The 72,089-nt window shown below is 40.7% G+C and overlaps 2 protein-coding genes and 2 long non-coding RNA genes across 9 annotated transcripts; 2 read left to right on the top strand and 2 right to left on the bottom strand.

Annotated features, from left to right (window-relative positions):
• Nucleotides 1-16,190: 16,190 nt before the first annotated feature.
• Nucleotides 16,191-17,813, bottom strand: LOC116207224 (senescence-specific cysteine protease SAG12-like). Its single transcript, XM_031540109.1, has 2 exons — nucleotides 17,303-17,813; nucleotides 16,191-17,056 (listed from the first exon to the last, which is right to left on the bottom strand). Exons 1-2 carry the CDS (start codon nucleotides 17,739-17,741, stop codon nucleotides 16,467-16,469), a joined length of 1,029 nt encoding a protein of 342 aa, XP_031395969.1. The 5' UTR covers nucleotides 17,742-17,813; the 3' UTR covers nucleotides 16,191-16,466.
• A 16,713-nt stretch (nucleotides 17,814-34,526) lies between these two features.
• On the top strand, nucleotides 34,527-37,087 carry LOC116208693. 2 transcript variants are annotated; one of them, XR_004157112.1, is made up of 4 exons: nucleotides 34,527-34,797; nucleotides 35,441-35,590; nucleotides 36,723-36,742; nucleotides 36,834-37,087. XR_004157112.1 is itself a non-coding variant. In XM_031542237.1 (3 exons), the coding sequence occupies exons 1-3, from the start codon at nucleotides 34,614-34,616 to the stop codon at nucleotides 36,986-36,988; spliced, it is 489 nt and encodes a 162-aa protein (XP_031398097.1). In that variant the 5' UTR covers nucleotides 34,527-34,613; the 3' UTR covers nucleotides 36,989-37,086. The 2 variants fall into 2 exon arrangements, 1 of the variants encoding a protein (XP_031398097.1); XM_031542237.1 differs by lacking the exon at nucleotides 36,723-36,742 and having other exon boundaries at nucleotides 36,834-37,086.
• A 1,229-nt stretch (nucleotides 37,088-38,316) lies between these two features.
• Nucleotides 38,317-42,674, top strand: LOC116209327. The gene is made up of 2 exons (XR_004157194.1): nucleotides 38,317-39,967; nucleotides 42,005-42,674. It is a non-coding gene; the product is annotated as an uncharacterized LOC116209327 (long non-coding RNA).
• Nucleotides 42,675-64,543: 21,869 nt separating this feature from the next.
• Nucleotides 64,544-67,078, bottom strand: LOC116207124. 5 transcript variants are annotated; one of them, XR_004156866.1, is made up of 6 exons: nucleotides 66,842-67,069; nucleotides 66,554-66,740; nucleotides 66,270-66,356; nucleotides 65,988-66,106; nucleotides 65,121-65,204; nucleotides 64,546-65,005 (listed from the first exon to the last, which is right to left on the bottom strand). It is a non-coding gene; the product is annotated as an uncharacterized LOC116207124 (long non-coding RNA). The 5 variants fall into 5 exon arrangements; XR_004156868.1 differs by having other exon boundaries at nucleotides 64,544-65,204; nucleotides 66,270-66,403; nucleotides 66,842-67,078; XR_004156867.1 differs by having other exon boundaries at nucleotides 64,544-65,204; nucleotides 65,988-66,181; nucleotides 66,842-67,074.
• Between the last annotated feature and the right edge of the window lie 5,011 nt (nucleotides 67,079-72,089).

Genomic DNA, 72,089 nt, shown 5'->3' with positions numbered 1-72,089 from the left:
AAAAAGAAAATGTCAAATTGCCCCATGTGGAATAGGGAACCGAGGTTGTCTCGGCGCGAATGTTGAACGGGATGCCCCGGTCGTCATTTGTTGAAGTGGCCCGTGGTAGGCACCTGGTGTGATGTCTCCGATCATCTCTTGTTGTTCTTTACAGCGCGTGCCTCTTGGAGGGTGCATGCTGTTGAAGCCACTGGATGTTCGAGGAAGACGGTTGCATCAATGTTGAGTGATTCGCTCGATTGTCCTTGTTTTCGACTTCATAGGGGGGTACCTCATCGTCGGACACCTCCCTCCTCAAAGTATAAAGAAAGGGTCCGAGACAAGTTCTCAAGGAAGCGTGAACTCGTGCATCACTCTTCGCCTGTGGTCAATGTGCCCCTGTGAATGATGACAAAGAAGACAATGCATTAGGCGATTATGCGGGGAATATGTGGTAAGAAATATGAGGTGGTCCCATAGGAAAATCCCTTTTTGTCCCTCGCGCGACCCATGGGGTGCTACGTGTAGGTGACATTTGTTTATGGGAATCTAGTCATCACTACTCTGGAGTGGTTAGACCGTGACTAAAGTCACATGAGCATATTTTCCCTAGTTGCGAGTAAGTATGCGCAGTCGTCCTAGGGAAGGCTTGAGGAGTCGGGTCCCATGAGGACAGACGAGTCGAACAGGTCCAACAGAACTAATAGGGCGTCGCAAAGACTGTCATAATACTCCATTGAAGGATTTGTTCATGTCGAGAGCCTATTTGGGGGAATGCATTTAAATTAAAGCAAAAGAGAGTTTAAAGAAGACTGCGCATATTGCCCCCGCGTTCAATCGGCGACCACAACAGAGGTGGATGATATCCATTCTTTGATCGGAGACATGATCTTGCTAATATCTCCTGCGCTCGAGAGTTGGATCATGCTCTGCTTGTGGAGCTGTCACTTCCGGTCTTTGCAGCGAAAGGATTAGACTTGCTCCTCGGAGTATCGCTTGGATGAATCTGAATCCAAGTCGATTTTGGATTTCAGATGAGCCTGAAAGCAGTAAATGCGAGGTGTCAAAACCTGAATGTAGTAAATGTTGGGTTGGAGCCCAAAAGCAGTAAATGCTGGGCTGGGGCCCGAACGCAGTAAACGCAGGACCGATGCCCGATATGGGGCCGAAGCTCAAAGGTGGGGCCGAAGCCCAAAAGTGGGGCCGAAGCCCGATGCGGGGCCAAAACCCAAAAGCGGGCCCGAGCCCGATGCGGGGCTAAAGCCCAATGCAGTAAATGCATGCTCGATAAGAAAGTGCAAGTGATGCAAAAGCAAAGGTCAATGCTGAGGAAAAGTGCATGGCACTGCAAAGCGGTGACTCTGATTTTTCTTGCGGTCTTGCTTTGTGGAGCAAGGATGGGAACTTAGTGTTGAAATCCCAATGAGCTGAATGAGAGACGTTTGTTGTCTCAATTGTGGTCGCTCAGTATTCAGGCTGTCTTCTTGTTGGGAATTTCCTGCAATGGGAAAAGAAAACAATGAAAGAGCATAAACTGTTCAGGATTTCAATGCAAGAGTGTAGGGAAGCGAACTGGCTTGGTGGGCGTCGTGCGAGCGTGCCGGGGGTGTGTGCATGGGTAAGGTGGAGGCATGCTCGCACGACGCGGAAAGATGCACTCGGTTGTGCTGATAGATGTGCTTAGTTGCGCGAAGAGATGTGTACGATCACGCGATGACGCTTGATTGCATGGAGTTAGAGAGAAGCTAGCTTTGCCAAGGAAGGTGCATCGGTCCTCGAGCCACGGCTCGCCTTGCCATGGGGGAAGAGTAAAGGTCGCGGTTAGTCTACTTGAGAAGGAGGTCTTCACTCACTTGTATGGTGAGATGTTAGTTGTTATGCAAAACAATAAATGAGTAGGATGCATGCGATGCGTGAGTTTTCCAAAAGCTAATGTTGTCATTCACATTGACTCGATAAGTTCAAAGTACAATGCAAGTTTTGAAATTGAAGTCCTAAGTCGATTTTCCAACATGCCCGAGGTGCAAGCGACCGTCGCCATGGAAAGTCCTGGTTCGAGGGTCTGGCAGGGGTGTCTATCCTAGGGTGTATATGTACCCCCGCGGGCCCTTTTCCTGGACCTCTCCAAAGCGGCGTTTGCTCGTGCCAATTCCTGATCGCGCCTCTGTAGCTCGACACGGGTCTGGGCGAGCTCTCTCTGTAGTTGATGCTGATCAACAAGCTGCTCGTCCCTCTCTGCGACTTCTCGACGAAGATGATCTCTTTCGGCTCTGAGATGAGTGAGCTCGGCTTGGATGGCCATATTCGGAGTGGGAGTTGCGCCGGGTGACCCGCCATCTCCGACTCGCGGAGAGTTGACGAAATCCTCGTGTGTTGCTAGACCCCATCGGTAGAAGCGAAGGATGTATTCTTCTGTAGCCTGGAAATCTCGCTCATCGAGGGTCGGATGCTCGGGGAAGTATGGAAGCTCGGTAATCACAGTTCGCCACGCATCCAGGATCTGTTCGACATTACTTTGGCGATTTGGGGGTGTCTGATCCTCCCGCCAAGTATGTTCAAATCTAGTTCGCGCCGTATCCTCGGGGACCGTTTGTAAGCCACCGAGTTGTCACACTACTCGCGCCGGAAAATAAGTGGTGGACCCCGCATGACTCATGAGTGGAACTCCATAAAAATCATGACACCTAAGGGCCATGGGTCCGAGTGGCATTCACGCGGCACGCCACTTGAAGCCCCTAGGTGCTATTTCACGAAAAATTTTGATCCACTCAGAGACCTTGCGTTCTTCCACACGCAGGAGGGGTAGCAATCGAGAAATAATTGACTCTGGACCATTAAAATACATAATCGAGCGCACCAAACGCAGAGGGTTTGCGTGACTTTGGAGCCAAATTTGTAAAAGCATAGGGAATCCTCTTATCCTTCGGTCGCATGTTCTCAAGACGCGGTCGAGGGACCGGTTGGTCTCAGTCACGAGGGCTACCTCATAACCACGCCCTCCGACCACTTGGAGGACAACGCTGGCCAAGGCCGCATCGACGAGACTATGTGAGCGAGGGAATAAGAGGGTCCCAAAAATTAGCAATAGAACAACATGACATAAATCTTTTCGAAGAAAATCCCCCTGGACCCTATGCGCTCGGGACTCAATAAAAAAGAGGAGTTTCTCGATTGCAATTTCCGTGCTGTCGGAGTATGCGAGTTCAGCATTCAAACGAGTCATGGGAACCCGAGTAGGCGTGAGACTAGGGTTGATCAGGCGGTGTGGAAATTGGGTTCTACAAGGCCGTGGACAACTGCGGTTCGACCGATGAGTGTTCGGTACTCCTTGATGGTTGGCGTAAGCTCAGTACCCTGTATGTCGAAGACGGCGTGACTTGGGTTCCAGAATGCGATGGCGGCTTCGAGGAAATTCCAATCAACGTGCCGGGTAGCCAGCAAAAGGGATATCCCCTACGAACGCAGAGATGTAACGGTAGTCGACTGGGCGTAATGCTCTCCATATACGGGTAATCTCCTCGAGCGGTGGTGTGACTCTGTCGAGGCGCGGGCAGGAGACCGGGCGTGACATCCCTTACCAAGATGAAAGGAAAATCGACTTAAGACTAGTCAATACAAATGACACCTAATTTTGAAATTGGATGATGCATGCATGTAGAAAATAAAAATGTCCACGGCTTAATGAATAGTATACATCGCACATCTCTCTCAAGAACAGAAAAGATTCAAATTGGCGCGCAGGCCGACTCAAGGACTGTTGTTGGAGTCGGGTTGGAGGATGGCGCGAAGCTCCTGCAGAATGCATGGTTTTGGTACTACAGGGACCGTGCTACGTAAGGATGGGGGCTCCCGACTCAAGGGTGTCAATTCCTTGAAATCGAGCGGGGATCTTTGGGGGCCTAATCGACGGTCCAACCGTGCGACGTACCCTTACTCGGAACCCCTATCTAACCTGTGTTTCCTAAAATCGGTCGTGGGACGCGACTTGTAGGTACCTGAATCTAGTATGATATGCAATGCGAATGCATAAATGAAAGTGCGTAAAGTAGATAAGCGGGAAATTACGGAAAGCGGTAAATAAACAAGCAAACAAAGCAAGCGAGAACGAGCCCGAACCTTCTAAGTATCCCCAGTGGAGTCGCGAAGCTGTGCACACCCGAATTTCGACTCGTCGGGGCACGCATGCGCGCGCCTATGCAACGCAGCTTGGGAGTGTCCACCTTCCCGGGGACGCGCGACGGACGCACGTGAGAAGGAGTCGCCACTTGCCATTTTACGACCCGAAGGTCGAGGGCCGGCAAGTTACCCGGGTCTAGGAGTACGGGGTACACCTAAGATGCTAAGGCAATGGTCTGTACGGAACCGGAAATTCCGAATTCGGGGGTTCTATTACGTGTGGGCCTATATCCCACACGCCCTTTCGGTACTCTAACTTGCTAGGCTTGCCATTTTATTTATTTACCGCATGATTAAGTTTCGCTCATCTTACGCGTTTTGACACCGAAAATTCGAAGAAACACTCTGACCATCTACTCTCCGATCGGGATTTTACATGAATATATGTATAATATGAAACCTTACATTGTTCTCTCAAATAAATAAAGACAAGCTATAATGACTAAATCCCGATCGGTTCGCATTTGGCCATGATTTCACTCATGCTCACCGTATAGTTTGGAAAAGACCAAAAATTAAATTAAATGCGCACTCGGTGTATGGGGGTATTGGACCCCGTGATCGACGGTTATGGGCGTTGGACCCAGTGTGAATCGAGTCCTAAAGGATCGGGCTCGATCTGCATAACAATCAAGTGCAAAAAAATGTAACAAGCAAGCTCAACTAAACAATCAATGGGATTTTGTTATCTCCGAATTTACGTGAATTAACTGATTATTAACCGGGGTATATTGGCATACAAATCCTACCTTAAAACAAACAAAGGGATGATGAATATGGTATATAGCATCCGACATTATTTTAACGGACCCGACAGACGTGATGTCCATAGTCAAGTCTCGAATGTTTTGGTTGTTTTTAGATTACTCTGTATCGTGACAATATGGCTTTTACAGATTAAAAGTATTTTCACCTAAAAACCCAAAACCTAACCCTCTATTTGACTATTGCCCATGTTTGATTTAAGCCGAGTTTGTGATTAATTTGTTTTCCCATGTTTTGACCAATTCTATGCACAAACCTACGCTAGGATTACGACAAGACAAGAACCGGTAATCATGCCCTTGAATCGGTAAATATGTGTGTGCATGAAAATCAAGATTACGTTGTACGCATCTCGGTGCTTTTGAAATTGTGAATTTTAAAAAGGGCATGACTAACAGTTCTTGAACTGTCGACGCGATTACAAATTATTAATCAATAAGTGCAATCCATTTAAAAGTGTCAAGTGATTTAATTTAACCAAATTTAATGTCTCGATTATCCCGTATGTAGAATTTTCGGGTTAATTAGAAATTTACCGAATGCTTTAGTCTACGGATTTCGAGTCGTCGAGATAGCCATTAATTGACCGCCCGATAAACTCTAATTTCCAACATTATCACATATGATTACAAAAATAAAATATTTAAATGGGCACATGCATTGTCGGTGGGTGATCCAAGTAGGAAAGGGTCAGATATTTTAGAAAATGTCCAGGGGACTGAATTGAACGATTTTAAAAGAGCAGGGACTGATTTGAAAATTCTGAAAATATTGGGGACTGATTTGAAAATTCTAAAAAATGGGGACTGTAAAAAAATGACTGAAAATGTCCTAGGACTTATTTGAAATGAAATTGAAAATCGGGACTGATCTGAAAACAAAGAAATGGCCCTAGGACTAAACTGAAACAACTCGAAAAGTTCCTTGGGGTTCTTGAAAAATTCTGGGAATTCCAGGGCTAATTGGAAAATAGTAAAATGACTGGGACTTGATTGAAAATAAATTTTGAAATTCGGGGCAGATCTGAAAAGGGTGAAAAATGGCCCAAGGACTAAACTGAAACAACTTGAAAAGTCCTTTGGAGTGCTTGAGAAATTCTGAAAAATCCAAGGCTTGATTGGAAAATAGTAAAATGACCGGGACTTGGTTGAAAATAAATTTTAGAGTTCGGGGCAGATCTAAAAAAAATAAAATGAGTCCTCTGGGCTAAAATGTGACAAAATGGAAAGTTCGTAAAATCGAGTTCGGGACAAATCCGATCACCCACGCGACGCAAGAAAACTCATTTCACATTATATTCATCAAGCAAGCAATAATATTCAGGAAAGGAGCCCTAATCATGCCACTAAGTTGAGAATTTACCTAGTTCGGAAAGTTGAAGGGCTTCTCTGTAAAAATAAAAAAATCGCTGGATGAATCGGACCGGATCGGATCGGACCGGACCGCCCGAAGGAAAACCGCCCGGAAGAGCGCTGGGCTGGACTGGGGAACCTTGGGCCTGAATGGGCTGAGCCTGCAAAGGAAGAGAAATGGGCCGAGGCCCGTTAGCCGAAGGGCGGCCGGGATCGGGAGGAAAGCGGCGGCGACGGGGCTGGGGCCGGCAGTTCTCGCCCCCTGGAGCGGGATAGCTCTGGGCGCCGCCGGTGCTTCGCCGTGGTCGATCGGGACCTCACCGGCGCTTAATCAGTCGAAATCGGGGGGAAAAGGTTGCGGTTTTCCGGCGAAAGCTCCGAAACTCCGATTTCAAAATTCGCCAAATCGAGAGCCAATTTTCTGATTTCGTTTGCTGGGTCGTGTCCCTCTACCTCCGAATTCCATTTCTGTTTGTTTAATTGCAATTTCTTCCCCGTTTCCATTGAGATTTCAGCAGATTTGGAGAAAATCGCGGAAAACCGCGATTTGGGGGCAGTTCCGGGCCGGCGGGGATCACGGGCAGCCGGCGAGCGCTGCCCGGCCATGCTCGGCCTGCCCGATTTTATTTTATTTTTTTAAATTAGGGCCGGCGGGTCCCGGGCAGCCGGTCAAAGCTGCCCGGCCTTGCCCGAATATTTTCTTCTTCTTCTTCTTCTTTTTTTAAAACATATATAATTTAATTTAATTAAAATTAATTTAATTTTTTTTAAGAAAATGTGATAAATTGGGAAATGACAATTTTGCCCCCCTCGGAGCCGATTGACCGAAATTAGGTGCTGACACCACTAATAGAAGAAAGACAATCTTGAAGGTTAGAACTGCATAACATTAACAGTATCGAAGGAAAAAAAATATTTCTCAAGGGAAGTACAGAAAATTGGGAAAAGAAGATTGACCCATACCCAGGAAACCATTCGTATTGTCAGATCTCCAGCGTTTCACTTATATAGGCCAATAATGTGCTGTCTGATATGCATGCAGACTAAAAGAAATTCGACGCAATGCCCTGTTCAAATAGCTTGGACGCCACAAAACTAATTTGCAGTTGGGAATATGGCCGAAAAGATATATTTTTCTTGATATTCTTAAAGCAAAAGCAAATATCAATTAAAAATGATCACTTCATACCATAGATCTTGTCAAGATATATACAGAGCAGCAGCTTCAGCAATGAGTTGGCCATTACAGCATGATATGGAGCCTAGTGTCACCATAAACATAAAATAAAAACCAAACTTACGTACTTGCCAATATGAAGGGTGAGAATAAACCATGAAAACCATTTAGGTGGTGGACTGAAAACGGCTTCCCATGATCCATGGCTCTTGCAAGTAATAGTCACTTAAATACCCATATGAGCTCCCTAACAATCAGCTATTGTACTTCAAGCTAAAGATACATCACGATGCCGAGAGTGAGTAAAGAAGACAAGCAGCTCAACATTGCAGGTGACTGAAACTCAAAGAAAAGGCCAACCACTTTGTTCACGAAATCACACTCAAGCTCACAAAATCCAACTAGATATGTGAGAACCTTGGTGTATTTAGTGATTTCTAGGGTTATCTGACAGAATCTCAGCAAACGAAGTTGGCCAAAAGTTCTTAATTCTGCAAATGACCTTCTATTTATAGGGAAAGGGGAGTCGGAGTCATTTTGTAAAATCTCACAGTTTAGGGACCAAAATACAATTTTATTTTGAGAATATGAGAGCTCCAGACAGGTCCAGCTGTCCAAACTTCTTCGTTGGGACTGTTGGTCCGAGGGCGCAGTTACTAACCGCGCGATATGGTTATTACTTGCGCCTCCAAACAAGGACGTGGGAGCGAACCGCTCCTTTGTCCTAAATTTCCAAATTGTGGGAGCTGACTTGAACCAGTTCAATTGAACTAGTTTTGTCGGGTAAAAATAATATATCTGCCCTCAAACTTTCAAAAACCTTTCATTTTCACCATGTTCGGGATTTTAAAGGACATTTGAGCAAGGAAAATTATCGAAAAATATCTTCGGGTTTAGAAAACATTTCTTAATTAGAAATCACCATGACATGAATATTTTCGCTATGTGAGAATATCGATTTCGCCGTCTCGAATCCTTGTGCTATTGAATAAAATACATAAATCAAAGGGTTTTAATCAAAGAAAATTTATCGTGCTTTCTTATATGAAAAATACAAGCAATTGAGTTTGAAAACAGGGTCTCTGGAGAGTGAGCCCGTCACGTTTCAAAGTCTGTTTTACACGTGCGTCCTGGGAGAAAGAAATATTGTCAATTAACTCGTATAATTTTCAAAATAGGCACTGATAGTTAAAATTAAGTAGTTAGCGCTCGAGAACTTATCTGTTTATTCTATAAAGCCCATCTTCTGACGTGTGATCCCAAAAGCTTTCATCCGCTTTATGATTTAATGTGCTTCCTAATGGTAGACCTAGCCCGGGCTAGAACGAAATGCTTACAGCTGCCCTTCTTCAGGTCACAGTCTGTAGGGCGATTGGTTGAAGACAAAACGAAACGATTCCAGCATCGGGCTATGCTTCTTGTTCGCGCGATACTCCCATGGCCCTTTCCCTTAATAGAGATGTCATTCTTGTAGGACTTTTGAAAAAAAAAGAAGAAATCAAATTATATGATTCACATGCAAGAACGATTTAAAAGTTTAAATGAAATCAAATTTTGTATTACGGTGATTCGAAAATCGATTTTCCCACATTGGGGCTCGAAAAACTTGGTTTGGCCACACTGGGGCTTGAAAATTTTGATTTGGCCACATTGGGGATCGAAAATTCGGTTTGGCCACACTAGGGCTCGAAAATTTTGGTTTGGCCACACTAGGAGCTCGAAAATTTTAGTTTGCCCACAATTGGAAACAGTGCCTTCCATTGATTTAGATTTTAACTTATGAACGTGGAAACTCATGCCACCCATTGGTCGAAGTTTTGATCTGTGATTGAGATACACTACCGCCTGTTGATCAAGTTTTGACTTGTGAATGGGGAAACACATGTTGTCCACTAGTCACGGGATTTGACTTATGAATGGGGAAACACATGTCGTTCATTGGTCGTTGTTTCGATCTGCTAGTAGGTAAAACTTCACCCGCTGACCGAGTTTTGACTTGTGAATGGGGAAACACATGTCGTCCACACGTCGAGATTTGACTTTTGATGGGGAAACACATATGGTCCATTGGTCGAAGTTTTGATCTGCAAGTGGGTAACACTTCCACCCGCTGACCGAGTTTTGACTTGTGAACGGAGAAACACATGTCGTGCACCAGTCAGTGTTTGACTTATGAATGGGGAAACACATGCCATTCACTGGTCGATTTTTCGATATGTGAGTGGGTAACACTTCCACCCGCTAACTGAGTTTTAAAATAGGAATGGCAAAACACATGTCTTCCACTATGCTATCTACTAGTCGGGATGTGGATATGCGAATGGGAAACGTTACCAATCGCTGATCGAATTTTTTGACTGAAACGGTTTGCAAAGATGGACTTTTCAAAAGTCTTTCACGTGCGAAACTATTTTTGGAAAAAAAGTGATTAGTGTCCTTCGGCTTCAGTGCTTCTTGGACAGATGTCATGATTTTTTTTTATCAAAGTCCGTATTTCCTTGACAAACGTTGCGATTCATCTCATAGGCTCCCTTGTTCTCCTGCTCGAGTGCTGAAATTGAGATTTTGCTTGTTTGATGAGCAAATGGGTATCCCTTCTGATCGTCAAGTTCAATGATTTAATTGCCCCACCATGGCTTGAGAAACCTGTGGAGAAAAAGGAGGTTAGTTGGTATGTTCAAAATACCAAACTCAATTAAAGTTTGACAAAATAGAGAGTTCAAGAAATTGTCCTTTGGCAACCCTTGCAATGGATTTGAACCCCTACATGACCTTCAATAGGCTCTATCAAATTTGTTTTCCTCAATGGATATGCATTCTTGTGTCTTTTGATAAATCGGTTGAGAAATCTTTTTATTGGCCAGGTAGGATGTAGAAATCATGACCCACTTCAGTAGGACTTTTCCTCTAATTTAACTTTTCCTAAATAGCAAAGCATTTTGCTTTTTGTAAAAAACTCTTGAGCCATGAGATGAGACTGTGAATCAATGTATAATGGTCAGCTTCAATAGGGAAGTATTGTGGGAAAAGATCAATATTCTCCCTAAAATGGAGATCAACTTATTAATAATGCTCTCACTCAAGCTCATTTTGCAATGATAATTTAGCTCACCACCGAGCTAAGAAATTGGAGTGGCTTTTCTCAGCGTGGGTGGGATCGCTCGTTCTCACGCTTAGTGTAGTGGGGTTATCTCTCGTCCTAATCATCCCTTGGACCTTGAGTCATTAAGGGCATTTCAAGGACTTTCAACGATGAGTGCTTTTGCACTAATTTCGGCATAAATGCGCACAATCATTCACAGATGACCTCTTTTTGGGAACATGGATTTTGATGTTTGGTTGAGAAAGGGAGGAATCACATGTGGGTAGTAGTAAGCTTCTTGGAGACATAATTTATCGTGTCAGGCCTATTGATTCACTCATGCATCATCCTAAATGACTAGAAATTCCCACCTAAACTCTACCACTACAAGAAAAAGGGTCTAGGGCAACCCATGCTAAGACCTAGGGCGATACATAAAGGCATCGTGATAGATCATGCGACGTTTGTGCCGACGTTTAGCTATAGGTCGCCTAAGGTCCGGTTGGGATAGGACTTCGCGACATTTATAAAAAACGTCATCAGAGACCCGCCTGTGTCGACCCATAATAGTAGTGGCCGTAACTCCTAGTCGGTGGAGAACCACCTACGGTGACGTTTGTATGGGTAGCCCTAGACCTAACTATGGCGATGTTTGGTACACGTTGGGTGTGACCACCCCGTGACTATCCATGCTAACATCGGCCTCGAGTAACCTACGCCGATATTAACAAACGTCGCCTAACATCAACATGGGAGGACTCACGTTTGTATCAGCCTAGAATCTCCTTAACGGAGCAGCCTGATGCTCAGATGGTGGGTTTTCTGCCAATAGATTGTCAGCTTGTTGACAGATGACTGGTAATGGTTTTTTTTGTCTGTCAACAAGCTGTGAGTTTCTTATCAGGATACTGTCGTGAAATTTATCTTAATCAAACCCAAACAATTACAATAAATATGATTATAAACTCAAGAATTACATCAGATAATTTTGTCGAAAATGATTATTGCACCATAATCATCAAACCTAATGTTACATTTCCCAACCAAATTGGGCCAACGTCACAAGTTTAACAACAACAGAAATATTGCCAATAATAATGCCAATTTTTTAGGATAATTTTGTCATTATCTTAAGTTTTGAGGATATATTAAATTAAATATTTCACATCCAACATATTTATGCATATATATTAAAATTATTGAATTTTTATTTAGAAACTCTTATTTTTTATTCGTTTATTATTAATTTAGTCATATTTAATCCACTTATATATTATTTCATATATATTAAAATTATTAAGTTTTATGCATTTTTATTAATTATTTTTATTTATAAGTTCTTAATTATATAATCTACAATTGTGCCACTATTTGTTACGTTGTATTTAATTAAATATGTATATCAATATAAAATAGATTTAGATTTTTATCCCTAACGCATTATAATATTAACCTTTATGACCCTATTAATTGTCATGAAAGTCGGGGTTATAAATATATACTAGCTTTCAATCCCGTATATTAAATGGGCTTATTTTTAATAAGCACATTTCACAACTTTTTAAAAATAAATTGATTTCTTATAAACAGAAGAATTAAGAATTTCAAATAATAATCTTCGTATATTAGGCCTTGTTAATAAAACTCTATCTGAATCCTCTCAATTTCCATTAAGTCTAATCCCTCGCTCCAAACAAGCGATTATAACTAATAGTGTTGCTATATCCTCCGGATAATCAATTTAAAAAATACTCCTAATTCAAAATTTTAGTCACGATGGTATGTGTTGAAATTATACAATATCCAAGGGATATTCAATAGATGTGAGTAAGATTTTGAATTAGGAGGATCTTTAGGGGTATAAATTAGGAGAATTTAGCTTTTTTTGTATAATTAATACTTGTTTTCCTTCTATCCGGTGTTATACAACGATTGGGTGAAAAATGAGATCCGAGAGTCCTAATATGCAATATTCTTTTTTCCTGGTATAGAGGTATTGATAAAGGATTTCGGAAAAAGGTTGATCAAATGAGAAATAGGAGGCCATGCAGATGTAATGTATGGAACTATCCGTTTTTCTTTTCATGCAAGAACCTCCACTTACAGTGTAAGATATACCTTTTTTTGTTACCTTCAGAAGTGTAGAATGAAATTACTATTTTCAAAAGACATATTAGTCCTTTCTTTACTTCTTAATTAGATATGTTCATGGAGAAGAAGCCAGTTGAGACTAGGCTATTCTGCAATATAATCATATGATTTATCAGATACTTTCACTTTTCCATATATTTCAGTTTTGTAGATTTGAGTTTTAAAGCTTGACAAATAATACATGGTGTATCATCTATGAGGTGGGTGTTTAATTTGCTTTCATTGGTATATATATTTTTTATAATCTTTTGATTTTTTTTCCATTTTCCTGAAAAGTAACTTTTTCTATGTTATTGCAATTATAATCATTTAATAACATATATAGATAATAATTCTATTCAAAAAATACAGAACAAGAAAAAGGAGAACGAGGGATGAAAATTTTCGTCCCCAAATAAGGAAATTCCATCCATAATTCCAAATCTAGCCGGATCTGACAAGAATGTCTCGTGTGCAACGGGTGTACTATGTGGTACTGTGTCACCAGACACATCAAATATTCTATTTTTATTAATTGTAGATTTTTTTGTGATATTTCTAAAAATCAATAGAAATTAGGAAACCTTTATTTACTTATGACATTGACACGTGTTATACCCGTTACGTATAAGACTTTCTCGGATTTGACAAAGATTTGCCAACGTCTCTAAAACCTTCAGCCCTCATAATCCATGGACGGAACTTTCCACCGCTATTAGCTAAGACAGAAGTCAGGCGAGAAACCATCCGAAATTATGGGGATAGAAATTGGGACGAAATCTTTTGTCCATATTATGGGGACAGAAGTTTCCCCCCTCTCCACCCATATAGACTAAAACATGTATGGAATTTCCATCCGTAGGAAGGGACGGAGACCTCCGTCAATGCTTTCGTCCCCATTTTTTAAACATAGGGACGGAAATCAATTCCAAATCCCGTGCCTTATGTAACTATTTATTTTTCAAATCGTTAACTAGGGACGAAATCCATCTTTGGTACTATATTCTTCTCAAATTAAAGAAAATTCCTGTTCATATAAAATAGTTTTCTTGTAGCAATAAAGAGAAAGATATTTATTTCACTTGCAACGCACGTGTTATCCTACAAGTTTACCCAAAAGTTTAAAGATTTAAATTCTATAAGTGGTTTATGTTTATATAAAAGGTATAAATTCAAATATCTTCTACAATTTCGATATTAAAAATTAAGAATTGTTTTAGAAACTAAAAATTTTCAATTAATAACTTAATTTTAATTAAAATAAATTTATTCATGTAATTTTACTAATCTATTTATAAAATATATAAATTAATGCTTTTTTAGTTAATAATACAGTCTTCTACATAAATAAAGTATTCTTTATGTAAAATATATAATTTAATATTTTTGTAAATTTAATCCTACAATTATATGGTAACTAATTTTTTATAGAGTTAGTTAAAAAATAAAATATGTAAGTTTCTCTACGAATATTAATCCCATATAACATGTGGGTGAGATAACCGGCTAACTTTTAATTGCTCATTTTATTCTCATCATATAAAAAACGACTTTGAGACATAGTACTAGAAGATAAAAGAAAGGATTTTTACCCCATATATTCCATGGTTTAACCGTTTTTTCAAATCTATCATATGCTTTAAAAATTGTCTAATATATCCTATGCTTTACATTTTGTTCCAAAAACGTTAATGGGCTCCAAAGCTATCCCATGGTTTTAATCTTTTTCCCAAATTTATCCTATAGTTTCAATTCTTTCCTCAAATCTATCCCATGATTTTAATTTTTTCTCAAATCTATCCCGGATAAAAGGCCTACAGTGGCAAGACCGTTAAAACGTTGACGAAGATATAACAGCGGGATATATTTGGAGAAAAATGTAAACCATGGGATATATCTGATAAAAAAAACATATGATATATTTGAAAAAATAGTTAAACCATGGGATATATGGGGTAAAAACCCCTAAAAGAAAAAAAAACAATTCAATTATTCAATCGATATTCTTAATAGTCTAATCTATGTATATCAATAAATAGGGTCGGGACGGAAAAATCAACCATATAAAAATTTTAATTTAATTTTTGAAATCATTTTAATTAAATTGAAAGCATTTATTTTTTGACCAAATTCTACACAATACATTTACTATGCTATATAACACGAGGTTGCATATTAAAACTATATACATATAGTTGTATCCCATGTAATAAATACGGGTGGAATGGAAAATTAAGTCATCTAAAATTTAATTTAATTGAAATAATTTTAATTAAATTAAAAGTAATTTAATATCATAATATTTTTTGACTAATTCTGCACAATACATATACCCCATGTGATATAACGCAGATTACACATTAAAATAAGAATCATATTTTTTATAATGACTCCTCAATTAAAAAATTAATTTATAAAAAAATTAATTTTGAAGTGATAGATGACTTTAGAGTCCATAATTGAACTAAAATTCACAAATAAAAAACATTAATATATAATTAGACTTTGATGTTGCACATCTCCATTATAAGTTTATGTGAAAAAATTTAGTATGAAAAATAAGATTCATGTTTTATGAAACAAATAATTCTCCAAGCGCATACAATTAATTATAACATATTTATTTATACTTTGAACCCTGATTTATATTAATTTTCTTTACTTTGAAACCCATAAATTATAATTACATTCGAAAACATTAAGGAGTATAATTTTAATTTTGGAAGCAAAATATTCAATGGAATTTCATAAAAAAAAATTACTCATGGAACACATGAATAAAAAGGTCGAGTAATAATTAATTGTTAAGCTTGTCTTTTTTGTCTGTTTCAACAAATGAATCTAATATATTATCTGAAAACTAGTGAAAAATACGATTTCTATTTTTTTCTTTTTTAAAAATAATGAGGGGCGTATGAGTTTCACTGAACTAATCACCATTCTCTTACTTGAATAGCAATTCAACTAAACTCATCCCAATCTTTCGTGATCCCATGAATATCCTGCAAGACCATGGAACAAATAAGTCTGGTCACATAGGCCATACTGATGACCCAGTGGAGAGTATTCTCCTACATTACTTTTGAGTGACTTCAACTTAGGTCTTCATCAATGAAGTCACGCTCCTTAACACCAGGCCACCTTATTTAGTTATTTGTACCAACGTGGGTTGGTTAGCAGTTCGACACTTATTCCGTTTTAGGAAGGTCTCGAGTTCGAGTCCTTGAGAAAATCACACTGGAAGAGCTTTACCCCTTAGTGGGCTGACTTGGATCGACTAGATTAGTGGAGGTCCAATTAAGCTTTCGTATACCGGGTTCACACCGAAAAAAAAAAGGTGATCTCTGTTAATTTAAGTAAAAGGAAAAAAAGTGAGATCCTTTAAAATTTCTGGCAGAATTTTTTTTTGGGATAAATTACACTTAAATGAATAGCTGAGAGAAAGTAATGATTTCCGGCAGAATTACGCGTAGTTTCTTCAAAAGTGCATCTTAATTAGTGGAGTCTGTAAGTAATTTCACGTGAATATATAAAACATGTCACATATTCTTAATAAGTATTAGCATAGATACTAAGTTTTCTTCTCGTGTTCATTAAGTGAAGAGAAATGGAAGAGTGTAATTTAATGCAGCATATCATAATTTTCTAATTGACCTCTAGACATGATACGTCTAGCGTTGTCAATGTAGAAAGGAATACATAAAGTGACATTAATATTAATTAGACATAACCTCTAACATGCGACGGACGCATGCATTTTGATTAGTTACTTGAAAATATCTTCTCCCCCTGCCGAAAAGTGAAGTCAAGCAGCAGTTGGGTAGGATGCTTTCTTGGCAATACCACACAATCCTTCCGCAGCATCGATCTCTCTCGCTATCCTCATATAGCCTTCTTCTCCCCATGTGGTACCCCAAGAGTTCTTTATCAGCCAGTACTTGGTGCCATCTTCGCCAATCCCGTACCCCACTACGGTGACCGCGTGGGTCAATTCAGTTCCACACTCTCCCATGAATACACCACTAGAGTAAAATTGGAAGTCCTTCCCACTGCCTTCTAGGGCAACAGAAACCGGTTGCTTGGCCACTGCATTCAGTAGAGCAGACTCGCTGTTAGCTGGCACATCCTCATATCCAGTGATTGTTGCTGCAGGTGAGGATGCTTTGCCAGCATCGCAAGTGCCATCAACTGCTAGATAGGGGTAATTGTCTTCTGTGGTCAGGCCGTTGTTCTGAATAATGTACTTGAAGGCTGTGTCCATCCATCCGCCCTTGCAGCCATAGTTATCGGCAACACAGTCCACCAACTCTTGCTCCGACAGTGAGGTCAGGCTACCAGTACTGAGCTGGTGAATCCCCTCCACAGCTGCCACAGCGGAGAATGCCCAACAACATCCTATGATTTTCAAAGCAAACAACATAATAACAGAGGTCAGATTTCTCAAATGACCCCCCAAAATGAAATAAAAATTATAAAATTCTCATTGGACCTATAAAAGACTGGACTCACATTTTAATCCAAAAATTAGGCTCATAGGGTAGTAAACTCTATACTGAGGGATTTCTTCTCAATATTCCAATGTGGCAATAAAAACTCTCGAACGAAAAAAAGAAAAATCAAAGAGAAAAGAATGATGCATACCGCAATTTCCTTGGTACTTGATGGGTGTTACAGCTCCTTTCTGCCTCCAATCCATGCTGGGAGGAATCTCAGATATATTCTCATACCTAAAAGGTGATGTTCTGACTGACGACTTTGAGTGAAAGCTGGGCTTGTAACCAGTTCGAGTAGTCCGGAATTCCTCATTTGTCAGGTCAGCAAACGCATTGAGCCCTAGCCGGTACGGCTTGCTTCCATCTCGATTGACAGACTCAATATACTCAAGATTGCTCTTGAATATTGCGAATCGTGTCTGCTTCTCGGTCTCATTGGCATAGACACGCCCAAACTGAGACATCCACTGCTCGTGCTTCTCTAACATGGTCGGCGCTTCGTGGAGGGTCCGGGACTGGGCTTTAGATGGCCAAAGTCCTAGAATAGCTATGAGCACATAGAGAAATAATTTACTCATGAAAGCCATTGTCCCCAGGCCCTTCCTTAAAACTCTTGTGGAGTTTATATTTGTTTGATGTAGAGGTGAGTGTTGCCCGAATAGTGCTGGGTGAGTATTTATGGAGAGGGAGTATGAATTTGTTTCATCATATGCAACTGAAAAACATGTGCCTCAAAGGTTAAAATTCTCAAGTCAACCTGGTCAACTTGTTTGAGAAATCAATGCCGTGAGGGCTTCTTCCTTCTTTTTTTTTTTTTCCTTTTCAATTTTACACCAAAAATCATGAATGACGTCTGTTTTTAAAAATTGTCATGAACTTCTCTGTTTTACAAATAAAATCACAAATTATCATTTTTTGTCAAATTTATCATCCGCTAATAATTTCATTATCAATTTTGCTAAAGTGATAGGCAGTTTTCCCAACCTATAATTATTATACATTTACATAAAACAATTTAAAAAAATCTAAATCAGAGAAGGGCGTGAGTGGCCGGTGCTGGGGGCATCCCCATCGGCTCCGCATCCCCTGATCAGGTTCGCCATGCGGTGCAAAGCACATCACTAGTGTTATCACAAACTACACCGAGGGTGGGGGCTGTCAAGACGGCAACGACCCCAAGACGGAGGTCGCCTACACAGACTAATTTGTCGACGACCTACCACAATGGTGACCGCTGAGTGCCCAGCAGGGCCGAGGTCCCCTCGCCCAATTTGGGAGATCTTTTTGGACAGACATCTTCTAACCCGGGGGTAGGTGGCCATTGGGAACGCCCCTACCATCTTGTCCGAGAAAATTTATTTTTTTGGAGTTGTTATGTTTTTGTTTTTCTATACTATATATTATTTTGATGTTTGCATTTGCCACCTCACTGTTATTTGTTTGCCGTGTCATTAAAGTTAACGAAATTATTGAGGGATGATAGATTTGACGAACATATGATAGTTTGTGATTTTATTTACCAAAAAAATGATAAAATAAAAAAAGTGACAAAGTTGAAAATTTTTTAGTTAATTAACCTTTTTTCAATATTATGTATGCAAACTTTTCCACTGGCAGTACCTTCTTGGAACGAAACTATATGCGTCTTATGTTCTACATATAGTAGATTAATTAAGATACAAATTTAGGCTATATATTGTCTTTGGGTAGATTTTTTTGTTATATATTTCAAAATCTATCTGAAAACTTGGAAATTTAGATACTAATATGCGACATTGTAAGTGATAAAATTTTCACAAGAAATATTAGCTAGTTGATACCCGTGTGTTGCGTGGTAACGTTTTATCATTATTTTAAGACAAAAAAGGAAATCAGCACGTATAGTATATGGATCAATATTGATTGAAAAGGAAAGTTTATCAAAAACTTTATACTCTATTCACCCAAAAAAACTGTATATTCTACAAATAAACATAATAAATCTATAAATTGTGAGTGCGATTAAAAAAATAAAAGTTTCAATGACAAACAAATACTTACTTTTAAGAGAAGTGAAAATGCAAATCATATATATTAAGAGATAATAATATGTATATATGTAACATATACTGTGTAGGGCTAAGGTGTCAAAAAAACTATAACAAGTGAATATGTGATGTGTAAAATGAATTTTCATATCTTCTATTGATAGTATATATGGTGCATTGAATTCGGAAAGAATCACATCTATTGATGAGTTGTTTTCAATTATCAAGAAAACATTTAGTTCTTCAAAATTTTCTTTTATTATATATTAGCACATATAAATAATATGGACAATTATTTAAAATGCATTGAGTAAAACCCTGAAAAAAAATATATAGTAAAGATACATTTAATTGGAATTGCATGGACAATATAGGTGGAGCCAAGGGTTTTAAAATTTCGTTACCTCGACTTTTATATATTTATATTGATTGCTCGACAAATCTAGAAAAAAAAAAACCACAAAAGCCAGACCAATGCGTGCCATTAATCTCGTATTTGAAGATATTAGTACATAGCTATATGCCTTTGTCGCTTAAACTAAGATTCTTTTCAGTACATGGAAGAGCTCCTCGCCGGGACTAGTGAAATTTTTAGTTGATCTATAAGCTATTGACCAATCTTCAGCCAAAAAATGTGAGCAAACACATTGTGAAATCCAATCTCTTATAAATTATCCCATGGTTTTCTTATTGATTTTTTTACTTGGGATATCAACTCCCAACACTCGCATTCACGTGGTAACATGTAGTATTATGTCACTAGTAAAGTTTCACTGACCTTATAAACAATTGGACACATCTTCAACTCAAAAGTTCGAGCTGATAAATACCCGTGACAATGTGTGGCTTTCATGCTTCTCCTACACGTACCATGTGAATTTGAACATCAGCCCTAAAAAAATTAACTACAATTCAGGCCATTTCCATGCTGGGGATATAACCACAAGGTGGCCTTTCTTTTTCCGCACCTTGGGTGAAGATGAGGGGGGTTAATTGACGATGAGGTGGGCTTCCTCCTACGCACTCAGACTAATCTAACCCTGAATTTCACACTTGAGACGGGGCCACCAATATTGAGAGCAGCCTAAAGTGCGCTTCTGTTAGTCCCCCTTCGACCGAGTATGGAAGAAGAAGCTTGTTGAGAGCTATTTTAGTGCAAGTGGCACGTGTAGGCAAATATGAAAAGGGAAATCACTGGTTGCCATATGAGTGAGAGTATTGAGAAGTAAATTGAATATCCCACATGGATTAGAAAAGAAAACATAATAGTATTTATATAAGATACAAGGTCTATCATCTAATTGTTTGAAATTTTAGGTAAAGATGAGCTAAATCCGCGTGAGCCAAGTGGAAATTTTAGAGGAGTTAATCGCGATCATGAAAATCAAGGAGGAGAAAGAAGAAGGAGCTAATGGCCCAATGACCTGATGCTGACTTTTAAAAAAAAAAAAAAAAAAAACCTTTTCCTGGACTGCCTAGCAGAGAGAACGAGTCAACGGTCATAGTGAGGAAAAGGGAATTAAAGATGCCAGACATATGTCGGGCCCATAGGACCGAAACTACGGGAATGATTTATTATGATTGATTTATATATTGAATAAAGTTGAAAATTACATTTAATTTGTAGTATACAAAAAAATTTGAAAAAAAAATTATTTTTTGGTGATTAATCTGAAAATAAATATTAAATGATGCAAAAATCAGATCTAAAAATGTCAAAGTATTATTACCTACTAGATCGATATGATCTTAATTTGAATTATTATAGTTCCTAAATAATCACAATAACATTTAATATGTCCCTTTCAGGGCAAGCTTACAGTGCAATGAAATGCTCATTCTGTGTGAAAAAGTTTCAATAGTGAATGGGTATTAGTAAAGATATTTTAAGAGTATAAGAAGCACATATTTTTGTTTCGAGAAGGTAATGCTAATGGTGAAGTTTAGGTTGTATTTCTTTTTCTTTTTTAGTAATACCGGGTATCCGAAAATCTAATGGGCACAGCTAATTTAGGTCTGAACTAGATCGATGTACTAAGGGTGAAGCTCTTTTAATTGTTACAATCACAAGACTCGAATAACAAACTTATTTGAGGGAAAGTAGCGCCAATCAATCTAATTGTTCATAGCACGTTATGCTATTAGCTCCGGAGGACATGCGATGAAGATAGAGAACTTGCCTATCAATCTAACATGGGATTGTTTAACTTGCAGAAAGGGATAAAGAAGAAGAAGAAGAATGAGAAAGACAGCTCGTTCTCTGGGCGCAACTCATGGCGCCCTTCATATGCCTTGTTCTTTACTTCCTTTCTCTATCAATGAGAACCATGTCAACGGTTATCACTATGCCCAAGGCCCATGTTTTGCTTGGCAGTCTCTTAGCATCCATACCATATAATTAGATATCAATGTTGGTGATTTAAGTGGTTCGACAAATATTCCCCTTAAGCAATGTTCTAAGTATTAGGGAATAATGATCATATTAAGAATTGCTACTTGTAAATTCTAATATGATCATTATTCCATAATATTAAGTTCGAATCTTATGTGTGAAAAGGGAAACCTGGCTCCAACCTTGAGCAGCGGAGACCCATTGGACATAAGTACACAAGGTGGTGTACGAGAAAAAAAATCATCTTACAATTAGCAATTAGCTTCAGAATGATGACCAAGGAGGCTTATTTCCATGATATTAACTCATAAACTGCCGATATATATAATGGCTTCTTATATCAACATTGCATAATCTATATCTATATTGGGTGACGCTATCACGGTTGGCAAGCAAAACCAACCACCACGTTAGTTATGATTTTGACCGTCAGATCTACTTAAAATCATGGTCGTACACGTGTCTTAGATTCTTTTCATTTAAGATTCACCCCACATAATTTGACTATTCATATTTTCGGCCGCGCATCTTCTCGTCAACCCTCAGTCTCGCCCATAAACAAGTCAAATCCGTTTTGATATTAAACCGAAACGAATTGCACTGGTTCAACCAAATAAAAAATCATTTAATTAATAAAAAAATAAAGAAACAATAAAAAACACTGTATAACATCATCATTGTTATCGATGGTCACGCTCCCTCCGGCCTGTCTTTTGCTGTGCAAATTATGGGACTCTATATTTGCTAGTTCTTTTGAGGTCATGTTGGACGGACATTTATGTTATTGCATATATATACAATGAGAGAGATGAGACGAGATGGCAATGGTACTGAAGAGTTGCACCAGAAAGCGATCCGACAATTAATTACTTGGAGAGGAACATGTTGCCTTTAGACATATCTGTCTATCATCATCCCCTTTGTTTCTGTGAAAATAAATGAATAATTTCTCTAATTTATTTTGAACAGTCGCAATTAATAAAATTTTATTTGAAATTTATCGTTGATGAATATTTTTGTTGATGACATGCATAAATTTTTTTTTTCTCTCATTTTGGGTGAATGTGATGACATGAATGTGGGGAAGTCGGTCGGTGTTGAGAGATTTTTCTTTTTGGGTGTCACGGTGTCATCAAAGCCGGAAAAGGTACTGTTCGACTCGTCCTCTTGTTCTTTAGATTTGGTTCTTGTTGGATTGGAAGAAGGAATACAAGACCACGTAGTACAGTGTCTCTTTATTTTTTTAACTAATTAAATTAATTTATGTCCGAGCCAGATCGATGCCCTAAGGGTGAAGCTCTTTTAATTGTTGCAATCACAAGACTCGAATAACAAACCTTATTTAAGGAAAGTGGCGCCGAACCACCTCAATCAACTCGCGTTTTGAACTATTTTAGGGTAATAAAACTTCATAAACAAAGTAAATGCATCGAATGTAACAAACTTAGGTGAGCTTTTACATTTGAAAATTTTTGTAAGCTGCAAGTACTTAATCAAAGGCCGCAGTATTTGGTCTTTAAGGATACCTGGTAATTGTTCTTGGAACTGGAGAAAACTCTTGCAGCTTAGGACTTTGATGTCTCCCTTTATTTGCTATCGAATTGGCCTTGGCACGAATGTGTCCTTCTGGTATGACACGTGGTTACCGGTTGGACCTTTGATCAACTACTGCACGAGAGGGCTTTAATGTTTTCCGTCAATCAAAGAACACACAACTGTTAGTTCAATTCTAATCGAAGGCCGCTGGCACTGGCCTAGAAGCTCGGACCCGCAAGCTGCTCTAATCCATGACCTCGCAGCAACAATCCGACCTTCCAACCGTGATAGGGTCACATGGACAGCTCACAAATCTGAAACTTTTTCTATTGCAAGTGCATGGAAATGCTTAAGAACCATGGGTCCAAAGATGGATTGGAGGAGTGCTATTTGGTTTAAGGGGCTTTTCCCTCGATCTTCTTTCATTAGCTGGCTTTGTGTGCATAATAGACTGAGCACAAAAGACCGCCTCCTAAATTGAGGAATTTCGCTCGCTGCCGCTGAATGTGAATTTTGTAGCTTGGAGCCAGAGACTCGGGATCATCTCTTTCTTGGATGCCCGGCTACCCAAGGGATTTGGAGAAGTTTATTAGCCTGTGTTGGTTTGAACAGACCCAATATTGATTGGAATACGGAACTTAGCTGGATCTCCTCTCTCCGTGGAAAGAAGCTTGACGTTATTTGCCTAAAGCTACTTTGGACTCATTATATTTATTGCATTTGGAGGGAGAGGAATTCCAGGATCTACCAAAAGCAGGTCTCGTCTTCAGCGGTCATAATTCGGAAGATCCTCTCGGATGTGCAAGCGAAGTTGTCTGTTCTTCCCCGCTTCACATGCAAAATTGTACATTCTACTCTAGTGGGGCATTTGTTTCGCCATTTTGATACTGCCCTTAGTTGATTTGGGGGAGTGATTTTGAGTATTTGAGTATTTTACATTACTGATCGGTACAGGGATAATTGGCACTTGGCACTGGTCTCTGATGTAAATCCCTTTTGTTATCAATGAAGTTATACCATTTACCAAAAAAAAAAAAATTTTGTAAGCGAGTATGTGCTGTTACTACTTAAATTGTTTATATTGCGCTTTCGTAGAGCTTTGGTTATAGATATGACAATAGACGCGCAATAATAGAACATGAAAAAATCTCTCTCTACATTTATTTTTTAATGCAATTGGGCTTTGGCCACCAAATTCATCCCAAAAAAAAAGAATCTCTCAGCCAAAAAGGACATATTTGCAAATGTGAAATCAAGGCTCGCAGTTCATAGCACGTTACGCTATTAGCTCCGAAGGACATGCGATGAAGATAGAGAACTTGCCTATCAATCTAACATGGGATTGTTTAACTTGCAGAAAGGGATAAAGAAGAAGAAGAAGAATGAGAAAGACAGTTCATTCTCTGGGTGCAACTCATGTCGCCCTTCATATGCCTTGTTCTTTACTTCCTTTCTCTATCAATGAGAACCATGTCAACGGTTTTCACTATGTGCAAGGCCCATGTTTTCCTTGGTAGTCTCTTAGCATTGATACCATATAATTAGATATGAATGTTAGTGATTTAAGTGGTTTGACAAATATTCCCCTTAAATAATGTCCCAAGTATTAGGGAATAATGATCATATTAGAATTACAAGTATATTAAGTTCGTGTCTTATGTGTGAAAAGAGAAATTTCGCTCGAACTTGAGTAGTCGAGACCCATTGGACATAAGCATACAAGGTGGTGCATGTCGAGAAAAAATAAAATAATAATCTTATAATTAGCAATTAGCTTCAGAATGATGACCAACGAGGCTTATTTCCATGATTTTAACTCATAAACTGCCGATATATATAATGGCTTCTTCTTATATCAATATCGTGTAATCAATATCTATATCTATATCGAGTGATGCTACCATGGTTGGCAAGCAAAAACAACCACCACATTAGTTATGTTCTTGGCCGTCAGATCCTCTTACTTAAAATCATAACCGTACATGTGTCTTAGTTTTTTTCTTTTTAAGATTTACCCCTCATAATATGACTATTTATATTTTTGGCCATGCATCTTCTTGTCAATGTTCAGTCTCGCTCGTAAATGAGTCAAATCCATTTTGAAAATTCAATCGAAACAAATTGCATTGATTCAACCAAATAAAAAATCATTTAATTACTTAAAAAAATAAAGAAACAATAGAAAACATTGTACAACATCGTTACTGTACCGACGATCAAGCTCCCTCCACCCTGTCTTTTGCTCTGCAAATTATGGGACTCCATATTTACAAGTTCTTCTGAGGTCATGGTTGACGGACCTTTATATTATTGCATATATGTGATGAGAGAGGTGAGATGAGACGGCAATGGCACTAAAGAGTTGCACCCGAAAGTGAGCCGACAATTAATTACGTGGAGAGGAACACGTTGCCTTTAGACATATCTCTCATCATTCCTTTGTTTATGTGAAAATAAATGAATAATTTCTCTAATTTATTTCAAATAGTAGCAATTAATAAAATTTTATTTGAAATTTATCATTGACGAATATTTTTGTTAATGATATGCATTTTTTTTCCTCTCCTTTTGGGTGAATGGGATGACATGAATGCGGGGAAGTCGGTCGGTGTTGAGAGATTATCTTTTGGGGTGTCACAGTGTCATCAAAGCCGGAAAAGGCAATGGAAAAGGCACTGTCCCACTCTTTCCCTTGTTCTTCAGACTTGGTTCTTGTTGGATTGGAGATGCTCTCTTTCTTTTTTTAGGTTATTTATTTATTTTTTTTTGTTGAACCAATGCTATTCAGTTCGATTTAATATCGAAATGGATCTGATTTGTTCACAGACAAGACTGAGTGTCGATGAAAAGATGTATGACCGAAAATATGAATAGTCAAACTGTGAGGGATGAATCATAAAAGAAAAAAAATCTAAAACGCGTGTTCGGCCAGGATTTTAAATAAGAGAATCTGACGGCCAAGAATAGAACAATCGTGGTTGTTATTTTTACTTGCTAACCATGGCAGCATCTCTCATATCTGTATATATATTAAAACAATAAAAGAGCCCAATTTTCACGTCCACACATCATCAAAAATAAAAAAATGAAGCTATCTCGTTTTACCACGTCATCATTTATATATTAAGTAAATTTTTTATCATTAATTATACAGTTGATTATATATCATATTTGCATCTAGCCCAAAAGAATATTTACTATATCTATTAGCCGCTCTTCAGGAAATTTTTTATATTGTAGCAATTGAATTGCCATGCATATATTGTAACAAAATATAAAATTGGAAAGCAATATTAATGGGGATTTATAATATTTATGGAGTTGCCCTTTGCATTATAGGGTAATTTTAATATCTATATGTCTATATATATTAAAACAAAACAAGAGCCTAATTTTCACGCTGTCATATCATTAAAAATAAGAAACGAAGCTCTCTCACTCTGCCACACCATCATTTATGTATCAAGCCATCAAGGAAATTTTTTATCATTAATTATGCAATATAATATACATCTTATTTGCATATAATCCAACAAAATATATATAATATACATTAGTCGCTATACAGAAAAAATTGTATATTGTAGCAATCGAATTGTCATTCATATATATTAGGGGAAATGGCCCATGGTTCACCCGTTTTGTCATATCTATCATATGTTTTTTTTTTCAAATCTATTGCATGGTTTACTTTTTGCATCAAATCTATTCCGGCATTATCTTTTCCGTCGACATCTAACGGCCATGCTGACGTGGCGCCCACGTGGCAAGTGTGGCCCACTATCCCTCCACTTGCCACGTCAGCACGGCCGTTAGATGTCAACGAAAAAGATAATGTCGGAATATATTTGATGCAAAAAGTAAACCATGGGATAGATTTGAAAAAAAAACAGTATATGATAGATTTGACAAAATGGGTAAACCATAAGCCATTTGGGGTAAAAATCTCTATATATTGTGGCAAAACATAAAGTTGGAAAGCAATATTAATAAGGGTTTATAATATTTATAAAGTTGCCTTTTACATTATAGGCAAATCATATATATATATATATATATATATATATAACAAACGATTTGTCCGTTTGTCGCGCCGTCACCTCATCAAAGTTAAAATCGCCCTCTCCCATGTTGCCACGTCATCGAAATTCCAAGCCATCTCAAATCGACGCATCAACACCTTATAGTTTGTAATTCTTTTAAGAATGTTCAATAATATAAACTATTAAGATAGAGCTTTCCACTATTAATATACGTGATATATTTTTTTTCGGTAGAATATGTGACATAGTTTTTTTTTCGGTAGAATACGTGATATAGTTTTTACGCATGTTATCTTAAATATATCAATAGTTTATACTAAGACAGTTTTGTATAATGAATATTAAGGTTTAGTAAAATTTCGTTTTTTCCAGTGAATATGAATATATCGAAGAATCTATACAAAAACATATATACATAGGATGATAGAAACATAAAAAATATATATATATATATATGTATACATATATAAGAACGTGCATGACACATTATATATACATGACTTCAAATATATATATATATATGGTTAAGAAATATATGTATATGTATATGAATATACATCAAGTATATATTATAAATATTAGGAAAATCGATTTTTTTATAAATGTTGAAATATTTCGTTGTGTTTTTTATGAATATAGTATATACGGTTACCATATATCATGTAAAGGAAAGTGATGTTTTCCTCAATCAACAATTTCCTAAATTTTATTTTCATCCTATAATCAAACTTAAGTCCATCTATATATTCTATGTAAATCTTCCCAAAGTCAAGGGATTTTCTCATTTAGTTCTTCATAACTGTAATTTTTTCATTTTCATCATTTTTCTATTTTACATAAGAATTCACTTTATGTATTTATTTATTTATTTATCTTTATTTTTTTATTTATAACATAGCAAATTCAGAGATACTATTTTTTTCATTCGATCATTTGTAGCTGTAAGTATTTTGTCTATCTTCAATGTTCATTTTTTCAATTCCACATTAGAATTATACTTTTATTGACTATTTATTTATAGATTATAATATAGTAAATTTTCAAGTGTTATAGTCGTTTATCACATGTGAAAATAATTACTATCTAAAAATAATACATGAACAATTAGAAATAAGATCACAAGATCGAATAATACTATAAACACAAGAAGTAATGAAAAAAAAATAAAAATATAAAAAAGAACGATGACAAGATGAGTATGTTTGTAGGGCTCTTTATTAATTTTTATTTTACATGATAAGGTTTACAATATTGAACATAATTTATCAACTCATTCTTGATAGGTGATAATCCATCTAATCTTTGCCGTTTCAAAAATCATTTATGCAAAAATTGATATTTATTTTCTATATTTTTACAGAAACTTTTACCTTTTATATTAATGTCATATATTCTTTCATGGATATTATCTTTTTTTCCCTTAAATTTTCTTGTGACAACAAAGTAGAGATATGTTAATATATGTCAATTTTCAATATTTACTCTTCGATAAATACGTTAATAAGTGTAAGTCATTGAACTTTTATGATTTTATATTTTATAATTTATGTTTATGTTTATAATGTTCAGCAAAAAAATGCCTATACATATCACTGAATCTAAAATAGTAACTTTGTAAACAAGAATAAATTTATGTTTCCAAATTTAATTATCTTAAGTAATTTATTACCTTTAAAAAACAATTATTTGAAATTACTTATTGTCACGATCAAAACATTGAATCAAAATCGACGATTCCATTGAGAAGATTTAGTTATAATAATTATCATGAAGGAAATAATTAATTTTCCTCGATCATGTACCTTTTAGATAATTCTCTTTTTCAGTTATTCACTTTCCTAAAATAATTATTTATGAATGTGCATCTTCCTATATTTGGAAAAACGACAAATTTGCGTTTTCTTTTACTTAAAAATTAATTTTCCAATTTTAATCATATTATTTCAATTAATTTACTTTTCTAAAATATTAATCTTAGATTATCTTATCAATTTAAGTCATGAAAATCCTAACTATGAAATCAAAACCCCCGGCTTTTTATGTAAGGCCAATGATCCTCTAATAATCTCATTTAATTTTCAACTGAAAAAAAAAATCTTAATCCATAATATTATTTTTTCAAAAATATGTATATATTTAACTTTAAATATAACTTCCAATTACAAATTTTAATAATCAATCATACGCAACGTGTGGATTCTCACCTAGTTTATACATGAAAAACTCTCGACCCCTCCTTTCCTTTCTCTTTCACGATTTCCTTTTTCTATTTGGGCGGTGGATGCCAAAGGCACTGTTTTTGTAGGGTCGCCAACAACCCATTTTAGAACCCATTTAGGTTAGCTTCGGAGAACCACTTGAAACTGTTAAGTACCAATTTGGCAACATTAAGGATTGGCGAAGAACGAAGTGAGACCAATTTCAAACATAATCATGGACCCTAAATAATTCAATTAGTTAACAACCATCAAATTATGAATAATTTGAAAGCAAATTAGCAAATTTTATTCATAAGTAAGAATTTGTATCATTTATTTTTTTTTCCTATATGCTACCTATATTATTACATAAATTGATATGATGTGAACAATAAATAATTTAAAAAAACTCCTAGCCCTCCGCAATTCAAGGAGGACTAATGTCAAGCTCAGATTTTTTCACTTTTTAAAAAAAAGAATATTAAACAATTTTAGGAGTTTTGTAACTTAAAAGCATTAATTTATATATTTTATAAATAAGAGTAGTAAAATCACATGAATAAAATTATTTTAATTAGTAATTAATTAATACCTTTTAGTTTTTAAAATATCTTTGAATTTTCAATATCAAAATTGTAGAAGATATTTGCATTTATATCCTTTATGCAATAATAAGTTACTCATAAAACATAAATGTTTCAATCATGAGTAAATTTAATACAAAGAGAGACTACATTTATTTCATTCATTTGATGAACTTTTAAATAAATAAATTCTTTTAGCATCATTTTTAATTCCTAAGTATATTTAATATTAACATAGAACTTGTAATAGGTTTTTGATATTCCGATCATTCTTACAATTTCGATTATGTAAGCAATTACTCGTGGAAAAAATATTATAAAAAGTATACCTATCCTTTTTAAACTAAAAAAACCTATTATAGTTTCAAGAATATAATTAAACAGTTGTAGAATTGAAAGTTGGATATGAAAATAATTATAATTAATCGAATTCTAAGAAATATATTTATTACTAAATTATACGAGCTCTTACATCAATTCAGTTGTATTATTTTTTTATATTTCTTAAGTATATTTAATACTCCTATAGAAATTTTTAAAATTTCATAGATAGTGTAGTAAACATAACTTTACTTGTTAATATAAATATATTATCAGTATAAATCAATTTATTTACTTGTGCATTAATTGTTAATGCATTTAAGAGGGTAGAGAAGATTAGTAAAATTTGAGTAAATAGAGAGCTAAAGGCTTCACACATGGTACCACCTTGTTACTCCTAGGATGACACATGGTGCAGTTTCATTAAATCTGCTTTTCATTTTGTTATTATATATTATATATAGATTTGTTAATATTATCTTTAATTATATTAATTAATGAAAACTAAAATGACGTAACATGAATGGCTTTGAGCCTATAATTATTATATATTTTTTATAATAAATTTATTGACATTGTACTTATAATAGTACAATCACGAGGCCACCTGCGTTGCACGTGGTGTACATCTTCATAGGTTTTAAATACATGAATTCTATTTAAAAACAGCAATATATTTATGTGAATTACTTTTTCAGTTTAGACTTTTTTTCAGTTACAAAGGAGGCCCATGGACTTAATACAATGAAATACAAATTCTAATAACTAATAAAGGGACATGGATAGTCCCACTAAGTATAGAACTTGGAGTCTCCTAGTTACCTGACGAGTACATACACCATTGCTCTATACCCCGAAAAAATTGTTTAGACTTTTTGAACCGGGGTAATTTGCTAAAATAATAAATGATACAGTAAATGATATTGTACATGGCACGGAAGTTGTGCATCTATCCAATATGGATTTCTTTCTTTTTTTTCTTCTTTTTTTCTTTTTTTTTAATATTGATAAGTGCAAATTTGTATTACCGAACTTAATTTATACAAGAGTTAGGGCAGACCCCTCACTTACATCAGATCAAACAACAAAGATAAACAGAAAACCAAGACTGCATGTTTACATCAGATCAAATAACTGAAAAAAATGTAGCAAAAGACCAAGCAGCAGCTTTATAGTTCACCCTTGGAAGAGTGATAATCTTCATGCTAACCATCTGAGTTATCTTCTGAACAAGCCCTTGAATCTCCACTTTTGTGCCTTGAAAGAGTTTCAAGTTCCTCTCCCTCCATTTGACATAGAGGGAAGGAGTCCAAGCCATCTTCTTCATGGTAACCTCCAGTTCCTTACCTTTACACCGTAAATCATAAGCCAATTCTTCATTGCAATCACCCACATGCTTATGCACTTAAAGCTTCATTTGAATATTAGCCAAATAATTTTGTGGTTGGATAGTTAAAGAAATGGCGATCCCTTGATTCCTCCGCACTCCCACACATTTCACAAATGTCACAGGCAACACTGCATCCCAATTGCTTTGATGCGTCTTTCGTAGGTAATATATTGAGGATTGCTAGGCAGCTAATAAAATGAGACCTAGGGGATGTGCACTGCAAACCAAATCAATTTATACCACTCACCCAATCCACCCTCCTGTTTGGGAAGACAAACATACAGCCACTTAACTCTAGCTCCATGGCAGAAAGACACGGTTTCCTTCCATAAGAATGAACAACAGACCAGCTGAACTATTTTAATGACCTTTTTGGGCAAAATGAAGGTAGAACATCAGTAAATTGCCACGCTAAAAAGAATAGATTAATCAATTACAACCTACCAGGATAAGAAAAATAATGCAATGTCCAACTCTTGATTCTATAAGTGATAATGTCAGTCAAAGCGGTACGTTCCTTGGTAGGCAACCTTCCAGAGACTAATGGTAAACCAAGATACCTGATAGGCAAAGTTCCCAGCTTAAAACCAAACAACTCTAATAATGGCCGCACTTGATCTTGAGAAACACCAGCACAAAAAAAAACCTTTGTTATCAGCATTGAACCTCAATCTAGACAAGTTTTGAAACTCTGGTAGCCTCGAGCTTGAATGGAAGATGCTCTATCATCTGTGAACATCATAAAGTCGGCAAAGCAATATGCGTAAGCCTTATACTTTTACAATAAAAAACATATTGAATTATTTGCCACAATAGACTAAAGTGCAAAAAGCCATGTCTCAACGCCCCATTTTGGTTCACCAGCTCTAGTGAGGAACAGTAACGGCGATCCTAACCCTAACCCCAGATACAACATAATACTGCTGAGCAATCATCCTGTTACTATTCACAGTCGGGGCGGCCATGTCAACCAGACGGTCCCAGGAGCCAGGCACAAAGGATCATGGTCTGATAAAAAAATTCAAAATCGACAACCTACCATAATCACAAGGAGGAGAGGCAAAATTGTCATTTCTGTCATCCATCAAAGTGAAGTATTTTTGACTAATTGCCCGGGCATTCACGGCTTTGGAAATCGGGGCATTTCCTTAAGTTAATTTCAAATTTTACATCTTTTGGAAAATACTGTACGAGACGTTCTTGGGTTTCATGTGCATCAATTTCCATCTTCAAAATTCAGAATTATATTGGGGACCGAAAAATATTTTTATGCATAATATTGATCCCTGAATTTTTCTAAATGCAATGGTGGTTCCGGATTATTTTTGGAATAACCGATTGAAAAAACAAGAATTTCAGCCCTACGTGCATCAATTTCGACTTTCTTCAAAATTTGGGACGATACTCGAGATTGAAAAGTATTTTTCTTTATAATGCCAATCCTCGAATTTTTTTGAACACAACGGTGGTCTTAGAATATTTTTTGGATATCCAGTTGAAAAGATCGAATTTCGAAAATAATCGAGCAATTACGATCTACGCATCTCGAAAGCTCGATGTCGATTTATATTGAGATTTGATCCCCGTCGATGCGAATTGAAATTCTCATGAAGTTGATTATTTTTCAAATTTCTTAATTTCAAAGTTTATTCCGAAAATACCGACGTATCCCGAGAAATTAAATTTACCCACCGATGAACGCCCGTACAAGCTAACTAAAAAAAAAAAAAAAGAAGGAAAGAGGAGGTGTCAGATGGGTCGGCCAAATCCGTGCATGTTCTCTCTGTTTTCTTTCTTTTCCTTTTCTTTTTCTTTTCTCCCGCAGTTTGGATGTCCTCCCAACTGTTTCCTCTTGTCTTCCTTTTCCGCCGCTGATCAAGAGGAAGTCCCGAGCCAGCAATCAACACACCCTCCCTGCAACCTCCATCTTCAACACGCCACCATCAACCTTGGTAATAATAAGCATGAACTGGAATAAGGATTAAACTTGGATTACTAAAATCGGGACGTATGATGTAAACCGAGTAGTGCATTGAACTTGTCACTTGAAGTATCGGCCTTAAAACCGGTTGTATGAAACGGAAATGAATCCACATGAATTGAATTTCATGCTTACTTAGCCTTAAGGACTAAAATCAACTAAAAATTCTAAATCGGCTTTATTAATCACTCGGACTTAAAACCGAAAAATTAAATTTTATTGTGATCATTTTTGCCTATTCATGTGCTTTGGAGTGTTTGAATGTGTTTTTGATTAAAACCGCGCACAAACCGGATTAATCATGAAAAGTCGGGTTAAATCGGATTTAATTTCAAGACAATCGAGGACTAAGATTTTTATCGAACGGTCTATCAATGTCCGGCTCGACGGCCTAAAATCCACAAATTTAAAGCATTTGGCAAGGTTTTAATTCACTCAATAATTCCACATACGGGGTAATCGAGACGTTTCACTTGGCTAAATCACTTGGCTTTTAAATAAATTGCATGAACCAGTCAAAAATTTGTAATCACGTCGATAGCTCAAGAACTGTTGGCCATGCCCTTTTAAAATTCACAATTTCAAAACACTAAGACACATGTCTCGTAGGGTCGGCAATATTTGATACGACACGGAGTTGAACGGGTTTGGGTTGGGTATTTTTTATATCCGGGTTAAACGGGTCCAACCCGTTTAGACACGGTTAATAAACGTGTCTTAGGGGGTTGAACCCGTGTAATCCAATTATACACGATTAAACCTATTTATTTAACCATGTTTAATCGTGTTACTGTAATCGTGTAACTCATTAACCCGTTTATCCAACTGAATTTACGAAAATATCCTTAGGTTAACCCTAATTTCGAAATTTCCTTCCGAACTGTAGTAGGCTTGAGCTTCCACCCGGTTTCAACTTTCACACGCCCCCCTTCATCCTTCATCTTCACGAGTCGAAGCCCTCTGCTCAGGCCAGTTGACCAGACGAAGATGAACCCGCGAACCACGACCCTCGGGCCTTCGACCACGACCTCAACTCGACCCCGCGACCCTCGAGCTCTCGATCCTCGAGCCGTCGACCTCGAGGTCTCTGCTTCTCTCTGTGCCTCCAAAATCGAAGGAGAAAGTACAGATCTTTCTCTCTTTGCGACCTCAGATCACTTGCCGGCGGCAGGTATCATTCGTCTCCTCCGATCTTCTCTTCCCCCCTTCTCCGCCTACTTGATTTGAGTAAAAGGTGGATTTTTTTGTTTGTCTTGCTACTCTCTCGAGTTGTGTTGGAATTTCTGTGTTAGCGTTGCTCTATCGATCTTGTTGTTTTCTCAACCATTTCGATTTTAGTGCTTGCTCGGTGCTCTTACGGTTAGTTTCTTGGATTTAACCTTCTGCTCATTTGTCGTATCTAGGCTATTTGTTTATTTATGAACTTATAGAGGGAGGGCAAATCTTAAAGAGAGACAGAGAGAGCTCATGAAGAGATTGGAGTCACAGAAGAAGATATTAACAAAGACTAGCTTAGATTACAGTGGTGGGGCTTTGTTTTTTTATTTGTTCGGGTCCTTTTCTCATGGGCAAATCTCAAGAAAATATTTGCATATGAGAATCCTCTTTTTTTAATCCTATTCTCATACTCTTCATTCTCAACCTGTTCAATCTCAAGCTCACACAAGACCAATTTAAATACAATTTCATAAATATATCAGCTCTCTCTTTCTCATACTCTTCAGTCAACTAGCGATGTCAGCTTCTGAAATATGTTGATTTTTATAAATCTTTGCTCCTCGTTTGTCCTTTTGACATAACATTTCTATCTGCAGATTGGCTTAGTTTTATCGAATTTTGCTTTCTTGTCTGGCATTGGAGATTGTGGGCAGAATTTAGTAAGTTGGAAGCCATAGCGCTACTGGTCAAAGGAATCGGGAGAGGGGAGGCAATCTTACGCTGCCTTGTGCTACTACTCAAAACAGGTAACGATTCAACTATTGTCTATGCAATGACAATTTCATGTCTCAATAGCAAGTGAAGCTCTTGCTGGTCTGGTTTTGAAAAAGCCATCCCATTTTATTGCATTAGCATGTGGTGGGATGGACAAAGGTTGAGGCCGGCTATATGAGAGAAGTCTGATCATCATGCAATCGTGCTATAAAATAATTCATTAGTATACATCGGCAAGCCATTGTCAATTACATCATTGGGCAAGATAGTTATATATTATTTATATAAACCTATATGTATATATAAACTATATATCACAAAGGCATCCATTTGCGTGTTCTTTTTCCATTTGCATTAAACAGCTTTTCATTGTCTGTTTTATTTTACAACTTGTGTTTTGATAAAGTGAGTTTGTTAATGGATTTTGACTGATTGGGAGTGAAATTTTCAATCTTTTGTAAACATAAATGGAGATTTTCATGGTGTTGTTAATACCTATTTCTTAAACTATTCTTAAACATAAATGGAGTTTTTGAATAGCTAGGGTTAACTTATCACGAGATTTTCCATGCCTTCCAACTTATCAACAAAGTGCCCTGCCAAGTATTTCCCCAAGAATTGATGCCCGCCGAGTTCATGACTTACGTGCCATTTTTTGTCCCCGTAACTATAGAATAAGAAAATCTTCGTACTTTGCTTAAATTATTTGGTGAAAAAAGTCGTCTTATTTGAGTGTTTGAGTTGTGGCAGCTTTTTATCTATGTATCTATGTTTTATGAATAACAACATGGTCTATCTCGCTCTATCTCAGCTGTTCAACTCTGTGTTCGTGATTCTTTGTTTACAAATCTTAAGTTCTATTCTAACATTTTGAGGCCACTTCCCCTTTAACTCATGGACAAGTGAATGTGTTCATGATGTGTCTATTTTGCAGTTCAGTTTCATATTGTGTCAACACATGGACTTGGATGCGCTAGTTTCTTTGTTGAATATCAAGGCAATTTAAGGCGAAGACTAATATGCTTTATTAGTTTATATTTTCAATCCATTGTTGCCTGTACCTTGTTTATTTTTGTTTTAAATAATGTGAGATAAAAGGACTAGCTGAGAAGCAGATTTATTGTTCGTAAAGCGAATGCCTAAGTTTTTTTTTTTTAATTTCAGCTCGACTCTAATACTTTATGGTAAGGGTTGGATTATGCTATCAAAGTTTCTTATTTGATATAATTTGCTACAATCTGTATTTGATGGATCGTGTTTTTCTTGTTTTTACAGGAAAACATTCTGATATATGGAGACTTGTGTCTTTGATGGAGGATTACAAGTCAGAAATTGAGAATTGGGAGTTAGGTGCAGGGATTTACATTTCATTTTACTCGATAAAAAGCTCTTTCCTCGACGAGGAAAGCAGGATGGGTGAACCTGTATAATTTGGATGAGTGTTTGACAATGTTGAATTGAAATCTAAGTCTGTATATTCCTTCGGTTCTTTTTGCCCATATCTGACTTCGATGTTGATTTTCATACTCTCTCCGATGAAAGATTCGTGCCCAAATCTTGATTCTTTTTTCTTCTCATTTCTTTTTGGAAAACTTTAAGCAGGTCGTGTTAACGTGTCCAAGTAATATGGATAAACGGATAAACGGGTCGTGTTAACGTGTTCAGGGAACCAATTTGAACGGGTAAACGGATCGTGTAAACGTGTCCGGGTAAACGGGTTGATCGGATAAACGGGTCGTGTAAACGTGTCTGGGTAAACGGGTTGATCGGATAAACGTGTCGTGTTAACGCGTCCGGGTACCGTGTATAATCGTGTCGTGTATACGTGTACCTATTATGACACTGTCAGCACCCCATTTTGGTCCACCGGCTCTAGGATATGACATCAACAAGGCTCCCGACTAGGGTTCCACAACTCTAACAAAAAAATGGCGAGGGCAACATATGGAATTTTGTAGCACACACAATTGATCCCGAAGAGTAAGGCACGAATTATCGATATTCGAATCGAAGGCAGTGGACAAAGGGGAAATCACGTCTCTGTATCATTTTCTTCTGTGAGAACGACTATCTTCGTGGATCCTAGAACCAAGTTCGATATTTTTAGATCAAGGTTTGGTGAGTCGGAGACATTTCAATGCAAAAATCACGTCGAGAGCCCATTCGAGTAAAAAGATAAAATTCGTGGGAGCTGGGGGGCCCAAATAGTGAATACAGCAGCTCGAGCATGGGATTCAACGCATTATATCATGCTCAATCCTGAACCTAAAAGGGTGAATTCCATATGCGCAACCTAGGAAATATAGTTAGGTTCAATTTGACGGGTCATTCATTCCAAGATTCAATACGGAGAGAGACTTATGAATTTTTGAGGTCACCATGCCCGAAACTGTTAAACTGGGACAGACTCTGCCAGTCAAGGGAGAAAATCCATAAAAAATTCAATTCTTCGTATTTTCAAGCATGGCCAACGTTATTGGATTCCTGATTCACTTAAGATTCAGAAAATAAAAAAAAATAGGAGATGTTTTCGGCTAGATTAGTACAGAATCGAATATATTCTCACAGATCAGAACCAAATCTCCTGGTTCGGGCCAGCTGTCAAAGAAAAATTATTTCGGGAACTTCCCGAGGTCAAACGATCTTCAAATTTTACGAGGATGTTCCCAACTCATGTGGAGATCAAGGAAAAATATCAGATAGACCGAAAGGTTCATGGGAATTTCAGGAAAATTCGGAATATTCAGATCAGCTCATGGACTGTTGGTGACAGCTAGCACAGCACCCTGACTTCTCTCTTCCAGCTGCCTCCTTTCCTAAAAACGCTGACTCCCTCGAAAAAAAACCCTAGCCGCCACGACACTCCCTCAGCTCCCCATTCTCCTCGGAATTCTCGATCTCACTCGAAAACTTCCCCTCAGCTCATGTCCGACTCATCCCTCAGCTCACCCGGGCTCGGTTTCCCTCAGATCCGGAGGCCCCAGCTCATTCCCGTCCTCACCCTCAGCTCTGACAACGCAGACTCCTTCACTCTAAGATCGCACTCTTTCCCCAGCATGCACACACGCACATCCAGCTCGGGCTTCCATGGCAGCAGCCCCTCTCGAGCTCTCATCAGTCTGGCCTAGTTGATAAGCTATCAAGACAGCCTCTTGTGTCGTCCGTTCAGCAGCTCGACACCGTTCAATAGAGGGGGTCAGGTGATCCTCTTTCGTCTTGAAAACCACTAGTTACTGGTGACTGAGCTTTAGTGTGGGTATTTAAATGGTTCGGACGCATTTCACTCAACTCTTGTAGCTTGAGATCGAGATTGAGACACCAACTGAGACGCATGTTGTTCCTTAAATAGATTCGAGCGTGTTTGTCTTGGCTTTGATGATAGAATGACGTGTTCTTGCTGACGACTGAATTGTTTGGTGTATCCCTTCAATTTGGAATAGTTAATCTTGATCTTAATAATCGTCAGTCATGATTGGTATAGGACTGAGTTATTCAGTTTGATTTCGAGGACTTGACGACTTATTTGAGTACAAGCATGTCCTGTGGCAGATTCTAAGATTTTCTAGAGGTCCAGCACTTTTTATTCTCTCATGTCAAGCTCGATTCAATGTTCTTGCGCATGCTGGTCATAAATGAATAACAGCCTTAGAGACTCATGTCAATCATAATTAAGTCGTACAATGAGTCATTCTCACGCCTAGGCCTCTTAGAATAATTTTCCTTTATGTGTCACGTTATGTCGAGTGTTTTAAGGCAACTATAAGAGTGATTTATAATCTGGACAACATTGAGTTATGGCCTTAGAGATTTGCTTCGATCATATTTTTTTTATGAAATGAACTGTCCTTATATTTAGATGCCCTAAGGTCGTCTTCACTTAGCTTTTTATGTTGTCTTGGGTTCCGTTAAAGTCGATTTTGAGAAGATTTTGAAATCAAATCTGAACTGATGTGTGGATTTTGAAACCTATCTCGATCGTGAATATGGAGAAAGAAACATCTCTTGGTGCTCGGATCGTCTTCATTTACTCTTGCTTGCATCTCGTGTCAATTACGAAATGAGAATGATAAATACATAATAAGGCATGAGAGGTCTTAATCGAATCATGAATGACAAGGGCGACATGAGTCTTCATCTTGTGCTTGATTGCCTCAGTGTTGGTTCCAGTACTTTAAAATCCTCTATTCCTATCTTGTCCCTTCTTCTTGTTTCCTTTTTCGTTTTCTTGCATGTCTCATGGGAGGACAAGGTTAGCGAGACAGGAAGATAATAGGCCGATGCAGGTGGGGCTTGAAGACGATGTGGAGACTTACCTAGGCTTAGGTTGAGTCCCGACTTGAAGGCCGCCCCGGTCCGTGGTAGTCAAGGATCTTCCAAACTAGCTCATCCTGAGAATCTCTTGGGATCAGGTATAAATCTCCATCTTAGTAACATGCGATAGGTCTTTCGATGTTCGACGAGTGAATTCGATAAGCTTTTCATGATTGTGTGCCCGTGATTTGTGTGTCTGGATGTTTCCTTGATAATTTAATTAAAATCTCATACGAATTTGGATTAATCATATAAACTCAGTTTAAAAATTGAATTTAAATTCAGGATAGTCGGGAATTAGAGCTTTTGTCGGACGGTCAACCAATGACTGCCTCGATGGCTCAAAACTCGCAAACTAAAGCGTTCGGCATATTTTAAATGAACTCAATAATTCCACGTACGGGGAAAGGGACGTGTAATTGGGCTAAATAAATCACTCGGCTTTAAGCAAAATGCATAAATTGATAAATTATCGGTAACTGCGCCGATAATTTAAGAACAAGTTCTTCTGTCATAAAATGCAGAATTTGACTAACTGTGCATTCGGCATAATCAAACATGGGTAAATAGGCAAAATGGGATAGATTTTGGGTTTTTAGGCGAAAACATTTTTGTCATAATCTGTAAAAGCCACATCGTCACGGTACAAAATAATTTAAAAATAACTCACGCATTTGAGACTTGATTACAGACATCGTGTTTGTCAGATCCACTAAAATAACGTCGAATACTACATGCCCTCTCTATCACTCTTTTTGTTTATTTTAAGGTAGGATTTGTATGCCAAGATACCCCGGTTAATAATCAGTTAATTCACGTAAATTCGGCTTTAACAAAAACTCATTGTTTGTTTATTTGAGCTTGCTTGTTACATTTTTGCACTTATTTGTTATGCGGGTCGAGTCCAATCCTTTAGGACACGATTCACACAGGGTCCAACGCCCCTAACCGTCGAGCACGGGGTCCAATGCCCCCATACACTGAGTGCGCATTTAATTTAATTTTCAGTCTTTTCCAAAATCATACGGTGAGCATGAGTGGAATAATGGCCGAACGCGAACCGACCGGGATTCAATCATTGTAATTTGTCTTTTATTTATTTGAGAGAACAATGTAATGGTTTATATTGTATATTTATTCATGTAATAATCCCGGTCGGAGAGTGGACGGTTCGAGTGTTTCTTCGAATTTACGGTGTCAAAACGGGCGAGTCAAGTGCAACCCTAAATCATGCGGTAAATAAATAAAATGGCTAGCCTAGCAAGCTAGAGTACCGAAAGGGCGTATGGGATATAGGCACACACGTAATAGAACCCTCGAATTCGGAATTTCCGGTTCCGTACAGACCATTGCCTTAACATACTAGGTTTATCCCATACCCCTATACCCGAGCGACTCACCAGCCCTCGACCTTCGGGTCGTAAATAAGTAGTGGCGACTCCTTCTCACATGTGTCCGTCGCGCATCCCCGCGAAAGTGGACACTCCCAAGCCGCGTTGCATTTAGGCGCGCGCATGCGTACCCCGACGAGACGAAATTCGAGTGCGTACAGCTTGGCGACTCTACTGGGGATGTTGTTGCTTAGAGGGTTTGGGCTCGTTCACGCTTGCTTTGTTTGCTTGTTTATTTACCGCTTTCTGTAATTTTCCGCTTATCTACTTTACGCATTTTTATTTCTCGCACACGCATTGCATATCATACTAGCTTCAGGTACCTATGGGTCGCGTCCCACGATTGATATTAGGAAACACAGGTTAGATAGGGGTTCCGAGTAAAGGTACGTCGCACGGTTGGACCGTCGATTAGGCCTCCAAAGATCCCCGCTCGATTTCAAGGAATTGACACCCTTGAGTCGGGGGTCCCCATCCCTAGATAGCACGGTCCTTGTACTAAAACCATACATTCTGCAGGAGCTACATGCAAACCTCCAACCCGACTTCAGTAACTGTCCTTTGGGTCGGCCTGCGTGCCATTTGAGTCTTTTCCTATTTCGAGAGAGATGTGCATGTGCCTTGTATCTTGTATATTAAGCCGTTCACATTTACTTTTTCGCAAACATGCATCACGTGTTTTTAAAATTAGGGTGTCATCCATATTGACGATTTCTAAGTCGGTTTCCTGTCATCTTGGTAAAGGATGCCGCGATCGACCTCTTGTCTGTGCATCGACCATGTCTTGCCACCGCTAAACGACATCAACTGCATCTGGACTAGTCTTGCACACAGTCAACCATGACCACATCACCTCCTTCATCGGAGACATCCCTTTACTAGTTACTCGTTGAATATACTAGAACCTCCTTGAAGAAGTTTCATTCTGGGATCTCGTCAACAAGGTCTTCAACATCCATGGCATCAGAATCCACACCAATCATTGAGGGATATTAAACCCTCATCTAGCCGCACTCAAGGATCTCACCGAATCTTCATAGAGCGAGGCCGGCACACCTATCAGAGCATCTTTCTCTTCAGATGTAGCTGCCTTGGTCTGCTTACCAGCATCAGAATCGAGACAATTCATCTTTGCTGGATATAGCCAAGAAGGATGAGGAACTCATCGACCAGCGTCAACTCCGAGGAAACTCGCAGGCGCCTACATCGAGCTTTCGAGACGTGATCAAGAGTTGGCCCAAGTGAACACTGCCTTGGAGAGGTCTCGGTCCAGAACCGATGCTTTCCAAAGTGGCGTAGGCTCACGCCCCGAGCGCAGTAGAAAATCGACTTAGGACTTCAATTTCAAAACTTGCATTGTACTTTGAACCGTCCTAGTCAATGTGAATGACCGCATTAGTATTTTCAAAACTCATGCATCGCATGTATTCTGTTTATTTATTATTTTGCAGCTACCACGCATTCCCACATGACAGGTGAGTCATGCCAAATTTCGCTGGTAGACAACCTACAGTCTTCACCATTCCTCTACGCCTCCACGTGTTCCAACACGTTTCTTGGCCTGTCTTGTGCACCTCCCTCAATGCAACAAAGCTCGTCACTAGGGGTCGTGCGAGCACATCACTCCCTGCTCGTGCCGAATCTTCAGCATACGTCCCTCGATGCGCTCGCACGACAACTACCAGGCCAGTTCACTTCCCTACACTCTTGCATTGAAATACTGAACAGTTTATGCCCTTTCATTGTTTTCTTTTCTCATTGCAGGAAATTCTCAGTTTAATAATGTAAACTCGGCCTAAAATCAAAATTTTAATTTCAAGACCGTTGGAAATTAGAGTTTATCGGGCGGTCCACTAATGGCCATTCCGACAGCTCGAAACTCGTAGATTAAAGCATTCGGTAAATTTTCAATTAACCTAAAAAATTTCACACACGGGGTAATTGAGAAGTTAAATTTGACCAAATTAAATCATTTGACCTCTTTTAAGTGAATTATACGAATCGGCTAATAATCTATAATCGCGTTGACAGTTCAAAAACTGTAGTCATGCTCTTTTAAAATTCACAATTTCAAAAGCACCGAGATACGTGTCACGTAATCTTGACTTTCCATACACACACACATTTTCCGGTTCAAGGGCATGATTACCGGTTCTTGTTCTGTCATTACCCTAGGGTAGGCTTGTGCTTAGAATGGGTCAAAACACGGGAAAATAAATTAATCACAAACTTGGCTTAATTAAACATGGGCAAATAGTTGAGCAAAGGGCTAGGTTTCGGGTTTTAGACAAAAACACTCTTAATCTGTAAAAGCCACATTGTCACAATATAGAAAATTCTAAAAACAACACACATATCCGAGACTCGATTACAAACATTGTGTTTGTCGGGTCCACAAAAAAATAAATGCCGAATGCTACATCCCTTCTCCATCATCCTGTTTGTTTGTTTTAGGATAGGATTTGCATGCCAAGATACCTCGGTTAATAATTGGTTAATTCACGTAAATTCGACAATAACAAAACCACATTGTCTGTTCATTTGTGCCCGCTTGTTACATTATCGCACTTGTTTGTTATGGGGATCGAGCTCGATCCTTTAGGATACAATTCACATGGGTCCAACGCCCCAATCGTAGATTACGGGATCCAGTCCCCTAACACTGAGCGCGCATCTTAATTTCAATTCTAGTCTTTTCAAACCACACGGTGAGCACGAGTGGAATAATGACCGAATGCGAACCGACCAGGATTCAATTGTTGTAATTTGTACTTTATTTATTTGAGAGGACAATGTAAGGATTTATGTTGTACGTTTATTCATGTAAGAATCCCGGTCGGAGAGCGGACGGTCGGAGTGTTTCTTCTAATTTACGGTGTCAAAACGCGTAAAATGAGCGGAACTTAATTAAGCGATAATTAAATAAAAATGGCAAGCCTAGACAAGCCAGAGTACCGATAGGGCATGCGAGATATAGGCTCGCATTTAACAGAACCCCCGAATTTGGAACCTCGGGTTTCGTAGACCATATGCCTTAGCAATTAGGTGTACCCCGTACCCCTAGACCCGAGTAACTTGCCAGCCCTCGACCTTCGGGTCGTAAAATGGCAAGTGGCGACTCCTTCTCACGTGCGTCCGTCGTGCGTCCCCGGGAAAGTGGACACTCCCAAGCCGCGTTGCATTAGGCGCGCGCGCGCGTGCCCCGACGAGATGAAAATTCGGGTGCGCACAGCTTGGCGACTCCACTGGGGATGCTTAGAGGGTTCGGGCTCATTCCCGCTTGCTTGTTTGCTTGTTTATTTATCGCTTTCCGCACTTTTTCGCTTATATACTTTATGCACTTTTATTTCCCTCACACGCATTGCATATCATACTAGCTTCTAGGTACCTATGGGTCGCGTCCCACGACCGGTAATAGGAGCATAGGTTAGATAGGGGTTCGAAGTAGGGGTACGGCGCGCAGTTCGACTGCCGCTTAGGCTTTGAAAAGAATCCCGCTCGGTTTCAAGGAATTGACACCCTTGAGTTGGGAGCCCCCATCCTTACATAGCACGGTCCCTGTAGCACTAAAATTATGCATTCTGCAGGAGCTTCATGCCATCCTCCAACCCGGCTTCGACGAACAGTCCATCGAGTTGGCTTGTGTGCCACTTGAGTCTTTTCTGTTTCAAGAGCGATGTACCTTGTAATTTGTACTAAGCCATGGGCACTTACTTTTTTCGCACACATGCATCATCTGTTTTACAAAATTAGGGTGTCATTCATATGGATGAGTGCTAAGTGGATCTTCCTTTCGTCTTGGTAAGAGACGCTTCACTCGGCCTCTTGCTCGCACCTCGATAAAGCCCACTAATCTACGAGGACCTCGCCGACTCGCCACAAGATGCATGCCACACATCTCCTAAGACACCCTTTCCTTCGAGCACAGCCACTATGATCGACCTCACCAACACTAGGACCGATCATTGAGAGATTGCTGAGAAATGAGGAAATCGTTGACCAACCACAACTTCAGAAGGAGCCCGCACGAGCGAACGCTGTCCTGGAGAGGTCTAGGAAGAGGGCTTGTAAAGATCCACACACGCGCTCTATGATAGATGTCTCCGCAAGGCCCTCGCTTAGAACCGGTGTTTTCCAATGCTGCGCTCGCTCAAACTTCAAGTGTGGTGAAAGATCGGCTTAGGGCTTTATTTTACAAAATTTACATTGTACTTTGAACTTTTTGGGTCAATGTGAATGACGGCATTAGTTTTGGAAAACTCACGCATCGCATGCATCCTACTCATTTACTGTTTTGCATAACAACTAACATCTCACCATACAAAGTGAGTGAAGACCTCCTTCGCAGGTAGACTAACCGCGACCTTCACCCTCCTTCCACGGCAAGGCGAGCCGTGGCCCAAGGACCAATGCACCTTCCTTGGCAAAGCTAGCTTCTCTCTAACCCCATGCAACCAAGCGTCATCGCGTGATCGTACACGTCTCTTCGCGCAACTGAGCACATCCACCAGCACAACCGAGTGCGTCCTTCCGCGTCGTGCGAGCATGCCTCCACCTTATCCAGGCACACACCCCCGGCACGCTCGCACGACGCCTACCAGGCTAGTTCGACCCCCTATGCCCTTGCGTGAAATTGCGAACATAGTTTGCTCCTTCATCTTTCCCCTTTTCCCATTGCAGGAAATAACCGACAAGAAGGCAACCTGAATCCCAAACGACCACAATCGAGACAAGAAACACTTCTCTGCTACCTCCTTAGACTCCAAACACTGAAGACTAACCTTCCCTCCATGAAAGATCACAGGCGACAGCTCCAACGAATATAGCATGTCTCAGCCCACCCACCACCGGGCTTCCAGCACGATCACGCTGCCGATCGAAGAATGGGCCCAACCCACCCTCTGCTTTGGCCATCGATTTGCTACCGGGGCAACACACACTCTCATTCAAATGCTCTTTTACATTTATTCGCATTTCCAAACAAGCTCTCGGCATGAATAAATTATTCAAGGGGCACTTAAACAGTCTCAAAGACGCCCTATTGGTTCTGTCGGACCTGTCCGACTCGCATGTCCCAATAGCACTCGGCTCCTCGAGCTCTCCCTAGGACAGCCGCACAGACTAACCTGCAATCGGGGAAAGTACGACTATGCGGTTCCCAGTCACAGTCTAACCACTCCAGCGTGGCGATGACCGGACTCCCGAAATTGAGTGTCCCCCACGCACGGCACCCCATGGGTCGCGCGCTGGATGAGGGAACTTCCCATGGGTCCACATTACATTTCTTACCACATATTTTACCGTATAATCACCTAATACATCATCTTCTTTGTCATCCTTCACAGGGGCACACCGGCTACAGGCGAAAAGCGATACGCGGGTTCACACCTCCACGAGAACTCTTATCGAGTCTCTCTCCCTATACTTCAACAGGAAAGAGGCTTGATGTGGAAGTACCCCCTTTTAACGAAGCCAAAGACAAAAACGACTGAGTGAGCCACATGTTGTCAACCCAACCATCTCAATCGATAGCAAGCATGGCCCCGAAGCAAAGCACGTACGTCGACTTCAAGAGCACCTATCCTCCTAGGGGCACCCTCCACGGGAGCGACAAGACACGGTCAGGAACGACGTCCGACGCTGACACGAAGACCGGGGCATCCGCATTCAACTTTCATGCCGAGGCAACCTCGGTCACCTGCACCCCAGGACAAATCTTGTTTTTCTTTTTAGACGATAGGGGAAATCATTTGTAAAGTTTGCAAGGACGAGCAGCGCGAAGTTCGGCTTCCGAATATCCTTAAGCCAAATCTCCATGAAGGGCCGACCTCATGAAATAGGGCAAGACACACCAAAGCGACCATGCAATGCAAAGTCGAGGAGTTTCCAACAAATACACAGGAGACAAAACAAACCCCAGCTGCAAAAAAAAAAAACAGAGCGAAAAGAAGCGGGAAAAACCCGCCAATGAAGAGAGAGAGAAAAGACACGGGAAACACTCGCCAATGAACAAAACAAAGCACCGCCGAGATATAAAACTCCGGCACCGCCAATTCAAAGAAGAAATCAACAAACCCAGACAAAAAGGGGAGCAGCAGACGTAACTCCTCGACGGAGACAGAACACAACGCACTCGGAGGTTGAATCCTTCGAACCCTTTGCCCTTGCAAACTCGAGAGACAAAATAATCAAGCCCGCTAGGTCGAAAACCCCTCAGGGCGACCTAGGCAAAAGTTAGGGCAAGAGAGAGGCACGACTGAAAATCCCGAGGCGGGCAGTCGTGGCAAAAGGAGAGTTAATCCCATTTAGGTTGAGAGGTACGGCCCCGAGGTGGATAACCGTAGCAAAAGGAGAGTAAAATGAGAGATAAACAAAACAGTCACCCTAGGCTCTTGCACACTGCGCGGACCAAGGGAAATGGTCAGGTTATCTACTCCAACACGATTCCCGATCGTCTCTCCTACACAATTCAACTGTCCAGGGCGGATTCTTCCTCAAGCATAGTGGGCAACCAAGCACGCAACCCAAGCAATTCAAGACAGCCAACACCAACCGGAGGATGGAAGAGAAAGGGGTGTACATCTCCTTGAAGGCGTGAATCCGTGTATCCTTTTAGCTTGGGGCAACATGCTCCCCATGCTTTCTCTTTTTTCTAGGCTCATAAATGACTCTAAATGGGTCATAGCCACCCTACAATCGACTACCACAAAGCCAAAATCGTAGACACTCATCTCCGGGAGTCAAGTCATAACACTTTGGAAATGAATAGACTGAGGTCTAACCAAATTTGCACAGAAATCCCCGTGCGGGTCACAAGCGTAGCCGCCCTACGGTACCTTGACGAGAAGGGTCCTAAGCCGACGGGCGCGTCGAATAATCGACAGAGCCACTAGGGCATCATTGAGAATGTCTCGATATGCTCGTGCATGGCCAACAGGAGCCTTGGAGGCCTCGCATTGAGGCCTTCGAAAATGGGATCTCATTCGCATCACCAAAGCAAAAACTCTCTACGGGTCGCCAAGGCGACCCGAAACTGAAGAACATGCGTCGCGAACACATCCTTTTACCTGTGCTTATAAATTGCTAGTAATCCCATGACTTACTAATGATGCCAGGATCACAGGTACAACAAGCGCAAGAACTACGGTAGACTCTGATCCCCTGTCCAAGAGGGTACGTAGGCGCTCCCAGAGCTCGAGTCCCGCATCGCAAAACGCCGGTTCCTAGCGAATGAACAACCACCCCAACCGGCGAACGAGCAACCGCCCCAGGCGAAGCAACGAGCAACCGCCTCGCAAGCAAAAGTCCCAGTGGCGAGACCGGGGCATTCCCAGCAAGCAATCGCTTCAGCAGCGAGACTAACTGCCAGCAAGAGTAACAAACAATTGATCCAACAGCAGGGTCGGCCTCCAGCAAAGCACAACCATCCCGGCGACAAAGCAAGCCTTCAGCAAAACACAACCATTCCAGCGGATCAAACACACAATCGCCCTAGGGGAAAGCAGGCCTCCAGCAAAGCACAACCATCTCGGCGGCAAAGCAGGCCTTTAGCAAAGCACAACCATCCCAGCAGGGCCGGCATCTGGCAAAACAACGAGCAACCGCTCCGGTGACGAGGCTGGCTTCCAGCAGATCAAACACACACCGCCCTAGGGACAAGGCACCAACGAAGCAACTTTGTCACGGCAGCAACGCGCACCTCCGGCAGATCAACACATTTGGGGGTAGCATCAGCCATGCACATTTAGTGTACACCACCATCCACATGACTAATGAAAAGTGGTGCCCATCTCTGTGGGAGAGCCACGTGCAATCCTCACTTCCCACCGAGACAAGATGTGCCTTGGTCCCGAGAATCAGTCCGACCCACAGCACCGCCTTACTACGACAAATTTCACAAGCAATAGCATCCCCAGTGTGAGCATGCAGATCTTGAAAGGTTGTCTCTCCCTAATGGACTTATGTCTGCCTCAGGCGATAGGACGTAATCCCAATCCGAGCGGATGGCCCTCAAGGAGACACACAACGCCCAACCATGCGACGAGCGACGAACGCTTACCAGTGTGCCATCATAAACATAATCTGAACTCAAATCCGACAAATTAGAGTCCTCTCTTTCCGGCGCCCCGCGCCATTCCCTAACACTAGTCGTTGCTTTTGCATTCCCAGCATTTTCGCATCATGCCCACCTTTACTGCTTCCAGGACTTCGTGTCCATCTTTACTGCTTTTCGGACTTCGCGTCCATCTTTACCGCTTTTCGGACTTCGCGTCCAGGACTTCGTGTCCATCTTTACCGCTTTTCGGACTTCGCGTCCAAGACTTCGTGTCCATCTTTACTGCTTTTCAGACTTCGTGTCCAAGATTTCATGTCCATTTTTACCGCTTTTCGGACTTCGTGTCCATCTTTACGTCTTTTCGGACTTCATGTCCATCTTTACCGCTTTTCGGACTTCGCGTCCAGGACTTCGTGTCCATCTTTACCGCTTTTCGGACTTCGCGTCCAGGACTTCGTGTCCATCTTTACCGCTTTTCGGACTTCGCGTCCAGGACTTCGTGTCTATCTTTACTACTTTTCGAACTTCGCGTCCAGGACTTCGTGTCCATCTTTACTACTTTTCGAACTTCGCGTCCAGGACTTCGTGTCCATCTTTACTGGTTTTCGGACTTCGCGTCCGCATCTTTACTGCATTTTGGACTTCGTGTCCACATTCATTGCATTCCGGACTTCGTGTCCGTGTCTACTACATTCCGGACTTCGTGTCCTTATTTACTGCTTCCGGACTTCGTGTCCGCATTCACTGCATTTTGGACTTCGCGTCCGCATCTATTGCATTTTGGACTTCATGTCCACATTCATTTCGTTCCGGACTTCGTGTCCGTGTTCTACTACATTCCGGACTTCGTGTCCTCATTTACTGCTTTCCGAACTTCGTGTCCGCATTCCTTTGCGTCCGCATCTATTGCATTTTAGACTTCGTGTCCACATTCATTGCGTTCTGGACTTCGTGTCCGTGTTCACTGAATTCCGGACTTCGTGTCCGCATTTACCGCTTTCCAGACTTCGTGTCCGCATTCATTTACTTCTTTCTGGATTTCGTGTCCGCATTCATTTACTTCTTTCCGGACTTCGTGTCCTCATTCATTTATTTCTTTCCGGACTTCGTGTCCGCATCTACTACATTTCGGACTTCGTGTCCTCATTTATTGCTTTTCGGACTTCGTGTCCGCACCTGCTGCATTTCGGACTTCGTGTCCTCATTTACTGCTTTTCGGACTTCGTGTCCGCATTCACTGCATTCCGGACTTCGTGTCCGCATTTACTGCTTTCTAGACTTCGTGTCTGCACTTACTGTTTTTCGGACTTCGTGTCCGCAATTACTGCATTTCGGACTTCGTGTCCGCATTCACTATTTTTCGGACTTCGTGTTCGCACTTACTGCATTTCGGACTTTCGTGTCCTCATTCACTGTTTTTCGGACTTCGTGTCCTCATTTACTGCTTTCTGGAATTCGTGTCCACATTTGCATTTCGGACCTCGTGTCCACAGTTACGGCTTTCCGGACTTCGTGTCCGCATGTACTGCTTTCCGGACTTCGTGTCCGCATATACTGCTTTCCAGACTTCGTGTCCGCATTTGCTTCTTCCTGGACTTCGTGTCCTCATTTGCTTCTTCCCGGACTTCGTGTCTACATTTACTATTTTTGGACTTCGTGTCCTCACTTACTACATTCCGGACTTTGTGTCCGTGTCCACTACATTTTGGACTTCGTGTCCTCATCTACCACTTTCGGACTTCGTGTCCTCGTTTACTGCTTTCAGGACTTCGTGTCCACACCTACTTCGTTTCGAGCTTCATATCCACATTTATTACGTTTCAGATTTCGTGCCCGCATTTACTGCATTTTGGACTTCGTGTCCACTTTTAAGATCCTTCAAGTATGCGTCTACATTTACTAACTTATGGTTTTTACTATTTTACAACAGGCAAGACGATCGCCAGGACCAAACGAGGTGCTTCTCAGAGTCTTTGGCTGCATCCTCTATCCGAGCACGCAACCAAAGAGGGGCAAGCTGTCAGGGGGGGCAAAATTGTCATTTTTCAATTTATCACCTTTAAAATATATATATTATTAAAAACATTTTCAGGCGAACCGAGCAGGGCCGGTTCAGAGCCGGGCAGCGTTGACCGGCTACCCGTGAACCGCCGACCTAGAAAAAAAAAATTTCCGATCAGGGCTGCTGACCGCTGCCCGAATTCCTGCCCGGCTGCACTGTTCTTCTTCCTCCAAGCTCCTAGGGCAGCAAAAAAAAAACCAAAAAAAAGGAAAAATCGGAAAACGGAATGGATGGGGGGGAACGAAAAAAAAACCCTAGCCGCAATTCGGAAGGGATGGAGATAAAAAAACAAACCCTAATGGCAACCTTCGAAAGAGGATCCGATTCCGCTAGCTCTCAAGGGATCGGACGGACTTTCTCCCAGCGGAGTCGACTCTCTCTCTCACCTTCCTTCTCCATAGGACTCCCTCTATCTCTCGGAACTCTCTCTCCCTACACCTCTCTCTTGCTGCTCCCGCTGTGATACCTGTCAACCTGCGAACTTCGGCCATCGTGCTACCGGTATCCTCCATCCTCGAGTCGCTGCTGTCACTGGTTCCCGATGCTTGTGCCTTACAGCTCCGCTCTCGAGCCTCTGTCCGCGCCTCCTCGACCTGCTGTTCGGTCCTCCTTGGAGTTCCCTGACCTTCCCTAGGCTGAGGAGCAGCTAAACTCTCACCCCGAGCTAATTCACTAGCAGGTTCCTCCCGACATTGGCTCGAGAGAGGCACACAATCCAGAACTTAGTGGCCCAAGTTCGGACCACCCCGCAAATCTTTGCCTTCGGCGATCCACCCCAGCCCCGGCGATTCACGGTCGTCATCGAGCTTCGTCTGGTCATCCCCGGTGATTCGCGGACGCACGTCGGCCCAGTCCAGCAGCAGCCCGGTCCGCGGCCAGCGGCCCACTTGGCCCAGCTCAAATTCCAGCGGCCCACTCGGCCCAGTCCGAATTCTAACGGCTCATTCGGCCCAGTCCGAATTCCAGCGGCCCAGTTCAGTCCAGTCCGGCCCGGCCCAGTTCGGTCCAGTCCGGCCCGGCCCAATTCGTCCAGCATTTTCTATTTATTTATTTATTTTATTTTATTTTTTTATTTTACAGAACCACCCTTCAACTTCCCGAACAAGGTAAATTCACGACTTAGTGGCACGTTTAGGGCTCCATTTTTGAATATTAATGTTTGCTTCGTGGATATGATGTGAAATGAGCGTTATTGGGTCGCGTGGGTGATCGGATTTGTCACGAACTCGATTTTACGAACTTTTCGTTTTGTCTCATTTCAGTCCAGAGGACGCATTTTTATTTTTCCTCAGATCTGCCCTGAATTTTAAAATGCGTTCAGTCAAGTCCTATCACTTTAAATATTTTCCAATCAGCCCTTGAATTTTTCAGAATTTTTCAATCATCCCAAGAAATTTGTTGAGTTATTACAGTTTGGTCCCCGCAACATTTTATTTTTCAGAATAGTCCCTGAGCTTCCAAATCAGATTCAGATAAGTCCTGGGTCATTTTCAGTAATTTTTGCAAAGTCCTGAATTTTTCCAAAATTTTTAAAATCAATCCCTGAACTTTTCGGAATTTTCAAATCAGTCACTGTTCTTTTAAAATAGTCCAAATCAGTCCCCGAACATTTTCCAAAGATATCCAATCCCTTTCCTACTTGGATTCCCGACCGACAGCGCATGTGTCTCGTTTAAATATTTTGTTTATGTAATTATATGTATGCAACATGATAATACGTACTCTTTGCATGATTTTTTCGTTTTTCCATGAATCGGTGCCGTTTTATTGATTTCATTAATATTATGTTTGTGTATGTTTGTATGTGTTCATCACGATCATGGCAGCACCGATTGTGTAAAATTTGTATATTTGTCGTGCTTGACGTGATAACGTGCTCTTGATCCGTGTTTAAGTGCTTTATTTTCTCGTTTAATTCGAAACCTCACACGAATCAGTTTAATAATGTAAACTCGGCCTAAAATCAAAATTTTAATTTCAAGACCGTTGGAAATTAGAGTTTATCGGGCGGTCCACTAATGGCCATTCCGACAGCTCGAAACCCGTAGATTAAAGCATTCGGTAAATTTTCAATTAACCTAAAAAATTTCACACACGGGGTAATTGAGACGTTAAATTTGACCAAATTAAATCATTTGACCTCTTTTAAGTGAATTACACGAATCGGCTAATAATCTATAATTGCGTTGACAGTTCAAAAACTGTAGTCGTGCTCTTTTAAAATTCACAATTTCAAAAATACCAAGATACGTGTCACGTAATCTTGACTTTCCATACACACACACATTTTCCAGTTCAAGGGCATGATTACCGGTTCTTGTTCTGTCATTACCCTAGGGTAGGCTTGTGCTTAGAATGGGTCAAAACACGGGAAAATAAATTAATCACAAACTCGGCTTAATTAAACATGGGCAAATAGTTGAGCAAAGGGCTAGGTTTCGGGTTTTAGACAAAAACACTCTTAATCTGTAAAAGTCACATTGTCACAATATAGAAAATTCTAAAAACAACACACATATCCGAGACTCGATTACAAACATTGTGTTTGTCGGGTCCACAAAAAAATAAATGCCGAATGCTACATCCCTTCTCCATCATCCTGTTTGTTTGTTTTAGGATAGGATTTGCATGCCAAGATACCTCGGTTAATAATTGGTTAATTCACGTAAATTTGACAATAACAAAACCACATTGTCTGTTCATTTGTGCCCGCTTATTACATTCTCGCACTTTTTTGTTATGGGGATCGAGCTCGATCCTTTAGGATACGATTCACATGGGTCCAACGCCCCAATCGTAGATTACGGGATCCAATCCCCTAACACTGAGCGCGCATCTTAACTTCAATTCCAGTCTTTTCAAACCACACGGTGAGCACGAGTGAAATAATGATCGAATGCGAACCGACCGGGATTCAATTGTTGTAATTTGTACTTTATTTATTTGAGAGGACAATGTAAGGATTTATGTTGTACGTTTATTCATGTAAGAATCCTGGTCGGAGAGCGGTCGGAGTGTTTCTTTGAATTTACGGTGTCAAAACGCGTAAGATGAGAGGAACTTAATTAAGCGATAATTAAATAAAAATGGCAAGCCTAGACAAGCTAGAGTACCGATAGGGCATGCGAGATATAGGCTCGCATGTAACAGAACCCCCGAATTCGAAACCTCGGGTTTCGTAGACCATATGCCTTAGCAATTAGGTGTACCCCGTACCCCTAGACCCGGGTAACTTGCCAGCTCTCGACCTTTGGGTCGTAAAATGGCAAGTGGCGACTCCTTCTCACGTGCGTCCGTCGCGCGTCCCCGGGAAGGTGGACACTCCCAAGTCGCGTTGCATTAGGCGCACGCGCGCGTGCCCCGATGAGATGAAAATTCGAGTGCGCACACCTAGACAACAGGGGAAATTCACATGTAATGCTTGCAAGGGCAAATGACACGGAGTTCGACTTCCGAGTGCGCGAGAGTCAAACTTCCAAGAAAGCCGGTCCTCACAAAATAGGGCTAGTAACACACAACAAGTCTCCAAGAGGCGAAACACACCAAAGCGGCCTCGACGATGCAAAATCGTGGAGTTTCAAACAAAGACATGGGGCACAAAACAAACCCCAACTGTAAGAAAAAAAAACAGAGCAAAAAGAAGCGGGAAAAATCCACCAATGAAGAGAGAGAGAAAAGACACGGGAGAAACCCGCCAATGAACAAAACAAAGCACCGCCGAGATTTAAAACTCCGGCTTCGCCAATCTTGAAAAATCAACAAACCCCGACAAAAGGGGAGCAGCAAACACAACTCCTCGACGGAGATAGAAAACAATGCACTCGGAGATTGAATCCTTCGAAACCTTCACCCTTGCAAACTCGAGAGATAAAAGAATCAAGCTCGTTAGGTCGAAAAACCCTTTTGGGGCGGCCTAGGCAAAAGCTAGGGTAAAAGAGAGGTAGGACAGGAAACCCTTTGGGGCGGGCGTGGCAAAAGGAGAGCTCTTCCCCTTTAGGTTGAGAGGTGCGGCCCCGAGGTGGGTAACCGTAGCAAAAGGAGAGTAAAATGAGAGATAGATAAAATTGACCCCCTAATCTCTTACACATCGTGCGAACTAGGGATCCTCAACGGAAGTGGCCAGATTATCTACTCCAACATGATCATTGATCAGCCCTCCAACACAGTTCAACCGTCCAGCGCGGATTCCTCCTCAAGCACACTGGGCAAACCGAGCATGCTATCCAAGCAGTTTGATACAGACTACACAACAGAAGAACAGAGGAAAAGGGGTACATCTCGCTACAGGCGTGAACTCGTGTATCCTTTTAGCCTGGGGCAACGCGTTCCCCCAAGCTTTCTCTTTTCTGTTTGTCTTTGCATAACTCCAGAATAGGTCACAGCCACCCTTCAACAGGCTACCACAAAGCCGCAATCCCAGATATTCCTTTCTGAGGCCTAGTCTTTGCATTCTGGAAATGGTCAAACCGAGTCTGATCAAATCTAGGCAAAAAAATCCCCGTGCGGGTTACAAACGCAGTCGCCTTATGGCACCCCGATGAGAAGGGTCCAAAGCTGACGAGCGTGTTAAACAAACGATAGAGTTGGTAGGGCATCGTTGAGGAAGTCCCGATATGCCCATGCATGGCTAACGGGAGCCCCTGGAGGCCTCGTATCTAGGCCTCCAAGAACGGGACCTACTTGCACTGTCAAAGCAAAAATCTTCATGGGTTGCTCAGGCGACCCGAAACTGAAGATATGCGTATTGCAACATTTTCATGCTTACCTGTGTCCATCACTTGTTAGTATTTCTCTTATGATCTACTAGTAATGCCAGGATCAGAGGTATCATAAGCATTGCAAGAACCACGGCAGACTCTGATCCCCTGTCCAAGAGGGTACGTAGGCGCTCCCAGAGCTCGAGTCCCACATCGCAAGACGCCGGTCCCTAGCGAATAAACAACCACCCCAATAGGCGAACGAGCAACCGCCCCAGGCGGAGCAACGAGCAACCGCCTCGCAAGCAAAAGTCCCAGTGGCGAGACCAGGGCATTCCCAGCAAGCAATCGCTTCAGCGGCGAGACTAGCTGCCAGCAAGACTAACAAACAATCAATCCAACAGCAGGGTCGACTTCCAGCGAATAAAACACACAACCGCCCCAGGGGAAAGCAAGCCTCCAGCAAAGCATAACCATCTCAGCGGCAAAGCAGGCCTTTAGCAAAGCACAACCATCCCAGCAGGGCCGGCATCCGGCAGAGCAACGAGCAACCACCCCAGTGACGAGGCTGGCTTCCGGCAGATCAAACACACACCGCCTTAGGGACAAGGCACCAACGAAGCAACTTTGTCCCGACAGCAACGCCCGCCTCCGGCAGATCAACACATTTGGGGGTAGCATCAGCCATGCACATTCAGTGTACACCACCGTCCACATGACTAATGAAAAGTGGTGCCCATCTCTGTGGGAGAGCCACATGCGATCCTCACTTCCCACCGAGACAAGATGTGCCTTGGTCCCGATAGTCAGTCCGACCCACAACACCGCCTCACTACGACAACATTCACAAGCAACAGAATCCCCAGTGTGAGCATGTAGATCTTGAAAGGTTGTCTCTCCCTGACGGACTCATGTCTGCCTCATGCGACAGGACATAATCCCAATTCGAGCGGATGGCCCTCAAGGAGACACACAACGCCCAACCATGCGACGAGCGACGAACAACGAACAACGCTTACCATTGTGCCATCATAAACATAATCTAAACTCAAATCCGACGAATCAGAGTCCTCTCTATCCGGCGCCCCGCGCCGTACCCTAACACTAGTCGTTGCTTCTGCATTCCCTGCATTTTCGCATCATGCCCACCTTTACTGCTTTCAGGACTTCGTGTCCATCTTTACTGCTTGTCGGACTCCGTGTCCATCTTTACTGCTTTTCGGACTCCGTGTCCATCTTTACTGTTTTTCGGACTCCGTGTCCATCTTTACTGCTTTCCAAGCGACGTATACTGGGGCATCCCCGGTTGAAGTTCGTATTAGCACAACCTCGGCAAGCGACGTACACTGGGACCTCCCTGGTTGAAGTTCGCCCTGAGGTCGCCATAGTGGGTCACTCCAGCAAGTGACGTTGGAACGCTCCTGGTCATTTACGTCAAGACTAGGCCTCCTCCACAATAAGCACCAAGACAACCCCAGCCATTGATTCCCTATGGCAATTTTGTATTTTCCTTCTAGACTATAGGGGAATTCACCTGAAGATTGCAATGGCAAATGACACAAAGTTCAGCTTTCGAGTGCACGGGAGTCAAACTTCCAAGAAAGCCAGTCCTCACAAAATAGGGCTAGCAACACACAACAAGTCTCCACGAGGCGAAGCACACCAAAGCGGCCTCGGCGATACAAAGTCGAGAAGTTTCAAACAAAGACACGGGGCATAAAACAAACCCTAGCTGCAAGAAAAAAAATAGAGCGAAAAGAACCGGGAAAAACCCGCCAATGAAAAGAGAGAGAAAAGACGCAGGAAAAACCCACCAATGAACAAAACAAGGCACTGCCGAGATTTAAAACTTTGGCACTGCTAATTCAAAAGCAGTCAATAAACCCCGACAAAAAAAGGGAAGCAGTAGACACCACTCCTTGACGGAGACAGAAAACAATGCACTCGGAGGTTGAATCCTTCAAAATCTTCACCCTTGCAAACTCGAGAGATAAAAGAATCGAGCCCGCTAGGTCGAAAACCCCTTTCGGGGCGGCCTAGGCAAAAGTTAGGGTAAAAGAGAGGCACGACCGGAAACCCTTTGGGGTGGTCGTGGCAAAAGGAGAGCTCTTCCCCTTTAGGTTGAGAGGTGCGACGCCGAGGTGGGTGACCATAGCAAAAGGAGAGCAAAACGAGAGATAGATAAAATTGCCCCCTAATCTCTCGCACATTGTGCGGACAAGGGATCCCCAAGGGAAGTGGCCAGTTTATCAATTTCAACACGATCCCCGATCAGCTCTCCAATACCATTCAATCGCCCAAGAGGGAACCTTCCTCAAGTACAGTGGGTAACTGAATACGCCGTCCAAACAGTTCAGTACAACCTACACAACAGAAAGACGAAGGAAAATGGGGGTACATCTCACTGCAGGCGTGAACCCGTGTATCCTTTTAGCCTGGGGCAACGTGCTTCCTAAGCTTTCTCTTTTCTCTTTGTCTTTGCATAACTCCAAATGGGTCACAGCCACCCTTCAATAGGCTATCACAGAGCCAAAATCCCAGACATTCCTCTCCGAGAGTCTAGTCATAACGCTTTGGAAATGGTCAGACTGAGTCTGACCAAATATGAACAGAAATTCCCAAACGTGTTGCAAATGCAGTCGCCCTACGGTACCCTATTGAGAAGGGTTCAAAGCCGACGGGCGCGTCGAACAAACAATAGAATTGCCAGGGCATCGTCGGGGAAGTCTCGATATGCTCATGCATGGCTAACGGGAGATCCCCGGAGGCCTCGCATCTAGGCCTCCGAGAACGGGATCCACTTGCAAATTATCCTCGATCCTTATGGAATCGTCTTGGTCGTCGAGTCACGAATCGTTTTTACAATTAATGCATTCGGCACAACCCTTAAGCATTAATTCCACGAACGAGTTAATCGGGACGTTCACACGGTTAATTCATTCAATTTAAACGACTTTGCACGAATTGGACATTAATTTGTAACTCGTGTCGACGAATTACAAAACGATGTTAATGCCCTTTTCAAAACCCTCATACTTTCAAATCCATATTGTGTTGTTTCCCTTTTCTGAAAACAAATTTTCAAATCAAGGGCAAGAACATCATTTTGTGATTTGGCGTCATCTTAGCATTGTTTAGGGTGCTAGTCGGGTATTCTGTATCGAAAATACAATTACCTGACTAATCATTTCACTCAACTTAACCAAATGCTAGAAAATGGTTAGGTAGAACTCTAGGTTCCAAATCGAGAGTCAAAATACAAGTTTGGATCAATTCAGTGGTAATTCAGTGTCACAACACCGAATCACTGTAAAAACAATCCACACACACGAAACTTGACTACAGACACTCGATATGTCAGGTTCTCAAACCAAAGCCGAATGCTAAAACATTGGCATACGTTTGTTTGTCTAGGGTAGGATTTGCATGCCAAAATACCCCGGGTTAATAAACTTGCTAATCCACGTACATTCAGTCAATACAAACACATTATCTGTTATTTACCTGCTGCTTGTTATCTTTCCGCACCTGTTTACCATGCAGGTTGAGCCTAATCCCTAGGCTGAATAATATTAGGGTTTAACGCCCTAATCATCGAGCACAGGGTCCAACACCCTAATCAACACTCACAGGGTCCAACGCCCTATTCAGTGAGAGCGTGCTTTGAATTTCAGTTCTTCGGTCTTTTCCCTAAACTCACGATGAGTTAGAGTGGAATAATAACCAAAAGCGAGTCAACTGGAATTCGGCCATTTGTAATTTGTATTTATTGTTTTCGAGAGCATTGTAAGGACTTTTATTTTGTACATTTGTTCTGTAAGAATTCCGATCGGTGAGCGAACGGTTCGAGAGTCGAATTAATCGAATCGGTCTAATGCTTGCCAAGACACAAGTAAATCCAATATCTCGCGGTTTTGGTTCACGCAGGGATTCAACCTCCATGGTTCGGTGAACTGTAACGCAAGATTGTGAACCAACTCCCCGACATACGGGTTTACTTCTCTCTCGGTTTCTCAACTGACATCGTTTAATTCACCGAATCTCCGGTGTCAAAACGTGCGAGCCGAGTGCAGCTTAATTCATGCGGTAAATCAACAAAATGCAAGCCTAGCAAACCAGAGTATCGAAAGGGCGTGCGGGATATAGGCCCACACGTAACATGAACCCCCGAACTCGGATTTTTCGGTTCCGCACAAACCAATGCCTTAACAACAAACTAGGTGTTCCATACCCCTAGACCCGGGTAACTTATCCGCCCTAGACCTTCAGGTCGTAAAATGATAAGTGGCGACTCCTTCTCTCAAGCGTGTCCATCACGCGTCCCCACGGGAAGGTGGACACTCCCAAGCCGCACGATCCAAAAGCGCGCATGCGGGCCCCGACGAGAGTCCACATTCGGGTCCGTACAATAACAGTATCAAAGGAAAAAAAATATTTCTCCAGGGAAGTACAGAAAATTGGCAAAAGAAGGGATGCATAGAAAAGAAGATTAACCCATACACAGGAAACCATTCGTATTGTCAGATCTCCGGCTTTTCACTTACATGGGCCAATAATGTGCTGTCTAATACGCATGCAGACTAAAAGAAATTCGACGCAATGCAAAGATATATTCGACGCCATAAAACTAATTTGCAGTTGGGAATATGGCCGAAAAGATATATTTTTCTTGAAATTCTTAAAGCAAATATCAATGGCAGCAGCGTATCAATTAAAAATGATCACTTCATACCATAGATCTCGTCAAGATATGTTCAGAGCAGCAGCTTGGGCAATGGGGTGGCCATTACAGCATGATATGGAGCCTAGTGTCACCATAAACATAAAATAAAAACCAAACTTCTGTACTTGCCAATATGAAGGGTGAGAATAAACCATGAAAACCACTTAGGTGGTGCCCTGAAGACCGCTTCCCATGATCCATGGCTCTTGCAAGTAATAGTCACTTAAATGACCATATGAGCTCCCAAACAATCACCTGTTGTACTTCAAGCTAACATTAGCAAGGCCCGTAGATGGAGACATCACGATGCTGAGAGTGAGTAAAGAAGACAAGTGGCTTGACTTTGCTGGTGACTGAAACTCAAAGAAAAGGCCAACCAGTATGTTCGTGAATATAGTTCCGACAGCAACAATGAAATTGAACGTTAGAGCAATGATCAGGCGGCATATTCTTTGATGCTGACGCTCTGGCCCCTCAGGTGACTGAAACTCGTTATATAGAGAGGCTCTTTGGTCTTCCAATGCCCTTCCAGCAAATGATTCACTTATATGAGATCCAATACCAACAGAAGGAAATAGCACCATCCAATGTTTTATCTTGAATGACCATGCAACATTTTCAAGTGAACTGTGCAGATTAGCGACTTCCCTCGAAAACTAATATGCCCATTTAATGAAATGACATTCATTAGCCGCCAGATAGTTGATGCGGCAAAATACGTGGCAAATCGATACCTCGAGAAAAACGGCCTCCGAAGCACAACTCAAGGCCTTAGGTCGTGAAAAGACGAGATTTAGGCCGAATTCCATCATTTAGGGCCTTAAATGGGCATTTTTATGTTATTCGGGCATTTTTGCAATTTTAGGAAAAGTTTATGTCTTTCGTGTAATTTAGGCGTTTTAAATCCTATTTAAGCAATGTAAAACCCTAGGGTTTAATAGTTGTCACTTTGATCATTCAATAAAAGTTTGGAGCTACCGTACTCTTTGCCCATTCTCGGATTTCATTCAAGTTGAATGTCAATTTCCTAAGAATTCGAAGAATCAATAGGGATTGAAGGTCGTAGTTCTGGTATTCTGCGGAATCAACGGGTCTGTGACAGGTTCTTTGCGTGTACGCTGTGTCAGTTCATAGCAAAGTTAGGTTCGTTCTTGAATCAGCAATGCCGCCTCGAAGACTGATTAATCAACGTCGTGCTGCGGAGGAGGAGGATTTGGATCGGAGGATCGAGTAGATCATGAATACCCGGTTGGGGGTGGCGTTGGAGCGTAGGCTGAACGTGGTTATGGATCGCCTAGCCGAAAGGATGGGAGCGCTGATGGAGGCCCAGTAGGAGGTCGACCCAAGGCGCAGATGAGTCCCTAATCTGATTGCGGACTTGAAGGATGTCGAGTATGATTCCTATTCTGAAGGGGACACGAATATATTTACAGAAGAGAATCCATCTGATGACGCATTTTTTTAGCGAGAGGCGATGGAGAGCCCGAGTTCGACGAGGAGGAAGAGATAGAAGGACAAGAGGATACAGTTTTGCCTGATGATGGTGAATTTGTTGTTGATTCATTTGACAATGGGAGCAACTAGGATTTCCATCATTATGATGATGCTGATGTAGGTGATGGAGACACCAGTTTTGTGGATCCTACTCTTCCCCATCATATTGAGGAAAATGAAAATTTTGGTTTTCGTTAGTCTAAATCTGATGAAGATGATGATTTCGATGATGCGGATTCGGGTGCAAGTCTGACGACTTCGATTTGTTGGAATTGGGGGAGACTGGTGCTGAGTTTTGTCATGTGGGTAGCTCTACATGTAGTGTTCCTTTCGAGCTTTATGATCTCCCAAACTTGGAAGATGTGCTATCTGTTGATGTGTGGAATGAGTGCCTTACTGAGAAGGAAAGACTGGGTCTTGTGAAGATCTTGCATGATATGGACCAGGAAACGTATATGCGCACCATGATGGAGCTCTTCAAGGGCTGTAATTTCCATTTTGGCAGCCCTCTAAAGAAGTTGTTTGATATGTTGAAGGGAGGATTGCGCGAGCCCAGAGACGCCTTTTATCGTGAGGGTCAGAATTTTTTTGACAAGCGAGAGCATTACCATTTTCTCAGAATGCATCAGAATGGGTTAGTGAGAAATCTTTGTCAAATAAGGGATGCTTGGCTCAATTGCAAGGGCTACAATATCAAGGAGAAGCTTTGCGTCCTAAATATCGTGAAGAGTCAAAAGAGTTTGATGTGTGAGAAGGAAGTCATGGCGGAACCATCTTCTCTGGTGCAGTCTGTTGATGACGGAAACAATCACAGTGATGCAGAAGATGGACTCGACACTATTGTTTCTCAAACTTGCCAGGTAAACAAAATTGAAGTGCAGTATGACAAGACCTCTAAACAAGTAGATGTCCAGGCATTAAAGGAGACTCTATGGGACTACACAAAAAAAAAAAGTGATAGTTCAGACGATGCCTATTCGAGGGCGAATTCTCTCCACCCAGAGGAGAATAATGCAGTAGAATACGTGGAAAATCAGTACATCGAGAAAAACAGGTTCTGACAACTCTGTCTCAAGAGAAACGGCCCCCGGAGCACAACTCACGCCCTTTGGCGATGAAAAGACAAGATTTAGGCCGAATTCCATCATTTAGGGCCTCAAACGGGCATTTTTATATTATGTGGGCGTTTTTACAATTTTAGAAAAAGTTGATGTCTTTCGTGTAATTTAAGCGTTTTCAATCCTATTTATGCAATGTAAAACCCTAGGGTTTAACAGTTGTCTCTTTGATCATTCAATAAAAGTTTGGAGCTTCTGTACTCTTTGCCCATTCTCGGATTTGATTCGAGTTGGATGCCAATTTCATAGGAATTTGAAAAATCAATACGGATTGAATGTCGTAGTTCCAGTATCCTGCGGAATCAACGGATCTGTGATAGATTCTTTGCGTGTACGCCGCGTCAATAGTTAAGTAGCAATTTTCAAGAAAGGTGAAAAATTCGCATTTGAGGACTTAGAATACTCCTTAATAGACAAAAAGAAGCCAATAAACTGACTTAACCAAAAAAAAAAAAGGAAGCAAGCAACATCTCACCAAAGACAATTCCACTAAAAATATGGTAGTAAGTACAATGGAAAAGCCCATATCTCACTAATATGGATGCATTTATACGGCATTGCATTTTGGGATTTCCCCCACGCTTTCTCTGGATTTAATTTCCTCCTCTTTGTTGTTTTGTTCTCCTCCATTAACGGGTCACATTGCCACTAAGTTTCCTCCCTCGCATGTTATCCTCTATTAGCACCACATATGTCTGAAATATTTTTCTAATCTATAAGCTTTCCTAGCACATTCACTTTTAAAAATTGGAAAATCATCCATCAATCAATCTTATCCAAAGATTCATGAAGTCACTTTCCCTCGAGTATCGACTGCACGCTACCTCACAAAGTACTCTAGCAGAAATGAAATTCTTGATCTTTTCAACACCGTGTCCATGATAGCCTTTTCTCTTACCAATTTTCAGAACAGGGAAAATTCACACCAAAGGCACTCTCTCGCCAGCAAGCGCATCAGCTATAACAAAAGACTTATGAGACTTAATCATCACAACACAACATAAAAAATTAACAGCTGCTTTTATGCAGGATTTGGAAGAGCCTAAGATTACCCAAAAAGTACAAGATGAGCACAAAAAACAGAAAAGAGCGAAAGCTGAAGTAAATTTAATTCAAGCAAAGCCTGGAATGGATAGATCAGAAATAACAAGGCAAAGTAAGATAATATTCAAAAACACTAATCCACCAGAATCAAAGAGCAGAGCTTTCATTTAAACCCAAAAAGGATTAGCAGTGTATTTGATTATTGCTTGTAAATGAAGTAATAGCTATCTATTTCGTTGGCATTGCCGCCCTTGCGCTTCAGAATCTTTTCACATTGCTCTTTACCAAGAGGGTGTGACGAAGGCCAAATACATCAATTCCCCGATTATCGCTGGTCTTGGCTTTCACTCTGAGGACTGAAGCTTCTCCGCATCCACTTTGACAAGCTACTGCAAAGGACTGGGCCATCTTTCCCTTTTTTGCCCTCCTTGAAATGTTGCTTCTTTTGTTCCTGTAATATAGTTTGCCTTCACGATTGCGTTTCCTTTCTTTGTCCTTTTTTTTTTTTTGAATTTCTCCCATCAGAATTCAGTAGAAATGCTGCTAAAATGCTGCTCTTGAAATTATAATATACGGTGAGAAAGCTGCTTTGATATATTAAGTAGCATAATAAACATATAGAAGAATGAGGTCGATTAAAGTAATTAAATCACAGTCGTGCCTTACGTAATGGTCGCGGAAGCAACTGTCGCGGTAGCGGATTTCGCGGTATTATTCAATAGGATCGCAGCCGTTGCGAACCGAATTTTCCTGGACAATGAGAAAAGAAACTCCAATTCATATAACACATGTAATATATGGCCAATTAGATCTGATACAACATCTAGGTCAATAAAATTAGTAAATATACTAATTATCATTATACGGATGCTCAGAAAAATGTCGCTATGAGTTTAATTAAATTATGCTTGACATTGAAATCATTGAAAACTCATTAATAAAATGGGCCTAGACCCACCAAGCCCATAGGCTTTTTAAAAAGTTTCTTAATATTAATATTAATTTATTATTTTCACTGTTCACCTTCTCCTTCCTCGACACTCAAAAAGCAGCTGGACATGGCAGCATTTCCCTCTCAGAAATGATAAATTTTATTTGAGCTTAATCAAATGAAGTTTATTTGAGCATTTTCTCAATCAGAAATGAAGTTTTATTTGAGCTTAATCAACGAAATTCGAAAGGAATTTGGAAGTCCAAGGCCCTCTCTTGCTTCGCCCCTTCCCCTTTCTCTTTATTTGAGCTTAATCTACAATTTTTGCCTTATATCATTCCAGTTGTATAAACTTCTGAAAATTCAAGTTATCTGGGCCTTCAACAATATTCTGTAATCAGCTTGAACGTTTACCGAGTTTGAATCCATTTGTTAAAATAAATAATTTAATGAATAAATAAATAATTTAATGAATCAATAAATAATTTAATGAATCCACTTGGTAAAATATTTGGAAATAACGAACCAATCATGTAAGCTAATTTCGATATGTAGAGCTAAAACGCTGAACGGATCTTGAATGCTTTATATAACTTGCATACCTTTGCTAATACAATATGATCCTGAAGGTCTATACAGCTCCAATTCCTTCTGGAAAATCTGTGGGAATAATGAACTATCACGTATCCTGAAGTGGCTGATATTTTTTTCCGCCTATACACTGAGATTACCAAAGTGAAGAATTAGGTGGAAGTTTGTCCAGTTGTAACCCTCTGCGATAAAACTTGGAAGTTCTCTGGACATTTTACAAAGAAGGAAACAATGCTCATATAAGCTAACTGTGAACAAACTTTTTTACTGATAGTATTGTTCAATAAAATTACCAAAGTGAAGAACTTGCTGGTGTCTCAACTTGGAACCGCAGTTATAGTTTCTTCTGTCATCACTTGAGCTTCTTTGGGATTTTGTATCTGCCAGCGAAGATAACATGCACTCCTGTTAGTATGCACTGAAAGGGCTGAAATTGTCATCGAAGTGAAGAAGTTATTATTAAATCTCTCTCAGCCTTGACCCACTCTTCCAGCTTTAAGTGTCTAATAAATCTGCAGGAAAAAAAATCATCGGCAGATTATGTAACTGCTGATTGAGTGCTTTGTCAGTCTCTCACCTGAAGCCTCGTCATTGTGTTCTCTTGTTATTTCATCATCTTTAGCTGGTAACGGAATTGGTGCACTATGCACAGCTTCTCTGGACAAATTTTCTTTCAGCAGCACGCCAGAATTGCCAAAGGTGAAGATTGGTAAGTCTCTCTCAGCTTTAGACCTTTGGTGTGATACAGCCTCGAGTATCTAAAACTTATGCAGAAAACAATATTCGTTTAAGCAAACTATGAACAATCTTTTTCTTTTTTTTCAGACAGTATTATGCAATAAAATTAAAGAAGCGAGGAACTTACGGGAAAATCTCCCTCAGAATCTGTCTTCTCCTATACATTAGCTTCTTTGGGGGATTTTGTAGATGGCAATGAAAAGAATTTGCACAGCAGATTATATATAGGAGGAGAGGAAACGGGTAAAGTCGGCAAAGCAGCAGAGAGATATTAATGAGAAGTAGAAATCGTGGCAGGGATCCATGTGTAGTTGGAATTTATCCTTCTTGTTCAATTTTGTTTTGTCGCCTCTACCTGCTTAATAAAGAAAAAAATTTGTGTTTTCTCTAATTTGCTTAATTGTGGGCTCTCTCTCTCCACTTCTCTTTTTACCCTTTACTTCCATTAACCGTTGGCAGTCATGCAGAGAGAATGAGTGGCAAAGCATGGAAGTCATGCAGAGAGGATGAGTGGCAAAGAACGATATTATTTTATTATATTTGTGCGTATAAATATATATGCATGTATGTGATTTATATGTAGATGTAATATGTATTTAAGAAACAGTGAATTGAATTGCCTTTTAGGAGAAAAATAAAAAAAGAGAATAAAGTTTTAATTGTTTTGGGGTGCTGCAGTGAGAGTAGGATATTCCATCCCTAATCTCCCCCACATGGTCCAAAATTGGTAAACTATATAGGTTTTTTAAGATATATTTATTTATATGTGCATATAAATTATAAATGACAGATAAATAAAAAAAATTATGAAATGGCAAATATCTTAAAATATGGGTACCTATTTCGATTTTGTCGAACTTCTGGTTGCGCATCTTGAATATTTCTTAGTTTGATTATGTCTCGTGATAAGTTTTTTTTTTCGGTGGAAATGGGGTAAAAGCCCTAAAAAGCAATTAAACGGAAACAAGACGGGGTGTAAAAGCCCTTGAAATATCGCATAACAAAAGTGGTAAGACCCCATTAGGAGCTGAATGGAGAACATGAGTGCCCAAAGAGAAGTCGATTACCCTCCTAGCAAGCCAGTCTGCGCAAGAGTTTCCTTCCTGATAAGTGTGTTGAATACGGATTTCTCAAGTTCGCCGGTAGAGTTCTTTAATACGTTGGAGTGGGGCTTGGAATGTGGGCGCATAGTTACCCTCCCCAGAGATAAAATTGCGCACCACCAAGGAGTCCACCTCAAGTATCACTTTCCAAAAACCTAAATTCCAAGCCAGCTCTAGACCCGTAAGAACTCCCCATAATTCAGTCATCGTGACAGAAGTGATTCTAATATTTTGCACAAAACCAATCACCCAACCACCACTATCATTGCGTATTAAGGCACCAGCCCCTGCTATTCCTGGATTCCCACGAACGGAGCCACCGGTGTTCAACTTGAGAAAATCTTCAGGTGGCTTCAACCAGCGAATGTCCATCCAATCCTTGTTGCTACCACCTCCCACAGCCCGAGCTGCTGCCCAGGACTCCTGAAATCCCAAGGCAGTGCGAATAATTGCTTGTGTACCCGACTCCGGGTAGGAGATATCGGGGTCAAACAACACTTTATTTCGCCAACTCCAGATTAACCAACAACTCGTGGCAAAGATAGAAGGCCAGTTGGAGTGGAATGGTTGGCCAAGATTACTCAGCAACCATTCCTTCAGGGGACATGAGAAGAACACAGATTGGTTTTCTAAAGGGATAAGGCTTACCCAAATCGGCTTAGACCACGCACAGTCTCAGAGGGCATGTAATGTCGATTCGGTGCCCAAGTTGCAACATGAACAGTCAGGAGAGGGACTGAGATGTCTCTTGAAACGAGCTTCGTTCGTGAGAAGGCTTTCTCCTGCAACCCGCCATAAGAAAAGTCGAATACGTTGTGGGCCCTCCCACGACCATATAGTCTTCCACAGCCTCGACTGATAGGAAAATCCTGAGGCCAAGGTTAATAGCTTATAAGCTGAGGACACCGAATAATCTCCTGATTGTGAAAGCCTCCAAAAAGGGATATCACTGCTACTCGTATCCGAGGACGGGGGCAGCACACTCGCCAAGCAAAGCAGCAATGTGTGGTTCAAATAAGTTGAGATCCGAGGCCAATCCCAACCTCTAGACGATGTTACAAAACTTACAACCGGCTCGTGTAGAGTTGCAGCTGATGGGACGGAGACAAGCTACTCTAGCAATGGCCCACAGCCCGGGACCCAATGATCCAGCCAAAATCGTGTTCGAGAGCCGTCCCATAACTGCCAGCCCATGCCCGATCTCACTAGGCTCCAAGATGAACTAATACCATGCCAAAGCCATGAATCGCTCGGCTTCACAGACAAACAATAATCCGGGCCCAACCGATTCAGATATTTATGAGAAAGAACCTGCACCCAAAGCTCCTAGGGTCGAGTGAGAACCCCCAACCAATCTTACCAAGTAGAGCGGAGTTAAACTCGCTCAGCCGGCGCAATCCGAGGCCACCCGCCTCTCTCAGTTGGAAAATCGAATCCCAACGTACCATATGAAGTTTCTTTTGATCCTCCTTATGTCCTCACAGAAAATTCCAACACAATTTTTCAATTTCCGCGTAGATACCACAAGGAAGAGAGACCACTCGCATCGTATAAGAAGGGATCGACTGAATTACCAACTTGATCAATGTGGTTCGACCAGCCATGGAGAGAGAAGATGTCGACCACCCACTGAGCCGATTCCAGACCCGAGCAACAACATTCTGGAAGTGGGATTTCCGAACCCTCCCGTGCACAATAGGGATCCCAAGGTATCTTCCCAATTCATCTGTAGGGGTAAATGAGCAATGGTGGCAAATGGCGGAACGAATTGGGTCAACAACATTCCTCGAGAAGTGGATAACTGACATGGCCGGGCTCACCTTTTGCCCCGAAGCGCCACAAAAAACATCGAGAATCCTCATGATCTCTAAAATCTGATCTTCAAATGCTTATGCAAATAAAATAAGATCATCTGCAAACATGATATGAGCAATTGGCGGACCCCCAGTACCTATCTTGATCGGCTTCCATCTCCTAGCCCGCATTGAGTCAAGAATCAAATGGGCGAGCGGTTCAATGTAGAGTACGAATAGATACGGGGACAATGGGCATCCTTGTCGTATGCCCCTCTTTGGCGAGAAAGCATCGGTGCACTCACCATTCCATAATACCTAGATCACAAGTGAGGAAACGCAATCCATAATAATTCGGATTAGGCCCTCCGGAATACCAGCGAGTGACAATGTTGCATTCAGAAAGTCCCAGCTGAGGCGGTCATAAGCTTTCTCTAGATCGATCTTAAGCGCCATGAAACCCTTCTTTCTCTTCATCCGTCTCATATAATGAATAAGTTCCTGAGCCACAATAATATTATCTTGGATGTGCCTTCCCGGTATGAAACTCGACCGATATGGCGAAATAAGGCTAGGCATGTATTTTTGTAGCCTATTAGCCACAATCTTTGTTGTAATTTTGTAAGATACATTACAAAGACTTATTGGGTGGAACTGGTGGATTGTTTCCGGGACTTGGACCTTGGGAATCATAGCAATCAGTGTAGAATTCATGGCTGCCACCGATCGACCACCCTCGAAAACACTGCGCACAAAATCTAAAAAAGAATGACAAATAATGTCCCAGTTCGTCTGGTAGAAGACAGCCCGGTACCCATCAGGACCGGGAGCTCGGAATGGAGGCATATTGAATAGGGCCTTCCGTACTTCCTCAATAGTAACCCCAACCGAGAGGGCAGCGCCAACCTCAATCAAGAGCTCCGGAAACCTGCTCTCTGTCATGCACGCTCCTCGGGCCGAGTCCTCCCCGTACAGCCTGCTAAAGTGAGACACCGTGAGCTGCCGAAGACATGCCTCATCATCCACCCACTCTCCGTCATCACCCTTCAGCGTTTCAATCCTCAATCACCGATGTTTGATGATTGTACGGGTATGAAAGTACTTCGTGTTTCTATCACCAAACTTGACCCAGTCGCTGCGCGATTTTTGGACCCAAAGAAGCTCCTCTTGAAGAAGTATGTCTCGTGATAAGTTGCATATTTGTTTTAGTACATCTAGAAAACAACGAGCATTGTTTCCATAGAATGTTGCAGTCGCTCCGATACTACCATGGAGCATTGTAGCAAATGCCCCGCAGATACTGATTCTCGAGTCTCGAATGCCACATTTTATGAGAAATGTATCACATAAATTCGTAAAAACGTGTGGTTTTATTTAGAAACTTTCCAAACATCGAACACTGTCTCATAGGAATTCGACCGTGTATTGTCTTTCGGTTAATGCCGAAATTCTATGAGGAGTCCTCCGTAACTGTTCTTGTAACTCTACAATTTTAATTAGTATCAACATTGAGAATATTTTGTCTTCTACTTCAAAGTCGTCACTATCGATATCGTCAGATGAAGATGAACTCGTGTTCGTAGACATTTTCGACTAATAAATTTTACCTATAGAAAGTGCAACATAATATTTTTGCCAAAAGAAAAATAATGAAATCAAATTTAGTATCATGTACTTAAATGCAATGTCAAACAAACAGTGTCATATAATAAAAAATAATATATAAAGTCAAAAACAACATATCATGTCACACGTAATATATGTATCCAAAGACAAGTAATATAATATAGTAAATAATATATCTCCCACACGCGCGCGCGCATATATATATATATATATATATATTGAGATTACGGTGATAGTTAAGAATGAATTAAGTTTCATATCGAAAATATAACAGAAATTTGACAAGTTTAAAAGAGATTAAGTATCATAACCTATCAGTTCGAGTTTTTAGTTTGAAAATTGACCTCATAGTTTATAGGTCCAAATGGATATTTTATTTTATTATATATATATATATATATATATGTATAGTAACGAAGAAGAACAATAGTTCATGTATTTGCTAGTTCCCTGAGCGCTTCGTCTGACAGCCAGGCCTTGCTCCTACAAACCGGCATCATCATGAACATTTTCCGCCAATAAGCATCTTTAAAAGCCCTCATGCCCGCAATGTATTGGCTATCTGAAATCATGTCCATCCTATTCAGCTGGGCCATACATGCTTCAACAGGACATGGATCAGGCTCATCTTTCGTATTAGCCTGTGAAGCCATCTACAATATAAAAGTACAAGTACAACCATATGAGAGTGTTATACGCAATTAGTTTCATATCTTCTAAATGAAATTCAAAACAATAATAATAATTATCTAGGCACACAACAATCACTATAGTTACAAAGGCATATATATATCTCATGATGCATTGCAAAGCAAGTCAACAAATAGAAGAGCAATGTACTGTAATGTGATAG

This window comes from Punica granatum, chromosome 5, assembly GCF_007655135.1.
Source record: "Punica granatum isolate Tunisia-2019 chromosome 5, ASM765513v2, whole genome shotgun sequence".
NCBI classification, from domain to species: domain Eukaryota; kingdom Viridiplantae; phylum Streptophyta; class Magnoliopsida; order Myrtales; family Lythraceae; genus Punica; species Punica granatum.
Note: the sequence above shows the minus strand (reverse complement) of the source record. Positions and strands in the feature narration are given on the sequence as shown.

Coding starts and splice junctions, on each gene's coding strand:
- LOC116207224 (XM_031540109.1), bottom strand. CDS start 17,741: ATGGCTTTCATGAGTAAATTATTTCTCTATGTGCTCATAGCTATTCTA. Junction 17,057..17,302: donor CAAGTACCAAGGAAATTGCG/GTATGCATCATT, acceptor TGAAAATCATAG/GATGTTGTTGGGCATTCTCC.
- LOC116208693 (XM_031542237.1), top strand. CDS start 34,614: ATGAACCCGCGAACCACGACCCTCGGGCCTTCGACCACGACCTCAACT. Junction 34,798..35,440: donor AGATCACTTGCCGGCGGCAG/GTATCATTCGTC, acceptor TTCTATCTGCAG/ATTGGCTTAGTTTTATCGAA. Junction 35,591..36,833: donor TGTGCTACTACTCAAAACAG/GTAACGATTCAA, acceptor TTGTTTTTACAG/GAAAACATTCTGATATATGG.